General features: G+C 46.6%; 2 protein-coding genes across 2 annotated transcripts; both read right to left on the bottom strand.

Moving 5' to 3' along the window:
• Window positions 1–29,544: 29,544 nt before the first annotated feature.
• LOC141155562 (olfactory receptor 5B12-like) lies at window positions 29,545–30,525 on the bottom strand. The gene has a single exon (XM_073642431.1). It carries the CDS (start codon window positions 30,523–30,525, stop codon window positions 29,545–29,547), a length of 981 nt encoding a protein of 326 aa, XP_073498532.1.
• A 39,003-nt stretch (window positions 30,526–69,528) lies between these two features.
• On the bottom strand, window positions 69,529–70,476 carry LOC141155561 (olfactory receptor 5B12-like). Its single transcript, XM_073642430.1, has one exon. It carries the CDS (start codon window positions 70,474–70,476, stop codon window positions 69,529–69,531), a length of 948 nt encoding a protein of 315 aa, XP_073498531.1.
• Between the last annotated feature and the right edge of the window lie 1,613 nt (window positions 70,477–72,089).

Genomic DNA, 72,089 nt, shown 5'->3' with positions numbered 1-72,089 from the left:
TCGTGCCCATCTCAGGGGCATATTGGTCGCCCTGCCCCACGGCAATGTGGTGTAATGCATGCAGGTGTCGGGTCCTGATCCACACTCCATCCTTACCTGAGAGTGAGATATCACACCTCTGGGTGAGGTGCAATACCTCTGTAGCAACCGAGCCCTCAGGGTGCTACAGTTCCATTTATCTTCAGCCTAGATGACGTATTGTGATACAGGGCCGTGATTTTGGCTATCAAAGGGTCCCCTAGACCCCTACCCCAAGCTTTTTAAGAGAATCATATATGGCGTGCCAGGAGACTCTATGGAATGCTTTCTCAGCATCCAACGAGAGTATCTAATTACAAATTTTTAACTGCATCTAGCCCAGGAAATACTTTGTGCCTAGTAGCAGTGTCTGCTAGTCAGCAGATTATCCCGGCTGTTAAGCAAGCTACACCACCTGTAGTTTGGACACTTAATTTTTTCAAAGGAAATGCTTCGGGACCACGGGATACTCAGTGAAGAGGATCAGGAGGCACCCCAAGGCATAGGGGCTGGGACTGGCGGTAGGATGCCTTGCGGTGGACAGCCGAGCTCGATCCTTATAAAAGCTTTTTAACTGCAGCAGCTTTAGTGGACTCTACTGGAGCTGGAATTACGCGGCTGCTGGCATGAGACTTGCCCTCCAATAGATCCTTGTAAAAGGATTTAAAGTGTATTCATTCAAATTATAGAGACAATTTAAATTAAAAAGCTTAGAGCTGCCTCCACCACAGGGGGGCTCGCTCGACCCACCAGCGGACAGGCACCAGTATTGGGAGAGGTGGGCTGGCCGTCAGGGTCCACCGCGGCTCTGGCACAAACCCGGCGACACGGAGATGGCACGGGCAGGAACGGACTGGCCGTGTCGGCTTCTCACTTTTTGGATTTTAGAAGGGCATGACATGCCTATATCTGTGTCTCCCCCTCCTTTTACTCCTCCACCTCTTTTCTTTTCGCATGACTATATGTACTTGTCACTTTTCCATGTGTTAGTTATGTCTTCGTCTTCTGAGCAGTTTGTCAGCTTTTGGACACCTTTGAAGGTGTTTTCTATGTGTTTCTATGTGTTTTTGTTTGCCTGCCATTGGTTTTAACGGTGTTCGAAGGTGTTCGACGAACAGTTCGGCGAACCGAACCGAACTCGAACACTACGGGCGTGGCTCAACACTACTCCTGAGGTCTTACTTGTGGAGTCTGAACTGAATACCGACGGCCTTGTTGATGCTGGTACTCAACAACTGCCCTCTTCTGCTCACACATCCTTCCCAACATCTGCAGTGTAGAGTTCCAATGCGTGGGGACATCACACACCAGTCTGTGAGCCGGAAGCTGCAAACGCTGCTGAAACACTGCAAGGGCGGCGGAAGCTGTAGCTGACTTTCTAAAATGGGCACACAGGCGGCGTACTTTAACAAGCAGATCCGGAAGCTCCGGGTAGGATTTGAGAAACCGCTGAACCATGAGGTTAAGCACATGGGCCAGGCATGGTATGTGTGTGAGCTCGCCTCGCCTCAGAGCCACCACCAGGTTCCAGCCATTGCCACACACGACCATGCCTGGCTGTAGGTTCAGCAGTGTGAGCCACAGATCTGCCTGCTCTTTCAGAGCTGTCCACAACTCTTCAGCATTGTGCGGTTTTTCACCTAAGCATATTAGCTTCAGCACAGTCTGTTGCCGCTTGGCCGAGGCAGTGCTCCAGTGCTTCCAGCTTGTAACGGATGTGGTCATTTCAGAGATGGAGGCTGAAGAGGAGGAGGAAGCTGAGGAGGATGAGGTGCAGTAGCTGTAGACCATTTGGCAACCCTGATTGACCTAGGGCCCGCAATCCTTGGCGTCGGGAGGACGTGTTCCGTCCCAAGGTCCGACTGGGTCCCGGCTTCCACTATGTTAACCCAGTGTGCCGTCAGCGAGATGTACCATCCCTGTCCACAAGCACTTGTCCACATGTCCGTGGTTAGGTGGACTTTACCGGTAACTGCGTTGTTGAGAGCACGGCTAATGTTTTGGGACACGTGCTTGTGTAATGCAGGGTTCGGTACACCAGGAGAAATAGTGGCGGCTGGGGACCGAGTACCGAGGGACGGCCGCCGCCATCAAGTTGCGGATTGCTTCCGTCTCCACGAGCCTAAAAGGCAACATTTCAAGCGCAAGCAGTCATGAAATGTGAGAATTTAGTAGTGTGGCCTGTGGGGGGTTGGCTGCATATTTGCGCTTGCATTCCAAGGACAGGGGTATGGACAACTGAACGCTCCGCTGGGACAAGGACATGGACGTGCTTCCTGATGCTGCTAATTGAGAGTGTGCAACGACAGGTGCAGGGCAGAAGGCATCTTCGCATGCACCATGGACAGGGGATTGGCTTGCATGCACAACAGCGGAAGAAGCAATGGTGCCACCCGCAGACACTGTTCCTGGAGCCCGGGGTTCGGCCCGCAAAGTCGGGTGCTTTGCTGCCATGTGCCTGATCATGCTGGTGGTGGTCAGGCTGGTCGTTTTGCCACCCCTGCTGATGCTGGCCTGGCAGGTGTTGCAAATGGCCTTTTTGGGGTTATCGGCAGAGTCTTTAAAAAGCAACCAGACTCGGGAAGACCTAACAGTTGTACTGGCAACTTCCTTCATGTTGGTGTTACGGGGAACGGTTGCCTGCCTTCTGTCTGTGGCCACCACACTGCTTCTTCCTGCCTGTTGGGGTGCTCTGCTTCCCTCCCCCTGTGAGCTGCTGTCCTCGCTCTGCATGTCCTCCTGCCAGGTTGGGTCAGTTACTATATCATCTACTACCTCGTCTTCCACTTCTGCTCTCTGGTTCTCCTCCTGACTTTCTGGCAATTGTGTCTCATCATCGTCCACCTCTTGTGACACTTTCTTACCATCGCCTTCGTGTGACCGTGGCTGTTCAAATATTTGGGCATCACTACACGCAATCTCCTCTTGCCCCACTTCAAGTGGACTGGGCGAGAGGCCCGAATCTATAAATGGAAAAGTGAACAGCTCTTCAGAGTGTCCAAGTGTGGGATCAGTTGTCTCTGTGTACTCGGCATGGTGGGAGGAAGGATGATCAGGGTGAGGAATATGCGATCCAGACTCACGGCTACTGAGACTTGACAGGGTGGTGGTGGTGGCTAAGTGACTGGAAGCATTATCCACTATCCAACCAACAACCTTTTGACACTGCTCTGGGTTCAACAGTGGTGTGCTGCGGTCCCCTAGAAATTGGGACAGGAAGGTCAGGCGAGAAGATGTGGGTTTTTGTTGTGGCACAATTTCGGGTTGCCCACGGCCTTGTCCTCGGCCTCTGCATGCACCATTACCATCACGTCCAGTTCCCCTTCCCTTGCCACGTGCCTTGCCCATTTTAAATGGAGGACAGTATCTTCCACGCTCACTACAAATGACTGAGTTTGGAGTGAATTTATATGTGATCCGTGTGACGGAGAAAACAGAGTTTTAAATACCTGACCTGTAGGTAAGTAGTTTGACCAGCAAACTGCTGTGAATTGCTTCACTGACACACTGAAAATTTTTTTTAATGGAGGCCAGAAATGGCAGTATTTTCTGACAACATATATGTGATCCGTGTGACGGAGAAAACACAGTTTTAAAAACCTGGCCTGTAGGTAACTGTTTTGAACAGCAAACCAGTGTCAAAAACTTTGCTGACACACTGAAAATTTTGTTTAATGGAGGCCAGAAATGGCAGTATTTTCTGACAACGTATATGTGAGCCGTGTGACGGAGAAAACACAGTTTTAAATACGTGGCCTGTAGGTAACTGTTTTGAACAGCAAACCAGTGTCAAAAACTTTGCTGACACACTGAAAAAAAAATTTATGGAGGCCAGAAATGGCAGTATCTTCTGAAAACGTATATGTGATCCGTGTGACGGAGAAAACACAGTTTTAAATACCTGGCCTGTAGTTAACTGTTTTGAACAGCAAACCAGTGTCAAAAACTTTGCTGACTCGCTCAAAAAATTTTTTAATGGAGGCCAGAAAAGGCAGTATTTTCTGAAAACGTATATGTGATCCGTGTGACGGAGAAAACACAGTTTTAAATACCTGGCCTGTAGGTAACTGTTTTGAACAGCATACCAGTGTCAAAAACTTTGCTGACACACTGAAACAAATTTTTAATGGAGGCCAGAAAAGGCAGTATTTTCTGACAACGTATATGTGAGCCGTGAGACGGAGAAAACACAGTTTTCAATACCTGGCCTGTAGGCAACTATTTTGAACAGCAATCTGGTGTCAATTGCTTCACTGACACACTGAAATTTTTTTTTAATGGAGGCCAGAAATGGCAGTATTTTCTGACAACGTATATGTGAGCCGGGTGATGGAGAAAACACAGTTTTAAATACCTGGCCTGTAGGTAACTGTTTTGAACAGTAAACCAGTGTCAAAAACTTTGCTGACACACTGAAAAAAAAATTAATGGAGGCCAGAAATGGCAGTATTTTCTGAAAACGTATATGTGATCCGTGTGACGGAGAAAACACAGTTTTAAATAGGTGGATTTTTAGTGCTGTAATATGGAAAGGACCTGGCTGTATTCTGCAGTAACAACAAGCAAATGGCGCAGAAAAAACGTGTTCTCTGGATTGTTTTTTAAGCAAATAATGAGGATTAAGATGCAAAAAAAAATATTCCTGGCCCCCGAGACCTGGGCCTATTTCCAGAAATATCTAACAGCAGCAGCCGATAGAAATGGAATGGAGCCTCTTGTGCTATATGCACTGTAGTCTGCTATATACACCGCCTGCCTATACACCCTGCCTGCCTGATATCTCTGCAGATGGATTAGTCCTCAGAAGGACTGTTTGTTAAGATGGATATGTGTAAGGTACGGTTTTTCTCCCTAGACTACCTAATACACGATCAAATCTCTCCCTGACACAGCAGCAGCTCTCCCTACACTGTCTGATCCGGAGTGACTGTGACGAGCATGGCGGCGCCAGGTCTGATATAGACCTGATGACGCTGTGCGGCCAGCCAATCACTGTAATGCCCACAACCAACATGGTTACGGCATTACAGTGAGTGGCAGGCAATCCCTGCATGTTCATTGGCTCTCTAAAGAGAACGAAACATGCAGGGAGGGGACCCGAGTTCCCGCCCGAGCAACCCGGAAATACTCGCCGAGCTCCGAGCTTGTCGAGCACCATGATGCTCGGGCGAGTACCGAGTAGTGGTGAGCACGTTCGCTCATCACTATTTATGATGCTTAATAAACTAAGCCGAAATGTAAAGAGACGTTGTTACTTGTCTACCTCCGCACACAGCCGAGCAAATCGCTTTACCACGGTAAACTTCAACTGTGAGAAACAGAGTCTAAAAAAAAATCCAGAAAATCACATTGTTTGCTTTTTAAATAATTAAATTTGATCACCTACCAACCAGCAAGAATTCTGGCTCTTACAGACCTGTTAGTTTTTCTTTAAGAAGCCCTACCACTCTGCACACATTACCTGTATTAATTGCACCTGTGAACGCATTACTTATATAAAAGACACGAGTCCATACTCTCAATCAATCAAACTCCAACCTCCCTGACATGGCCAAGACCTAAGAGCTGTCTAAGGACACCAGGAACAAAATTGTAGACCTGCACAAGGCTGGTATGGGCTACAGGACAAGTAGCTTGGTGAAAAGGCAAAAACTGATGGCACAATTATTATAAAATGGAAACATAAGATGACTGTCAATCTTCCTCGGTCTGGGGCTCCATGCAGGGTGTCGCCTTGTGGGGTAAAAATGACTTTGAGAAAGGTCAGGAATTTGCCAAGAACTACACAAGAGGACCTGGTCAATGACCTGAAGAGAACTTGAACCACAGTCTCAAACATTACTGCTAGTAACCCACTACGCTGTCATGGATTAAAATCCTGCAGGGCAAATGACGCGCCCCCTGGGCCATGTTTGGGGAATACCCGGAGCCGGATCCGTTGGGGGTGGTAGTCCTCGTGGCGGTGACCCGGTCCGTGCCCAGGGTGTCAAACTAAGTGGCGATGTTTTTAGTGGCAGATGTGATATTGTTCGACTACGCCACCCGTTGAATGCGGTTACGAAACCGCCGCTGCAGGGCAGACCGCTGAGGCCGGTGGTACAGTTGTGCAGCGTGGGTAGTATAACCCCAAACGGGAGGGGTATGGCCTCAGGGCAGCGGACGTGGATGATGGGGATGGTAGAATTGCACGCAGGCACCAGGAACCACTCAGAGACGGTGCGGTGTAGTTCAGGGTCTTTACTGGTGACAAAGATAGACCCTCCCGGGAGTACTGGCTAGCGGTCGGGATCTGGTCAGTCCGTGAGCAGACAGGATCTCCCCTGGCCAGGCGGAGTTGTAGGCCTCCCCAACTAACTGTACTCTTCTTGGCTACCTTGCTAGAAGCGGGTAAAAGTAGCCCACGTCCCTGAGTGTACCGTGTGGTGCTCACCCGTATGGCCGGTGACTCGGGGCCTTCTGGTAGCCTCCGCTCCACGACGGCGGTGCTGGTCCCTTGTGTGTGACCGTGCCTTCGGGTTTCTTGGCCAGAGGACCTGAAATCCCCTGCCGGTCAGTTTCTGCTGCTGGGTATGGAACAGTCCCCACAGCCTCGGACTCCGTGTCCGGTGAGATCTCTTCAGCCAAGGCGAGCTATCTAGCTTCCAGCCTCTGGCACTCACTTCTGCTCCTACAGAGCTCCTGTTGTCACTTTCCCTGCAACTGCTCCACACCAGACCAGACTGTGTCTCTGTCTCTGTCTGTGTTCTTTTTCTAACCCCACCTCAGCCCCAGTTTATATAGGGGAAGTTCTTCCCCTCCCAGGACTGGGCAGGAGGTGTGGCATGCTTAGGATTCCTGACCAGGAGACCTCCCACCTGCTCACAGATGTAATATTGCTATTACTGTGGTAACCAGACCCCTGGGGTTCCACATTCCCCCCTAGTAAAATTTAGTACTCCGGGACTAAACATATTTTTTTTTAAAACATAACAGGGTATAAACAGGAACAATACAATAAGGAAAAACATGTTAAAGTGGTCACGGCGTGTCCGCAACCGGGTGCAATTTTTGAAACAAAAAGGGTGTCCATTTCACCAAAGAACAGGGAGCCGTAACCAGGTAGGGGTCTGTTCTGCCCCGAGTCTTTAACAGTCTTTAGTCCGTTCCTGGGTTACGCTCCAAACATATATACAACAGAGTTCCGGTTAATCCACAAAAGATACCTATAAAATAACTAGAAAAACATAATTATTTACAAGCAACAGTAAACAGGTAAATACCAATAAGACAGTCTGAACACTTTAGATCCTCCAACGTACGGGCAACTGGCCTCTAGTGGCCCTAGTAGACCTACGGAGCTTACTGACCGGTCCTGAGCTACAGGGTGTAGGAGCTGTCAAAGGTAAGCTGGGCAGCTGTCTACGGACTCTTTGGCTCACAAGGGGCACGGCAGGCTCACTATAAGCAGAGGGTCGATTCTCCTGGTCTGCTTGTGTGGGGTCTTCTGCCTCCTGGACCGGTTGCTCTTCCAGCTCTACCTGTTTTTCCGTAGGCACTTGGGATGCTGGCTGGAGGAAGGTGAGGACGGGTACCACAACAGCGCCATTTACTTGTGTCCAAGACCGAGGGAAGTCTCCGAGTACAGTACTGACCATCTCTTCCCTTTCCTCTGCGGGTCGAGGGTTTTCTTGATCTTCTTCAGGGTTTCGTAGTTGCTCGGGACACTTCTTCAGGTGATCTCGGGAGACAATGGCTGTGGTTTCTCCTCCATCCTTACTGATTGTGCAGACTTTCGGGTTTTCATGGCTTGATGGCAGTACGGTGTACGGGTCCTTCTCCCACTGGTCGTCCAAATTGTGGAGCCGTCTTTTCCTCTTCAAAACCTGCTCTCCAGGTACCAGGGGAACAGCGGGAGCATACTGGTTGTAAGTCTTCTCCTGTCTTTCTCTTGCTTGACGGAGACTTCGCTCAACGCTCTCCTGTACTTTCCGGTACTGCTGCTGCCTCTCTGTGTCCCAGTCTGCTTCTGGTGAAGTGTCCTCGGGTGTCAGGACTCCCATATCCAGATCAACAGGCAGCTTACCAGGTCTTGCTCTCATTAGGTAAGCCGGGGTACAGTTGGTAGAACCTACAGGGATGTGGTTGTATAGGTCCACCAGATCAGGCAGTTTCTCAGGCCACAGACTGCGTTCTTCCAGGGGCAATGTTTTCAGAAGGTCTATCACCCCCTGGTTCATCTTCTCGCAGAGTCCATTGGTTTGCGGATGATAGGGTGTTGTTCTTATCTTCCGGCAGCCATACAGGGTGCAGAACTCCTGGAAGACTTCCGCTTCAAAGGCAGGTCCTTGGTCCGTCAGCACCTGCTCTGGGTATCCGTGTGGACGGCAGAAGTGCTGCTGGAAGGCTCTAGCTGCTGTTTGAGCCGTTAAGTCCTTGACGGGGACTACAACCAAGAACCGGGAATAGTGATCCACGATGGTCAACGCATAGACGTAGCCACTTCTGCTGGGGGGCAGTTTTACATGGTCCAAGGCTACCAGTTCCAACGGCTGCCTGGTGACGATGGACTGCAGGGGAGTCTTCTGGCTGGCACGGTCCTTCCTTCTTAGGTTGCATGGGCCACAGTCTCTGCACCACCTCTCGATGGTCCCTCTCATGCCTACCCAGTGGAACCGCCCGCGCAGCAGGAACTCCAGCTTCTTCCATCCGAAGTGCCCAGCTCCATCGTGGTATGCCTCCAGTACCATAGCCGCGTCTCTTCTTGGCACCACTACTTGCCAGATCAGTTCATGCGTCCGGGAGTTAACCATTCTGCGGCACAACTTCCCCTTGTAAAGGAACAGTCGACTCTTCTCAGCCCACAGTTGCTTGGTCTCCTCCGGAGCGTCTGGGTCAAGGCGGGCATATGGCTGAGTCAGCATCTCCTTCACCCGTCGGACGGCGGGGTCACTGTCCTGCGTTTCCGCCCAGTTGTAATGAGGTAAGGGGTTGAACGTAGTGGATTGCTTACCCCTTACACGGTGGGAATACTGGGTAGTCCCATGACGGTGAAACGCGGGGAGTTCAACTTCTTCCAATTCCTCTGGATCTTCCCCTACGTCCGGTAGGTTTGGCATTCTGGACAAGGCATCCGCGTTGGTATTGGAGCGTCCTGCCCGGTATTTGATCGTGAACTCATAGTTGGACAGGCGGGCCATCCATCTCTGCTCCAGGGCACCGAGTCTTGCAGTGTCCAGGTGTGTCAACCGGTTGTTATCCGTGTACACGGTGAACCGGGAAGAGGCGAGGTAGTGCTTAAAGCGTTCGGTGACTGCCCACACCACTGCCAGGAACTCTAGCTTGAATGAGCTGTAATTCTCAGGGTTTCTTTCGGTGGGTCGCAGTTTTCGGCTGGCGTAAGCAATTACCCGTTCTCTCCCCTGCTGGATCTGGGACAGTACGGCTCCTAGCCCGATGTTACTTGCGTCGGTGTAGAGGATAAAGGGCTGGCTGTAATCCGGGTACGCCAGGATTTCATCCCCCGTGAGGGCCATCTTCAGCTGGCGGAAGGACTCTTCTTCCAGCTTCTCCCATCTGAAGGGCGGCTTCTGGTTCTTGGCCTTCCTGGACTGGCCTATCAGGAGGTCCTGCATAGGAGCTGCCTTTTTGGTGAAACCGGGAATGAATCTTCGGTAGTATCCTACCAACCCGAGGAACTGCCGCACTTCCTTTACGCTGGAGGGTCTTGGCCATTCCTTAATCGCGGTGATCTTATCAGGGTCGGGAGCCACTCCGTCAGCACTCACCACGTGTCCCAGGTACTGCACTTTTGGTTTTAGCAGGTGACACTTCGACGGTTTCACCTTCAGACCGTAGTTTGCCAGGGCTTCAAACACTTCCGCCAGATGTTTCAGGTGGTCCTCGTAGGTTTTGGAATAAACTATAACATCGTCCAGGTACAGCAGGACCGTCTCAAAGTTCCGGTGTCCCAGACAGCATTCCATCAATCGTTGGAAGGTTCCTGGTGCGTTGCAGAGTCCGAACGGCATGCAGGTAAACTCGCTAAGTCCCATCGGGGTGGTGAATGCGGTCTTCTCCCGGTCCGCCTCTGCTACAGGAACCTGCCAGTACCCGCTAGTGAGATCCAAAGTGGAGAAGAAGTTAGCAGATTTTAAAGCAGCCAAAGACTCCTCTATCCTTGGTAAGGGGTACGCATCTTTGTGTGTGATACGGTTGATTTTCCGGTAATCTACACACATTCTCATGGTGTTGTCTTTCTTTTTAACCAAGACTAGTGGAGCTGCCCAGGGGCTACAGCTATCCCTGATTACCCCAGCCTCCTTCATGTCTCTAAGCATCCCCTTGGCGTGTTGGTAGTGTGCAGGGGGTACGGGACGATACCTCTCCTTTATGGGAGGATGGTCTCCCGTGGGGATGTGATGTTCCACTCCCTTCACTCGCCCGAAGTCTAGCGGGTGTTTACTGAACACTCTCTCGTATTCCTGGAGCACCCGGTAGACTCCCTGCTTTTGGTGAGCGGGTGTGGAGTCAGTACCCAAATGCAGTTGCTGACACCAGTCCTCCATTTGTTGTTTAGAGCCGTTACCTTCCTCTGGATGAGATGGAGGCAAGGGTTCCACGGACTGTACAGAATTTTGGTTGATGGTATACAATTTGGCTAGCGTAGCATACCGGGGCAGGTACACTTCCCTCTTCCCGATATTTATTATGCGAACGGGCACCCTCCCATGGCATACATCAACCACCCCCCGTGCCGTCAAAATGGTGGGCCTACTATCTGAGTAGACTGGTTCTACCATTGCCTGGTAATCTCTACCTCTCAGACCAATAGCTCCCCGGCACCAAATCATCATTTCACTTTTCGGGGGCATGGCAATAGGGAAAGGGTCACACATCCTCATGCTACCAATCTCACCACCGGAGAGTTCCACCTGTTGCCGTCGCATCAGTGCCCGGATCTCTTTTTGGAGCACTCGCTGCTGGCCGGAGCTGGCGTTCTTGGCAACCTGCTGTAAAATAAGAATCACCTCTGCAAGACAATTTTCAATCACATTAGTTCCTAGAGTTATCTTTGGGTGACTCTCGCGCTTGTCAATGTCCACAATGATCAGTCCCTGTGCTGCCAGTTCGACTTTACCGATTTTAATGGTCATCTCTTTAAATCCGATCTGTGGCACGGGCTGACCATTGCTGGCGATGATACTCTAATCGTCGTCTGGGTAGCGGGTTATATCCGAGTCATTCCAGTACTGCTTGAAGAGCACGTACGGGATGGTGGTGACCTGTGACCCGGTGTCAAGTAGGGCACTCATAGGAATGCCATCCAGTACTACAGGCAAGACTGAACGTCCTCCCACGTATTTGTCACGCCAGTTCGATGGGCCTGGTGATCTTATTCCTAGGGGTTGGCCCTCTACCCCAGGTTGTGCCAGTTTAAAGGACAGTACCTTGCCATATGTCCGGGTTGATTGCAGCAGCGGCAGAGGGGTTGTCCGTCCTCATTGTATCGGTCGCTGGGTCTTCCTCTGGCCGGTGGGATCCTCCTTGGTCGGCGCCACGGGATATCCTCCGGTCCGGATGCCAGCTGGATCTTCTCTGGAGTAGAAACCTGTAAAGACTGCACAGTTCGGGTTAGCGCGGCAACGCTTTTAGTTAGCTCTTGGACCTGATGGTGCAGGTCTGTAGCCGGGTCATTGTTTAAAGCCTGCGCATCAGCTCCCACAGGCCCTGCCGACAAGGGCGCCGCCTCCTGGTGGTAAGTGGTAGCAGGGCATTTGTGGGTCACAGCGCCACCTGGTGCCGGTTCTCGGAGCACCCGGATGGCTCTGTCCTTGAACTGTGCAAAGTCCAGATGAGGGTCCTGTAAGGCCATTGCCCGCAACTGGGTTCGGTGGGCATTGCAATGTAGACCCTCTATAAATTGTTCAATCAACAGCTTGTCTTCGTTTCCCACGCCGTCAGGGTCGGCCTGCTTAATGGCTCTCAGGGCTAGTGTTGAGCGATACCTTCCGATATCGGGAAATATCGGATCGGATTGGATCGGACCGATACCGAAAAAGTATCGGATATCGCCGATTCCGATACCGGAAACCAATGAAAGTCAATGGGACATAAATATCGGAATTAAAATAAACCCTTTCTTTCCTTGTAGGTTATTTCTACATGAAGGAAAACAACTAAGAATAATGTAGAATGTATTGGGGGAGGTGGGGGAGACAATAAAGGCATAGAGGTTTAGCCCAGTCAAATGGAATAGCAGGAATTAATATTTTTTTATTATGTTCTGAGTTACGGAAATATTAACTATGTTAAGTATTTTTATATTTTGTCAGATATTTATGTTTCACTACTTCCATGCTCTTCACCTTCTTTTTTACTTCTCCCACACTTTCTCCTTCATCATCCTCAGCATCTTTTTCATCCACTTCTTCTTCACCTTCTTCTTCTTCACCTTCTTCGTATTATTCTTTTTTTTACATTCTTCATATTCTACTTCTTCATCTTCTTCATATTCTTCTTCTTCATCATATTCTTATTTGTGACAGGCATTCCTGTAGTTGTTATCTATAAAAGGTTGGACATTACACCTTTCGTTCTGCCCGTCACAAAAGATTTACAACAGGATTTGTCCGCGTTCAGTTTGGCCTGCAGCAGCAGGTCTTTTCCAGGGGCACCACGAGGAGGAACGGACTCACCCCCATACACTGCTTAGTCATCTTCTGCTTATAATTTAGATATTATCTTTTGCTCTGATTTTTAGTCTTATGCTTAATGTTCTTCCGCTTTTTGTTCTGCAGCTTCTTGTATTTCTGCTTCTTGGTTTTCTGTCTCTTGTTTTTCTGTATCTTGGTGCTTGTCTTCTCTTCTTTGTCTTCTTGGTCAACTTCTTCAGGGTCATCTTCTTGGTCTTCTTCGGGGTGGTCTTCAGGGTCGTCGTCTTCGGGGGTCCTCGTCTTCGGGGTCCTCGTCTTCTTCGGGTTGGTCTTCTGGGTCCTCGTCTTCGGGGTCCTCGTCTTCTTCGGGGTGGTCTTCAGGGTCCTCGTCTTCTTCGGGGTGGTCTTCAGGGTCATCGTCTTCTTCGGGGTGGTCTTCAGGGTCCTCGTCTTCAGGGTCATTGTCTTCGGGGTCCTCGTCTTCTTAGGGTTGGTCTTCAGGGTCCTCGTCTTCAGGGTCCTCGTCAGGGAGATCCAGAGTGATTACCAAGAACCATTTCAAAAAGCTTGAACTTGGAAATGTAGCAGAAGGTACAAGAAAGCTGAGGAACTACCGAGGACCAGCTGACGGTACTGGAACCCGGATGGATAGCAGAAGGTACAAGAGCCAATGGAACTACCGAGGACCAGCTGATGTTACTGGAACTCGGTTACTAAGCAGGAGGTACCTGTGCCAGAAAGCACTACCAAGGACCAGCAGACGTTGGTGGAACTTGGATACCGAGAAGGAGGCACCTAATCCAAAGGCACTGCCGAGAACCAGCTGACGGTACTGGAACCCTGATGGGTAGCAGAAGGTACAAGAGCCAATGGAACTACCGAGGACCAGCTGATGTTACTGGAACCCGGATGGGTAGCAGAAGGTACAAGAGCCAATGGAACTACCGAGGACCAGCTGATGTTACTGGAACTCGGTTACTAAGCAGGAGGTACCTGTGCCAGAAAGCACTACCAAGGACCAGCAGACGTTGGTGGAACTTGGATACCGAGAAGGAGGCACCTAATCCAAAGGCACTGCCGAGAACCAGCTGACGGTACTGGAACCCGGATGGGTAGCAGAAGGTACCCATGTAAAAAAAAAGTTCAAGGCCGCGAGCCGGCCGCAGTTACCAAAACCCACAGTCCTACAGAGGGTGCTTGTCCTATTGGCACTATGGAACCAGCCTTCATTGCCAGATCCCGCAGCCCACATAGGAGTCACCTAAACTGCAGGCACCATAGAGTCGGCTAACCCGACCGCAACACGACAGGACAACGCATTGGAGGCAAAGTGACGTTGACACTACCCGGAAACAGCTGGCGTGCTGGAACCAGGCTGGGCAGGAGGGAGTACCCGTGCCAAAGACACTGCCGAGAACCAGCTGATGGTACTGGAACCCGGATGGGTAGCAGAAGATACAAGAGCCAATGGAACTACCGAGGACCAGCTGACGGTACTGGAACCCGGATGGGTAGCAGAAGGTACAAGAGCCAATGGAACTACCGAGGACCAGCTGATGTTACTGGAACTCGGTTACTAAGCAGGAGGTACCTGTGCCAGAAAGCACTACCAAGGACCAGCAGACGTTGGTGGAACTTGGATACCGAGAAGGAGGCACCTAATCCAAAGGCACTGCCGAGAACCAGCTGACGGTACTGGAACCCGGATGGGTAGCAGAAGGTACCCATGTAAAAAAAAAGTTCAAGGCCGCGAGCCGGCCGCAGTTACCAAAACCCACAGTCCTACAGAGGGTGCTTGTCCTATTGGCACTATGGAACCAGCCTTCATTGCCAGATCCCGCAGCCCACATAGGAGTCACCTAAACTGCAGGCACCATAGAGTCGGCTAACCCGACCGCAACACGACAGGACAACGCATTGGAGGCAAAGTGACGTTGACACTACCCGGAAACAGCTGGCGTGCTGGAACCAGGCTGGGCAGGAGGGAGTACCCGTGCCAAAGACACTGCCGAGAACCAGCTGACGGTACTGGAACCCGGATGGGTAGCAGAAGATACAAGAGCAAATGGAACTACCGAGGACCAGCTGACGGTACTGGAACCCGGATGGGTAGCAGAAGGTACAAGAGCCAATGGAACTACCGAGGACCAGCTGATGTTACTGGAACTCGGTTACTAAGCAGGAGGTACCTGTGCCAGAAAGCACTACCAAGGACCAGCAGACGTTGGTGGAACTTGGATACCGAGAAGGAGGCACCTAATCCAAAGGCACTGCCGAGAACCAGCTGACGGTACTGGAACCCGGATGGGTAGCAGAAGGTACCCATGTAAAAAAAAAGTTCAAGGCCGCGAGCCGGCCGCAGTTACCAAAACCCACAGTCCTACAGAGGGTGCTTGTCCTATTGGCACTATGGAACCAGCCTTCATTGCCAGATCCCGCAGCCCACATAGGAGTCACCTAAACTGCAGGCACCATAGAGTCGGCTAACCCGACCGCAACACGACAGGACAACGCATTGGAGGCAAAGTGACATTGACACTACCCGGAAACAGCTGGCGTGCTGGAACCAGGCTGGGCAGGAGGGAGTACCCGTGCCAAAGACACTGCCGAGAACCAGCTGACGGTACTGGAACCCGGATGGGTAGCAGAAGATACAAGAGCAAATGGAACTACCGAGGACCAGCTGACGGTACTGGAACCCGGATGGGTAGCAGAAGGTACAAGAGCCAATGGAACTACCGAGGACCAGCTGATGTTACTGGAACTCGGTTACTAAGCAGGAGGTACCTGTGCCAGAAAGCACTACCAAGGACCAGCAGACGTTGGTGGAACTTGGATACCGAGAAGGAGGCACCTAATCCAAAGGCACTGCCGAGAACCAGCTGACGGTACTGGAACCCGGATGGGTAGCAGAAGATACAAGAGCAAATGGAACTACCGAGGACCAGCTGACGGTACTGGAACCCGGATGGGTAGCAGAAGGTACAAGAGCCAATGGAACTACCGAGGACCAGCTGATGTTACTGGAACTCGGTTACTAAGCAGGAGGTACCTGTGCCAGAAAGCACTACCAAGGACCAGCAGACGTTGGTGGAACTTGGATACCGAGAAGGAGGCACCTAATCCAAAGGCACTGCCGAGAACCAGCTGACGGTACTGGAACCCGGATGGGTAGCAGAAGATACAAGAGCAAATGGAACTACCGAGGACCAGCTGACGGTACTGGAACCCGGATGGGTAGCAGAAGATACAAGAGCAAATGGAACTACCGAGGACCAGCTGACGGTACTGGAACCCGGATGGGTAGCAGAAGGTACAAGAGCCAATGGAACTACCGAGGACCAGCTGATGTTACTGGAACTCGGTTACTAAGCAGGAGGTACCTGTGCCAGAAAGCACTACCAAGGACCAGCAGACGTTGGTGGAACTTGGATACCGAGAAGGAGGCACCTAATCCAAAGGCACTGCCGAGAACCAGCTGACGGTACTGGAACCCGGATGGGTAGCAGAAGATACAAGAGCAAATGGAACTACCGAGGACCAGCTGACGGTACTGGAACCCGGATGGGTAGCAGAAGGTACAAGAGCCAATGGAACTACCGAGGACCAGCTGATGTTACTGGAACTCGGTTACTAAGCAGGAGGTACCTGTGCCAGAAAGCACTACCAAGGACCAGCAGACGTTGGTGGAACTTGGATACCGAGAAGGAGGCACCTAATCCAAAGGCACTGCCGAGAACCAGCTGACGGTACTGGAACCCGGATGGGTAGCAGAAGATACAAGAGCAAATGGAACTACCGAGGACCAGCTGACGGTACTGGAACCCGGATGGGTAGCAGAAGATACAAGAGCAAATGGAACTACCGAGGACCAGCTGACGGTACTGGAACCCGGATGGGTAGCAGAAGGTACAAGAGCCAATGGAACTACCGAGGACCAGCTGATGTTACTGGAACTCGGTTACTAAGCAGGAGGTACCTGTGCCAGAAAGCACTACCAAGGACCAGCAGACGTTGGTGGAACTTGGATACCGAGAAGGAGGCACCTAATCCAAAGGCACTGCCGAGAACCAGCTGACGGTACTGGAACCCGGATGGGTAGCAGAAGGTACCCATGTAAAAAAAAAGTTCAAGGCCGCGAGCCGGCCGCAGTTACCAAAACCCACAGTCCTACAGAGGGTGCTTGTCCTATTGGCACTATGGAACCAGCCTTCATTGCCAGATCCCGCAGCCCACATAGGAGTCACCTAAACTGCAGGCACCATAGAGTCGGCTAACCCGACCGCAACACGACAGGACAACGCATTGGAGGCAAAGTGACGTTGACACTACCCGGAAACAGCTGGCGTGCTGGAACCAGGCTGGGCAGGAGGGAGTACCCGTGCCAAAGACACTGCCGAGAACCAGCTGACGGTACTGGAACCCGGATGGGTAGCAGAAGGTACAAGAGCAAATGGAACTGCCGAGAACCAGCTGGCGGTGCTGGAGCCCAGGGTAAATACTAAAAACAGAAGAGCCAGAGGTGTATTTGGAGGAGGTTTTAAATCCGTACTACAGTGGATGTGGACAAAGCAGGAGAATTTGCCGGACACACAGCTGGGGATCAGCTGACGTTACTGAATCCCAATAACACTGGAGCAAGCGTTGACTGTGCAGACGGCACTTCTGAGCAGCAACTAGCGGTATTGGAGCCCAGGGTAAATACTAAAAACGGAGGAGCCAGAGGTGTAATTGGAGCAAGTTTTAAATAAGTAGCACAGTGAATATGGACAGAGCAGGAGAAATTGCCGTGAACACAGCAGGGGAACAGCTGACGTTACCGAACCCCAATAACACCGCAGCAAGTGTTGACTGTGCAGACGGCACTTCCGAGCGCCAACTGGCGGTGCTGGAGCCCAGGGATAAGAATGAAAACAGAGGAGCCAGAGGTGTAATTCGAGCAACTTTAAAATGTGTAGTACAGTGGATGTGGACAAAGCAGGAGAAATTGCCGTCCGCACAGCAGGAGAACAGCTGACGTTACTGAACCCCAATAACACGGCAGCAAGTGTTGACTGTGCAGACAGCACTTCCGAGCGCCAACTGGCGGTGTTGGAGCCCAGGGTAAATACTAAAAACGGAGGAGCCAGAGGTGTAATTGGAGCAAGTTTTAAATAAGTAGCACAGTGAATATGGACAGAGCAGGAGAAATTGCCGTGAACACAGCAGGGGAACAGCTGACGTTACCGAACCCCAATAACACCGCAGCAAGTGTTGACTGTGCAGACGGCACTTCCGAGCGCCAACTGGCGGTGCTGGAGCCCAGGGATAAGAATGAAAACAGAGGAGCCAGAGGTGTAATTGGAGCAACTTTAAAATCTGTAGTAGTGAGAATGTGGACAGAGCAGGAGAAATTGCCGTCCGCACAGCAGGGGAACAGCTGACGTTACTGAACCCCAATAACATGGTAGCAAGTGTTGACTGTGCAGACAGCACTTCCGAGCGCCAACTGGCGGTGCTGGAGCCCAGGGATAAGAATGAAAACAGAGGAGCCAGAGGTGTAATTGGAGCAACTTTAAAATCTGTAGTAGTGAGAATGTGGACAGAGCAGGAGAAATTGCCGTCCGCACAGCAGGGGAACAGCTGACGTTACTGAACCCCAATAACACGGCAGCAAGTGTTGACTGTGCAGACAGCACTTCCGAGCGCCAACTGGCGGTGTTGGAGCCCAGGGTAAATACTAAAAACGGAGGAGCCAGAGGTGTAATTGGAGCAAGTTTTAAATAAGTAGCACAGTGAATATGGACAGAGCAGGAGAAATTGCCGTGAACACAGCAGGGGAACAGCTGACGTTACTGAACCCCAATAACATGGTAGCAAGTGTTGACTGTGCAGACGGCACTTCCGAGCGCCAACTGGCGGTGCTGGAGCCCAGGGATAATAATGAAAACAGAGGAGCCAGAGGTGTAATTCGAGCAACTTTAAAATGTGTAGTACAGTGGATGTGGACAAAGCAGGAGAAATTGCCGTCCGCACAGCAGGAGAACAGCTGACGTTACTGAACCCCAATAACACGGCAGCAAGTGTTGACTGTGCAGACGGCACTTCCGAGCGCCAACTGGCGGTGCTGGAGCCCAGGGATAAGAATGAAAACAGAGGAGCCAGAGGTGTAATTCGAGCAACTTTAAAATGTGTAGTACAGTGGATGTGGACAAAGCAGGAGAAATTGCCGTCCGCACAGCAGGAGAACAGCTGACGTTACTGAACCCCAATAACACGGCAGCAAGTGTTGACTGTGCAGACGGCACTTCCGAGCGCCAACTGGCGGTGCTGGAGCCCAGGGATAAGAATGAAAACAGAGGAGCCAGAGGTGTAATTCGAGCAACTTTAAAATGTGTAGTACAGTGGATGTGGACAAAGCAGGAGAAATTGCCGTCCGCACAGCAGGAGAACAGCTGACGTTACTGAACCCCAATAACACGGCAGCAAGTGTTGACTGTGCAGACAGCACTTCCGAGCGCCAACTGGCGGTGTTGGAGCCCAGGGTAAATACTAAAAACGGAGGAGCCAGAGGTGTAATTGGAGCAAGTTTTAAATAAGTAGCACAGTGAATATGGACAGAGCAGGAGAAATTGCCGTGAACACAGCAGGGGAACAGCTGACGTTACCGAACCCCAATAACACCGCAGCAAGTGTTGACTGTGCAGACGGCACTTCCGAGCGCCAACTGGCGGTGCTGGAGCCCAGGGATAAGAATGAAAACAGAGGAGCCAGAGGTGTAATTGGAGCAACTTTAAAATCTGTAGTAGTGAGAATGTGGACAGAGCAGGAGAAATTGCCGTCCGCACAGCAGGGGAACAGCTGACGTTACTGAACCCCAATAACATGGTAGCAAGTGTTGACTGTGCAGACAGCACTTCCGAGCGCCAACTGGCGGTGCTGGAGCCCAGGGATAAGAATGAAAACAGAGGAGCCAGAGGAGTAATTGGAGCAACTTTAAAATGTGTAGTACAGTGGATGTGGACAAATCAGGAGAAATTGCCGTCCGCACAGCAGGAGAACAGCTAACGTTACTGAACCCCAATAACACGGCAGCAAGTGTTGACTGTGCAGACGGCACTTCCGAGCGCCAACTGGCGGTGCTGGAGCCCAGGGATAAGAATGAAAACAGAGGAGCCAGAGGTGTAATTGGAGCAACTTTAAAATCTGTAGTAGTGAGAATGTGGACAGAGCAGGAGAAATTGCCGTCCGCACAGCAGGGGAACAGCTGACGTTACTGAACCCCAATAACATGGTAGCAAGTGTTGACTGTGCAGACAGCACTTCCGAGCGCCAACTGGCGGTGCTGGAGCCCAGGGATAAGAATGAAAACAGAGGAGCCAGAGGTGTAATTGGAGCAACTTTAAAATCTGTAGTAGTGAGAATGTGGACAGAGCAGGAGAAATTGCCGTCCGCACAGCAGGGGAACAGCTGACGTTACTGAACCCCAATAACACGGCAGCAAGTGTTGACTGTGCAGACAGCACTTCCGAGCGCCAACTGGCGGTGTTGGAGCCCAGGGTAAATACTAAAAACGGAGGAGCCAGAGGTGTAATTGGAGCAAGTTTTAAATAAGTAGCACAGTGAATATGGACAGAGCAGGAGAAATTGCCGTGAACACAGCAGGGGAACAGCGGACGTTACTGAACCCCAATAACATGGTAGCAAGTGTTGACTGTGCAGACGGCACTTCCGAGCGCCAACTGGCGGTGCTGGAGCCCAGGGATAAGAATGAAAACAGAGGAGCCAGAGGTGTAATTCGAGCAACTTTAAAATGTGTAGTACAGTGGATGTGGACAAAGCAGGAGAAATTGCCGTCCGCACAGCAGGAGAACAGCTGACGTTACTGAACCCCAATAACACGGCAGCAAGTGTTGACTGTGCAGACGGCACTTCCGAGCGCCAACTGGCGGTGCTGGAGCCCAGGGATAAGAATGAAAACAGAGGAGCCAGAGGTGTAATTCGAGCAACTTTAAAATGTGTAGTACAGTGGATGTGGACAAAGCAGGAGAAATTGCCGTCCGCACAGCAGGAGAACAGCTGACGTTACTGAACCCCAATAACACGGCAGCAAGTGTTGACTGTGCAGACAGCACTTCCGAGCGCCAACTGGCGGTGTTGGAGCCCAGGGTAAATACTAAAAACGGAGGAGCCAGAGGTGTAATTGGAGCAAGTTTTAAATAAGTAGCACAGTGAATATGGACAGAGCAGGAGAAATTGCCGTGAACACAGCAGGGGAACAGCTGACGTTACCGAACCCCAATAACACCGCAGCAAGTGTTGACTGTGCAGACGGCACTTCCGAGCGCCAACTGGCGGTGCTGGAGCCCAGGGATAAGAATGAAAACAGAGGAGCCAGAGGTGTAATTGGAGCAACTTTAAAATCTGTAGTAGTGAGAATGTGGACAGAGCAGGAGAAATTGCCGTCCGCACAGCAGGGGAACAGCTGACGTTACTGAACCCCAATAACATGGTAGCAAGTGTTGACTGTGCAGACAGCACTTCCGAGCGCCAACTGGCGGTGCTGGAGCCCAGGGATAAGAATGAAAACAGAGGAGCCAGAGGAGTAATTGGAGCAACTTTAAAATGTGTAGTACAGTGGATGTGGACAAATCAGGAGAAATTGCCGTCCGCACAGCAGGAGAACAGCTGACGTTACTGAACCCCAATAACACGGCAGCAAGTGTTGACTGTGCAGACGGCACTTCCGAGCGCCAACTGGCGGTGTTGGAGCTCAGGGATTACAGTTCAGGTGGTAGAAACATGAACAGAACAGGAGACCTGGATACTGTTGCCAACCAATTATTTATTCTGGAAGAGGACTGGCAAATTCATGAGAGATCCAGGCCTTGTTCATTTTGAGAAAAGTAAGCCGGTCAACGTTATCGGAGGATAGTCGCATGCGACGGTCTGTTAGTACACCACCTGCGGCACTAAAGACGCGTTCCGATAATACACTAGCAGCAGGGCAAGCTAGCACCTCCAGTGCATACTGACTAAGCTCTGGCCATGTATCCAGCTTACAGACCCAAAACTTGAAGGGAGAAGAGCCGTCTGGGAGTACACTAAGAGGGCAAGACATGTAGTCTGTCACCATCTGACGGAAACGTTGCCTCCTGCTGACTGGAGCTGTCTGTGATGGTGTAGACATTTGTGGCGGCGGGGACACAAAACTTTGCCACATTTCGGCCATACTGGTCTTGCCTTGTGCTGAGGCGCTGCTTCTGCTCCCTCTTTGTGCAGAGCTTCCTCCACTGCCTCGACGCACTGAGCTGCTTTGTAAAGCACTAGCAGCACTGCTCTCGGTTGGAATGGAGAACATGATGGAATGCACCAGTGCGTCTTGGTACTCCCGCATTTTACGCTCCCGGTTCCATGGTGTTATGAGGCTTTGTAAGTTGTCCCGGTAGCGAGGATCTAGGAGGGTGGACACCCAATAATCAGCCGTGTTGAGAATGTGGGCGATGCGGCGGTCGTTTCTGAGGCACTGCAGCATGAAATCAACCATGTGCTGCAGACTGCCAACTGGCCAAGAAACGCTGTCCCCTGCTTGAGGCGTGATCTCTGCCTGCTCTGCATCACCCCACCCTCGCTCTAGATACTGACTACTAGAGCATTGTGTACCTCCCTCCTCTGGACAGATGTCTTCCTCATCCATTGACTCCTCCTCATCCTCCTCACAAAGTGTCCCCTGCCTAGGCCTTTGTGAGGAACCACGTTGCGCAGACTGTAGAGAAGCAGATGGCATTTGTGACTCCTCATCCTCCACCTCTTCCAAAACCTCGTCCCTTAGTGCTTGCAGTGTTTTTTCAAGCAGGCAGATAAGGGGGATAGTCATGCTGACTAGTGCATCATCTGCACTCGCCATCCGCGTGGAATAATCGAAGGCACGCAAAACGTGGCAAATGTCCTTCATAGAGGCCCACTCAGTGGTGGTGAAGTGTGAACGGCGCGCACTGCGACTTGTTTGCGCCTGCTGCAGCTGGTACTCCATTACTGCTGCCTGCTGCTCACACAACCTCTCCAACATATGTAACGTTGAATTCCACCTGGTGGGTAGGTCACATATGATGCGATGTTCCGGAAGACATAATCGGCGCTGCAGAGCTGCAATGCGTGATCTTGCATTGCTGGAACGCCGCAAGTGAGCGCACTCTATGCGGACCTTGTGAAGCAGTGCATCAAGATCCGGATAGTCCCTCAAAAAACTCTGCACGACCAAGTTGAGCACATGTGCCAGACATGGGATGTGAGTGAGGTTGCCTAGGCCCAGAGCTGCCACCAGATTTCGGCCATTGTCACACACTACCATGCCTGGCTGGAGATTCGCTGGCACAAACCACACGTCACTCTGCTGCTTGATGGCATTCCAGAGCTCCTGCGCTGTGTGGCTTCGATTCCCCAAAGAAATTAATTTTAATACGGCCTGTTGACGTTTGGCCACGGCTGTGCTCATATCGGTCATCATAACAGGTAACCGTTCACGGGTCGATGTGGAGGTAGACCGTGACGGCTCCTGCAGCGCTGATTCAGAGGAACTGGAGTATGAGGAGGAGTCAATGTGTACAGACTGGATTCCTGCAATCCTTGGAGTTGGCAGAACACGTACAGCGCCACTCTCAAGATCTGTACCCGGCTCCACAACATTTACCCAATGGGCAGTGAGGGAAAGGTATCGTCCCTGTCCATGCTTACTGGTCCACGCATCAGTGGTCAGGTGGACCTTGCTACTGACGGCGTTTTGTAGCGCATGTTTAATTTTTCCCTCCACATGATGTTGCAGGGCAGGGACGGCTTGCCTGCTGAAATAAAAGCGGCTGGGCACGTTGTATTGTGGGACTGCCAATGCCATAAAGTTACGGAATGTGTCAGTCTCCACCAGCCTGAATGATAGCATTTCAAGGGCCAGTAGTTTAGCAATGCCAGCATTCAGAGCCTGTGCTCGGGGGTGGTTTGCCGAGTATGGGCGCCTTTTCTCCCATGCCTGTGCTAACGATGGCTGTAGACTGGCCTGGGAGTGTGAGGATGACTGGGAAAGTGGTGCTGTGGGTGGAATTACACTGTGTCTCTGTACAACAGTGCCAGAGATTCTTCCATGGCGATCCTGTGAGGAAGCCGAACCAGCTGTGTGTGAGCTGGAGGAAGAGGCTACAACACGAGCTGAAGAGGTGGTAGGTGGCGCTGTAGGTTGGCCTAGGTCTTCAGTGTGTTTGTGTAACTCCACCACGTGCTTGGTCCGCACATGTTTCCACATATTTGTGGTATTGAGGTTGCTGACACTTTTCCCTCTTTTCACCTTCTGATTACACAGCTTGCATTTGACAAAGCAAATGTCATCTGCAACTGTGTCAAAAAAGGACCAGGCACTGCAAGTCTTGGGAGCGCCCGCTTTGGATTTTGGAAGAGCCATGCTCCTAATGGGTGCCGAAGTGGAGGCTACAGGCAACCAAGTCTGCCCCCTCCCTCTCCCTCCTTTTTGGGCCGTTCGGGGAATCTCTTCCTCAGAGCTGCTCCCACCACCTTCCTGTCCCTCACGCCATGATGGGTCAAGGACCTCATCATCTACACCACCCTCTTCAAACAACTGCTTCTCCTGGGTAGTCTCGACAGCACAGTACGCACCAGAAAGTGGCACCTGAGTCTCATCATCAGATGCGTACTGAGGTGTGCTGCTGACCATAGGCACTGGCCCACCCGCCTCTTCAGATTCAGAGAGACAAAACGGTTGCGCATCACTGCATACTACCTCTTCTTCAAATTCTCGAATTCTGCTTGGCTGGCCCCCTCTTTCCAAGCCAAGAGATTCAGAGAACAGAAGTAGAGATGGCTCCTGTCCAGGGCTCTCTGACTGCCTGGGCAATTTGGCAGGTGGTGAAGAGACAGATGGGTGCTCTTCAGTGCTCAGGACCTGAGAGGATCTGGAACTAATTGAAGTCGATGCGTTAGCTGCCATCCATCCGACAACGGCTTCAATTTGGTCCTCGCGCAGCAGTGGGGTACGGCTAGCTCCTACAAAGCTGCGCATAAAGGACTGTTCCCTGGTAAAACTGGGGGATGCTGAGTCACTGGTGCCCGCAGCAGGCACAGAATCCCCACGTCCTCTCCCTGCAGGCACAGAATCCTCACGTCCTCTCCCTGCAGAAACTCCACGCCCACGCCCACGACCACGACCACATGCCTTACTCCCTGCCTTCTTCATCTTGGTAGACTGATAAAGATAGGCAGAAAAGTACTAAGGGCTTAGTGTGCTTATTCCTGAACAGCTGCTAACAGGTATAAGAAACACTAATTTTATAAAGTGTGGACTAGACTTTAATATGAGCTAATGTGGCCTACACAACTGTAAAGTGGAGTGTTTGGTGAACTTTATTTAGGTTTTTTTTGTCACAAAAAGACACTGGATGTGCCTAAAGATGTAATAACGATAGTATCACAAACTTTTTGTAGCTATTACAATGTAGGAAGGTAACCTACAATGCAATAGATGAGGCTGCAAAAAATAGGCTAATACTAATCTGGCTGGGGCTGCAGGGCCCAATGCTGCAGAAAGGCTCCTCTATCTACTCCTATATAGTGTGTTTGGAATCAATTTAGCTGAATATGGATGGAACCACCACACTAATAGGAGATATCAGGAAAAATTATGAATTGGCAATAAAGGACAATGTATGAGGCAGTGACACACACTGAGTGCACTACAACCAGACGGGGTTGAAGCACACACTACAGGGTGAGCTGCACTCACACACCAGACCTTGCAGACAGCGGTGAACAGTACAGATGCAGAGCACTGTGCACTAGTGCTGCAAGACGGAAAAAAAATTCTCTATCTACTCCTATATAGTGTGTTTGGAACCAATTTAGCTGAATACAGATGGAACCACCACACTAATAGGAGATATCAGGAAAAATTATGAATTGGCAATAAAGGACAATGTATGAGGCAGTGACACACACTGAGTGCACTACAACCAGACGGGGTTGAAGCACACACTACAGGGTGAGCTGCACTCACACACCAGACCTTGCAGACAGCGGTGAACAGTACAGATGCAGAGCACTGTGCACTAGTGCTGCAAGACGGAAAAAAATTTCTCTATCTACTCCTATATAGTGTGTTTGGAACCAATTTAGCTGAATACAGATGGAACCACCACACTAATAGGAGATATCAGGAAAAATTATGAATTGGCAATAAAGGACAATGTATGAGGCAGTGACACACACTGAGTGCACTACAACCAGACGGGGTTGAAGCACACACTACAGGGTGAGCTGCACTCACACACCAGACCTTGCAGACAGCGGTGAACAGTACAGATGCAGAGCACTGTGCACTAGTGCTGCAAGACGGAAAAAAATTTCTCTATCTACTCCTATATAGTGTGTTTGGAACCAATTTAGCTGAATACAGATGGAACCACCACACTAATAGGAGATATCAGGAAAAATTATGAATTGGCAAAAAAGGACAATGTATGAGGCAGTGACACACACTGAGTGCACTACAACCAGACTTGGCTGAAGCACACACTACAGGGTGAGCTGCACTCACACACACAGACCTTGCAGATAGCGGTGAACAGCACAGGGAACTGTGCACTAGCACTGCAAGGCACAGTGATTTAGAAAGTAGCTTGGGTAAAGCAGTATAGAGCAAATAGGTAGCTAAAACTGTCCCTCAGAACAACAGCGTCCTATCCCTAACTGAATTCACAGCAGAGTGAGCTCAAAATGGCGGCGGTGGCTTTTATAGTGCATCATGACATCATTTCAGCAGCCAATCACAGCCATGCCATTAGTTAAGATGCCTACATGCCTAACAGGATGTGCCCACACTTCTTAGGATCCTCATTGGCTGAATAAAATGAAAATGTCTCATTGCATTATGGGAACTTCCGATTCCGGTATACGATATTGCAATAGTATCGGAATTAAGTATCGGAATTCCGATACCGCGAATATCGGCCGATACCCGATATTTCAGTATCGGAATGCTCAACACTACTCAGGGCCTCTTGTAGGTTTAGTGCATAGTCCCTTATATTCTCATGTGCTCGCTGCTTGCACCCGTAGAATCTAAGCTTGATCTCGGCTGAGGTACGGGTATCAAAGGTGTCCTTCAGCCGGGCTAGTATCTCTGCGACAGTCCTCCTCCTCCCAAGTGGCCAGGACTTTACCTCCCTTTGGGCTGCCCCTGTTAATTGAGCCACCAGGATGCTCACTTTTTGCTCTTCTGTGAGGGGGTACACCTGGAAGAGGCTATCCAGCCTTTCTCTGAAGTCATTTAGGGTATGGGACTCCCCTGAGTACTGGGGTAGCCAGGCTGCCCCCGGGATGTAGGGCATGGTGAAAGGCATGACCGCAGCAGCGGTGGTGCTGGCGGTGGCTGTAGCAGTGAAGCTCTCCTCCGTATCCGACATCCTCCTCCCCCCTAGTGGACCGTGGCCTACCTTGCGATGATCCTCTTCCGTAGGCCGCGGCTCCGCAGTGGATCGTCAGGGTTGAGGACCTTTCGTCGCGCTCCTGTGACGTCGGCGTCTGCTGGGCTCCTTCCAGGACCTTACGCAACGTCCGGACGTGAGGCGGGGCTTCAGTTCTCGCCCGCTTTCGGAGTCCACGCCCCTCTTCTTCTCGCGCGGCGTCCTCGAGATGGCGTCCAATGGCGGGAAAACTCCACGGATGGCGGGAAGAAGGCAAAAGATGGCGTCGGATGGCGGGAAAACTCCACGGATGGCGGGAAGAAGGCAAAAGATGGCGTCGGATGGTGGGAATCTTCACCACAGGTAAGTTTAACAGTCTTTTTCAGGCACTCAGTACCCGGTGGTTGCGGGCACGAAATCCTGCCGACTACGCCAACGTTGACGCGCCCCCTGGGCCATGTTTGGGGAATACCCGGAGCCGGATCCGTTGGGGGTGGTAGTCCTCGTGGCGGTGACCCGGTCCGTGCCCAGGGTGTCAAACTAAGTGGCGATGTTTTTAGTGGCAGATGTGATATTGTTCGACTACGCCACCCGTTGAATGCGGTTACGAAACCGCCGCTGCAGGGCAGACCGCTGAGGCCGGTGGTACAGTTGTGCAGCGTGGGTAGTATAACCCCCAACGGGAGGGGTATGGCCTCAGGGCAGCGGACGTGGATGATGGGGATGGTAGAATTGCACGCAGGCACCAGGAACCACTCAGAGACGGTGCGGTGTAGTTCAGGGTCTTTACTGGTGACAAAGATAGACCCTCCCGGGAGTACTGGCTAGCGGTCTGGATCTGGTCAGTCCGTGAGCAGACAGGATCTCCTCTGGCCAGGCGGAGTTGTAGGCCTCCCCAACTAACTGTACTCTTCTTGGCTACCTTGCTAGAAGCGGGTAAAAGTAGCCCACGTCCCTGAGTGTACCGTGTGGTGCTCACCCGTATGGCCGGTGACTCGTGGCCTTCTGGTAGCCTCCGCTCCACGACGGCGGTGCTGGTCCCTTGCGTGTGACCGTGCCTTCGGGTTTCTTGGCCAGAGGACCTGAAATCCCCTGCCGGTCGGTTTCTGCTGCTGGGTATGGAACAGTCCCCACAGCCTCGGACTCCGTGTCCGGTGAGATCTCTTCAGCCAAGGCGAGCTATCTAGCTTCCAGCCTCTGGCACTCACTCCTGCTCCTACAGAGCTCCTGTTGTCACTTTCCCTGCAACTGCTCCACACCAGACCAGACTGTGTCTCTGTCTCTGTCTGTGTTCTTTTTCTAACCCCACCTCAGCCCCAGTTTATTTAGGGGAAGTTCTTCCCCTCCCAGGACTGGGCAGGAGGTGTGGCATGCTTAGGATTCCTGACCAGGAGACCTCTCACCTGCTCACAGACGTAATATTGCTATTACTGTAGTAACCAGACCCCTGGGGTTCCACACAAACATGGTCCCCCATCTCACACCAGCATATGTCCAGGCCCATGTGAAGATCATCAATGACCATCTGGATGCTCCAGAGGAGGCATGGGAAAAGGTTATGTGGTCAGATGTGACCAAAATAGAACTTTTTGGTATCAACTCCACTTGCCATGTTTGAAGGAAGTAAAAGGATGAGTACAAATCCAAGAACACTGTCCCAACCATGAAGCATGGTGAGGGAAACATTATACTTTGGGGGGGGATTTTCTGAAAATGTGATAGGATAACTGCACCTTATTGAAGGGAGGATGGATGGGGTCATGTATTGCGAGATTTTGGCCAACAATCTCTTTCCTTCAGTAAGAGCATTGAAGATGAGTGGCGGCTGGGTCTTCCAGCATGACAATGACCCAAAACACACAGCCAGGGCAACTAAGGAGTGGCTCTGTAAGAAGAATTTTAAGGTCCTGTTGTGGCCTAGACAGTTTTCATACCTAACCCAATAGAAAATCTTTGGAGGGAGCTGAAACTTAATGTTGCCCAGCGACAGCCCCAAAACCTGAAAGATCTGGAGAAGATCTATATGGAGGAGTGGGCCAAAATCTCTGCTGCAGCGTGTGCAAACTTGATCAAGAACTACAGGCTCTGTAATTAGAAGCAATGGTTTCTGTACCAAATATTAATTTCCTTTTTTCTATTGTATCAAATACTTATTTCATGCAATAAAATGCTAATTAATTATGTAAAGACCATGCAATGTGATTTTCTGGATTTTTTTTAAGATTCTGTCTCTCACAATTGAGGTGTACCTACGATAAAAATTACAGACCTCTCCATTCTTTGTAGGTGGGAAAACTTGCAAATTCATCAGTGTATCAAATATTTTCCCCACTTTATCTATCTATCTATCTATCTAATTTCAAAGTACAACATGCACGGTTGCAACAATGCTGGTAGTGTCTGATTCATGCTGCCTGTGGTAACCTAGTTATCGAGGGGGAAAATAGATCAACTTAGATTTTTTTCTTCCATCTTATGAAACTGGCTGTCATAACGCAACAGAATGCATTTGCTTTACACTTCCCGATCCTCTTTCTAAATGCTGTTTTGACGTCTTTATTCTTTAGGCTGTAAATAAGTGGGTTGAGCATGGGGACGATCGCCGTGTTAAACAAAGAATACAGCTTTTTGGATCCTATGCTATTGCTTGGTAATGAATATTGAAATATCAACGTTGTGTAGAGCAACACGATGACTGTGAGGTGGGAAGAACAAGTGTAGAAGGCTTTTCTTCTACCAATACTGGAATTTATCCTCATTATGGTGACAATTATAAAAATATAGGACGTTAAAATGAGAAGAAATGGAATAACGATATATACAAGCAGTCCTTGTATATCAGACAGTCTTTCCAATATTGTGAGGTCACTGCAGGCAATTTCCATGAAGGGGACAAGGTCACAGCAGAAGTGGTCAATTACATTGGTGGAAAAACAAGAGATCTTGGATACAAACCAGACGAAAGGGACAAATTGAAGAAAGCCAAAGATCCAACAAAATGAGGCCATCAGAAGGCATATCTTAAAGTTCATAATAATGTTATAATTTAAGGGTCTACAAATAGCCACATATCGGTCATAGCTCATGACTGTCAGTATGAAAAGTCCATGTCCTGATAAGGATGCAAATACATAGAACTGTACCATACAGGCCAGGTAGACCACTGTGTTATCTCCAGTGAGGAATGTTAGAAGGATTTTATGTAGGGTGACAGTGGAAGAAGTCATGTCTACCAAGGACAAGTTAGCAAGGAAGAAATACATGGGAGTGTGAAGATGGGAGTCCAGGCAGACCAGGAGAAGAAGACTCATATTCCCAACAAGAATAATTAGATAAATGAGTAGAACGAGAACAAATATCGGAGCCTGGAGCTGAGGAATATCAGATATTCCCTTTATGATGAAATAGGTGACAATTGTTTGATTTTGCTTCATTTTTGCATTTGTTTATGATACCTGCAATAAAACACAATGATAATTTACTGTTATATATGATAAAATAGTTTTAAATAATTTATAGTACCAAATTTACCATACATTTTTAGACCTTCTTTGGAGACATAGTAGTACAGAGATATATAAAGAATATAACTCTGTATTACTCAGCCCTTTATATGAAGCCATGAAACAGCCTAGTACATAATACCAGAGTCACAATAGTAGTCAAATGAAAGTGACATGCTGATCTGAGTTGTTTAAGTAAACATATTATTACAGATGAGCGAACATATTCGGCAAACAGTCATTTTTTTTTTTTAAATTTGGCATGAACGTTCCACATTCGGATTCATGTTCAAGTTCCTGAGCCTTTTGCGCAAAATTTGGCAAAAGTCTGCCCCAGACACGAACATCCATGGTTTCCCACGCTATCATGTGTGTGACAGCGCGGGTATCAGGGGCTGTAACCAGCGGTAACATCGCTACCGAAAGTCAAAGCACTGAGGGATCATGCTGCAAGATGTCATCATGTTCCTTCAGCTGTGACAATGACCCCTGGTAAAAAGCTTCAGTCACAGTACACAAGCAGCGCAAGTGCTGCTGATGGGAGAAGTAATCTCTCATAAGTCGACGCTTGCGCAGTGAAAGTATAAAGTTAAAATAAATAAATAATTATTTAAATAAAAATAATGAACACTTTATACTCATCTACACATTGTCCCCGATGTTCTCGTCCTCAGTAAAAACTAAAAAAACACCATATACTCACTGTACACCTAATCCCCAAAGCCATTGTCTCCTGAAATAAAGAAAAAATAATAAACCACCATAATCCTCACCTGTCCGCCATAGTCCATATAATAGCGAGTGTCCCATGTCGATGTCACTGATAGCACAGCCACATCCAGAGATGTGACCATGCTATCCAGTAGCTGGCAAAACAGTGACAGGAGTACGATCACTCGCGCAGTGTTTCGGGGTGAGCTGCCGGCACTGAGGTCACTTGAGTTCATCATCTGAAGATCAGCTGAGAGCTTCGGTGCTCTCACTTACGGCACCGATGCTGCGTGAGAATTTTCACTCTACACTAATGCCATAAGTGAGGTCACCAGAGCTGATCAATTGATCTTCAGCTGTTTGAACTCCAGTGACCTCACTCCTGAACCACAGCGCTATACACTAACATGAGTGATTACACTGCTGTCAGTGTATACAGTGCTGTCCTCTACAGCAGTCACATCAGTGATTGCTTATGTGACTGCTGTAGAAGTGACCTGGATCGCTGTGGGACACTGTGGATTACGTCATGACGGAAGACATGTGAGGGATATGATTGTTTTTTATTTTTGGTTTCTTACAGAAGACGAGGGTTTCGGGGATTGAGCATTAGGTGAGCATACGGTGCTTTTTATTTTTAAATAAATTATTAAAACCATGTGGAATTTTATTCAAATAAAAGATTATTCTGGCCGTGTCTTTATTTAAAAAATGTCAAAAACCTTACTATGGAGTTAGTAATGGGAGCGTCTTATAGATGCCTCTCCATTACTTACCTGGGCTTCATGTCAGCTGCCAATACAAGACTAACATGAGCCCCAACCTTAATACCTCACTTGCCACCGCTACATGACAGTGGGAAGAGCAGAGGCTAAGTGCCAGAATAGGTGCATCTTATGGATGCACCATTTCTGGGGCCACTGAGGGTAGATATTATTAGACTCGAAGGGGGCCATGATCCATGGCCTCTTCCCTGGCTATTAATATCATCTCACAACTCTCTGTTTAGCCTTTACTTGTTAGACTTTATAGGGGGACCCTACGCAATTTTTTTCTGGGGACTCCCTGTAATCTAGCCAGAAAAGGCTAAGCAAACAGCCGTGAGCTGTTATTAATAGCCAGGGAACATCTTTGGTTAATGGCCCCTTCCCCGGCTAGTAATATCAGCCCCCAGCACTCGGCTTTGCCTCTGCTGGTGGGAGCCAACACCATTGTTTTTATTTAATTCTTCATTTTATTTCATTTCCAAGAAATCCCATGTCCACTTTGCTTGTTTTTGACGCTGCATAAACTCACCCGCAGCATATCAATTTATGTAGCAGAGAGTCAAGTCTCTGCTGCAGATTTTGACAAATTGAAATGTCATAACATGCGGTGAATCCGCATGTACTGACAAAACATGTGCGTCACTATAGCGCCGCGTTTTGGACGCAGCGAAAATGCTTACCCCTGTCCGACGGTAATCCAAGGGTTAGGGTATGTACAGATGATCCGGACAAGCGGTGCTTTGGACACAGCATACTGAACCATGTGGATTCACCGCATTCAATATATTGTACTGATCAGATTTCTCTTGCGGAGACTAGCGACTCCACAAGAGAAATTGACATGCTGCCGTGTTGAAATATTCACCACACGTCCGTGTGCGCGGGTGATCCTGCGTTTTGCTCTGATTTTACACCGATTTTGATGCGTTTCATTGCCTGTGTTTTTGCCTAGATTTTGCCGTGATTTTACCGAGATTTTGATGCGTATTATTGCCTGCATTTTTGCCGCAATTTTACCGCAAAATTGATGCATTTTATTGCCTACGTTTTTGCCTCGATTTTGCTGCAGATTTGATGCGTTATATTGCCTGAGATTTTGCCTCAATTTTACCACAATTTAACTGTGACTTTGATGTGTTTTATTGCCTGCGTTTTTACTGCGATATTGATATGTTTTCTGCACCAAATCTGCAAGTCAAAAAATACTCAATGTGTGCATAACACTTCACGTGTCTCATTCACATTGCTGCAGAGTTTTCGGTGCATTTTTGCATGCACTTTTTGTATGCGTTTTTGTACAGCAATGAATGCTTTTTGGAGCTAAATAAAGATATTTGAAAAAAGAAATGTGGGACATCGCTTTAAGGGTATGTGTACACGATCAGGAACCAGTGCGGGTTTGACGCTGCGTGCATATGCAGCGCTAAACCCGCAGCGGCCAGATGTTACAGCATAGTGGATGGGATTTGCAGAATCTGTATTCATCTGTGCGTTCATCCGTGTCTGCAGATCACCTGTGGACACAGACATGCGGCGCATCTTCCAAGATCGCAGCATGTCAATTACTCTTGCGGAGTCGCTGGTAAAGATGAGCGAATGTTTCAATATTCGGTTCGGATTACGATAGTCGAATTTCCAATATTCGCCGATTTATTCGTCTAATATTGGCCGAACATAACCGAACGCCATTGGATTCAATGGGGGAGCAGAAACAAACACATTCACAACACCTTCAAACGGGCCCAAAAGCTGCCAAAACACATTAAATTAGGGGCAGATACCAGGAAAGTGCCATCAATTGATCCAGAATACAAGTAGTATAATTATTATTATTATTCCAATGAGTGCAGGAGTGAGAGGAATCAGACTCTGCGGTCTTCTGGCTCTTCTCTTTCATGGTAAACCCATGACACCTTGCAAGCTTCAACACTATGTTCACAAGGAAGACAGAAGTGGTGGTCAGTCTCCTACATAACAAGCTAACTCCTTCATGATGATAGAGGCCACAATCTCCTTAGCTTGCTGCTGGTACTTTTCTGTGTGAATGAGCTTGTCTCCAACCAGCTAGGAATATTTCCAGTGACTTATGGCAAGCCATGGTATTAGCAGTGCACCTAGTACCATAAGTGAAGCCATCCAAATTTTCCTTCTCAGGAATTTTATTTGGTAGACTGAGTGGCTGCCTAACCATTAGTTTCTCACAAAGGAGCTGAAGACACTGAGTCGCTTTAGGTGCAAGTTTCTCCAGCATCTTAGATATCAGAAGAAGAACAGAGAGGGCAGCATGGTGGCTTAGTGGTTAGCACTGCAGCTTTGCAGCGCTGGGGTCCTGGATTCAAATCCCACCAAGAACAACATCTGCAAAGAGTTTTTATGTTCTCCCCATATTTTTGTGGGTTTCCCCCGAGTTCTCCAGTTTCCTCTTCAGTAAAAATGCAGCCATAGAGTGTCTGTGAATCTTCACACAGACTTTTCTTAGCCAGTGCTGCTTCTTGGCAGGGTTGGACGGACCCTCCAGAGAACCGGAGAATCCTCTGGTAGGCCCTGGTTTCTTCTTCAGGAGAGTTCATAGCGCAAACCTTGCAGCTGCTATGGGGCTTTTGAGTGGGGGAGAAAGGTGGGTGCTCACAATCAAATCCTCTGGTGGGCCGAATGTTCTTCAATCTGACTCTGCTTCTTGGTGAGTGTTGTATTTCACCTCAGCCATATTCTTTAGGTTGGTGAAAGGACTGGCATAGAGGAAACCGTATATACTCCGGCTGTCATTTCTCCCAGGAAGTCCTCTAATTCAGCTTGTTCCATAAGCAATGGCAACCCATCCAATATCATTTCACACTTCTCAGTGGTGCTTAGTCACACAGAAAGATCTTTCTGTACGCCTTAAATTTCATGACTATAGAGTTGGGAAATAGCCTGATCTACAATGCGTTTTGAGAAATAACGTGCATAAGCAAAGCCACGGTTTAGGCTACTGAAGGTCATCATTAAGCGAAACTCATACAGCTTTCCCACAGACTGAAAGAGAGGTATCAAGACATCCAAGACAGCCAAGACTTCCCTGTCTTCACCAAGAGGATGAATGTCCATGTTCTCCTCCTCCTCCTCATTATCACCCAATCCGTGTTAAGAAGAGATGAGGCTGGGCTGTGTAGCATCACCCTGTATAGTTCCTTGCTGTGCCTGCAATACCTCCTCTTTAATTGAGAGCAGCGAGCATTTCAGTAGACAGAGAAGCGGGATGGTGATGCTAATTATGGCATCATTGCCGCTCGCTATCTTGGTGGAGTCCTCAAAGTTTTGGAGGACGGCACAGATGTCAGACATCCATGCCCACTCATCAGCTCTTATGTGCAAAGGCTGACCTGAATTCCAACGGGTGTATTGAAGCTGGTACTCAACAACTGCCCACTGCTACTCACAAATCCTTCCCAATATCTGCAACGTTGATTTACAATGTGTGGTGATGTTGCACAGCAGTCGGTGAGCTGGAAGCTGCAAATGCTGGTGAAGCACTGCCAGGTTGGCAGAAGCTGTAGCTGACTTTCTGAAATGGGAACACACGTCTGGATCTGGATTGGTTTTGAGAAACCACTGAACCATTAAGTTGAGCACATTTAGTTCTCGCTCATCACTAATGTATACCCCTGTATGGAGAGAGATTTTCTCCAGCATGGATAAAATTAAAAGTAGTAATCCTTTATTAGATCTAATATTAAAAATAGAGTGAACAAATTGATCCGAGATAGGCAAATTATGCCATCATATATTAACTCCAGTGATGGTTTACATCAGTTAAATCGACGCCTTTCAACTCTACAACTCGGTTCTTTACCCGCTCCAGTCAGCCTGAGTGAGAGCCCGTCATCTGTAACGGGAGCGAACATGTCTGCTGTTTTTGACAAATCTCAGAGAATGAGCACACCACAACTTTATCAATTCATCGTAACATCTCCGCCTGCATTTCATTTCCGTCCAGCAGTTTGTCCGGTTCACCGTACTCCGCCTTCTCTCAGCACTGCAGCCAGCCTTCGGTCCCGTAGTTATGGTCACGTAAAAGATTGTTTCCTCCTACACATGACAAAGCTAAGAGATTGAACTCCATCATCTCCAATCTGTTGGCCACGGAAATGGTGGTGTCAGGATTTAATTTTTTGAAATGTGAACACTCCTGGTTGGGTCTGCATCTGCTGGGTTGGCTGTAGTGAAAGAGTTGTCGGTCCCCGTTATACTAGTTCTAATCTAGTGAAATGAATTCTTGCAGCAGATATTGTTTTCATAGGGGTCCACATGATATAATCGTAATTTGTCTCCCATACTGTTTGCCTATGCAGTGAAGCAATGGCTGTCAAAAATTTGGAGGAATTCCAATGCCCCTTGGAAGAGACGTAGAGGTCGGAGTGCCTCCTGCAAAAAATGCTCCCAAAGTCATACAGTGCTATAAGCCAGCTACTACGTCAGTGGCGGTCAAAGTCAGCTGGACGCAGAGCTTATGCAGAGTAACCCAAAAATATTTTTTGCTCTGAGTAAAGTGATACAGTTGGCTAGATCTGAGTTTGAAATATTTTGGAGCATATTTTCTATGTCATACTAGCCTCATCGACATTCAATAAAAAATATCTTCTGTTCCTAAACTAATTCAGCAGGGGACATCTCAGTTTGAAATTGTTTGGAGAATATCTCATAGGTTTTATCAGCCTCATGCACACTAACAAATTACTTTTGTCTTTTAGTAACGTTATACGGCAAGCCATATCTTACCTTGTCATTTAGTGTCGCTGAAATTCAGGTGTGTGCTGAGCTATTGCACAGGAAAAAAACATTTTTCTTTAGTTAATTTGTGTGCTCCAACCACTGTATCTGACCAAAATGAGTGGGAAAAAGAGAGGGCATGGTGGAAGGGGTAATAGGCTTGGTGTTCAAGGTGTACGTGGGATACGTGGTAATGTTAGTGAAAGCACTAGTTAACCAACACAAATAGGTCCTATCCAAAGACAACTGACAACTTATATTAGTGGACAGCCTACTACACTCCTTTCCTTTGGCAGCCGCACAGCGATACGCCTTGTTGATAAGGCTCAGAAAGAGCAGGTGCTCGAGTGGATGACAAAAAAATGTTCCCAATATTAGGAAGTGGATCTCCCATACTGTTTGCCTATGCAGTGAAGCAACGGCTGTCAAAAATTTGGAGAAACTCCAATGCCCCTTGCAAGAGACGTAGAGGTCAGAGAGCCTCCTGAAAACAATGTTCCCATTATAGGAAGTGTGTCTCCCATACTGTTTGCCTATGCAGTGAATGCAACGGCTGCCAAAAATTTGGAGGAACTCCAATGCCCCCTGCAAGACACGTAGAGGTTGGAGGACCTCCTGAAAAAAACATTCCCATTATTAGGAAATTGGTCTCCCATACTGTTTGCCTATGCAGTGATTGCAACGGTTGCCAAAAATTTGGAGGAACTCCAATGTCCCTTGTAAGAGACGTAGATATGTTGATATGGTACATATGGTGGTGATATGGTGGTGGAGGATGAGGATGAGGATGCAGAAAAGGAGGAGTACAAGAGCAAATAGACAAAATCAGGTATAAAAAAACACATTTGAGTTTTGTTTAAAATGGTATACATGCAGCACATAAATGCATGTTTCACAATGGCCATGAATCAGAAAAACCTACAAGAAGCAAAATGAAAATACACCCTGCTGTAAATAAATAAAAAGCAAGTGCATTTAAATAAGATAGGGTTCTTAGTAACACTGTTTTTGATCAAAATAGTATGAAAGCTATCCCACCAGCAACAAGTGAACCTACTCTGTCTAATATTAAAAACCTTACCATGTGTCAAAGTGTGAATAAGGGCAGACTGAGGCCCCGGTCCCAAACTAGGAACACCAGCCAAAGGGAAACTTTTAAAATGGGTTGTCCAGCTCTAGGCGGGGAGGCCACACCCAGGTTCGACAGAATGCAAAATATACAAAGAAAAAAACACAAAATTTGAGCTTGGTTTAAAATGGTATACATGCAGCACATAGATGCATGTTTCACAATGGCCATGAATTAGAAAAACCTACAAGAAGCAAAATGAAATGCTTCTTGTAGGTTTTTCAAAATCAGGAAGCGTATACCCATGTCGAGGTTTGAAGACAGAGGTGCATGGGAATAGAGTTAGACCTCCCAAAAAAAGACACTGTATTTGAGTTTATGTTACGCTGCTATCATTCGGTGGTGTTGAGAAGTCTGGCCCAATCCAGCCCTTCTTCAATTTTATAAGAGTCAGCCTGTCAGCATTTTCAGTCGACAGGCGGATGCGCCTATTGGTTATAATTCCATCAGCGGCACTAAAAACACGCTCTGACAAAACGCTAGAGGCAGGGCAGGCCAGGATCTCCAAGGCGTAGAGAGCCAGTTTATGCCACATGTCCAGCTTGGATACCCAATAATTATAAGGCACAGAGGAATCATGGAAGATGTTGGTACGGTCAGCAAGGTACTCCCTCAACATCTTCCGAAACTTTTCCCTCCTTGTGAGAGTACCTCGGGCATCAGGATTTGTGCGATGGGAGGGTCTGACAAAACTGTCCCATAACTTTGACAGTGTTCACCTGCCTCTGCATTTGTGTCTCTCTCGTCTGTACTCCTTGGTTGTCCAACGAACTGTGAACTCAGCCACCAGCGTTTTCAGATGGGAATTTTTAAAATAATTCCGCAACAAGGTCCTTCATGTACTGCCCTATTTTATTAGGCCTGTCCTGCGCAGGAATAAGAGACAGAAAGTTCTCCTTGTAGCGTGGGTCTAGAAGTGTCACCAACCAGTAATGACTGTCACCCTAAATTTGGACAACTCGTGGGTCACAGGAAAGGCAGCGTAGCATAAACTCAGCCATGTGTGCCAGACTGCAAAGAGGCAAGACTCCCGTGTCCTCACCAAGAGGACGACTAACCAAGCTTTCCTCCTCATCCTCCTCCTCTTCTTCCTCCTCCCTGTCCTCAAGCTATCCACGCTGAACGGATGGTATTACAGTTGTGCTGGTAGTACCGTCTATAGCGCATGAAACTAGCTCCTGTTATTCCTCCTCCTCCTCTTCCTCATTGTCAACCAATTCATGTTGGGATGAGATGAGGCTGGGCTGTGTGTAATCACCATGTATGGTTCCTTGCTCCATCTCATCGTGCTCCGCCTGCAATGCATCCTTTTTAATTGTAAGCAGAGAGCGTTTCAGAACACAGAAGCGGGATGGTGATGCTAATTATGGTGTCATCACCGCTCACCATCTTGGTGGAGTCCTCAAAGTTTTGGAGGATGAACTGAATACCGACGGCCTTGTTGATGCTGGTAGTCAACAACTGCCCTCTTCTGCCCACAAATCCTTCCCAACGTCTGTAAAGTAGAGTTCCAACGTGTGGGGACATCGCAGATCAGTCGATGAGCTGGAAATTGCAAACGGTGCTGAAGCACGGCAAGGATGGCGGAAGTTGTGGGCACTCACTTAGCATACTTTGACAAGCAGATCTGACAGATCTGGGTAGGTTTTGAGAAACTGCTGAAACACGAGGTTAAGCACATGGACCAGGCATGGAACATGTGTGAGTTCGCATTGCCTCAGAGCCACAACCAGGTACCGGCCATTGTCACACACGACCATGCCTGGCTGTAGGGTCAGCGGTGTCAGCCACAGATCTGTCTGATCTTTCAGAGCTGTCCTAAACTCTTCAGCATTGTGCGGTTTGTCACCTAAGCATATTAGCTTCAGCACAGCCTGTTGCCGTTTGGCCAAGGCAGTGCTGCAGTGCTTCCAGCTTGTGACTGATGTGGTCATTTTGGAGATGGAGGCTGAAGAGGAGGAGGAGGTGCAGGAGCTGTAGAATATGGGGGTAATCCTGATTGACCCAGGGCCCGCAATACTCGGCAATGGGAGGACGTGTCCCATCCCAAGGTCCGACTGGGTCCTGGTTTCCACTATATTAACCCAGTATGCCGTCAGTGAGATGTACCATCCCTAACCACAAGCACTTGTCCACGTGTCAGTGGTTCGGTGGACTTTCACAGTAACTGCTTTGTTGAGGGCACGGCTAATGCTGTGGGACACATGCTCGTGTAATGCGGGGATGGCACACTTGGAGAAATAGTGGTGGCTGGGGACCGAGTACCGAGGGACGGCCGCTGTCATCAGGTTGCGGAAATTTTCCATCTGCATGAGCCTAAAAGGCAACATTTTGAGCGCAAGCATTCGCGAAATGTGTGAATTTAGTAGTGTGGCCTGTGGGACTGCTTATTTGCACTTGCTTTCCAAGGACTGGGGTAAGGGCAACTGAACGCTGAGCTGGGACAAGGACGTGGACGTGCTTGCTGATGGTGCTACTTGAGAGTGTGCAACAACAGGTGAAGGGCGGGAGGCATCTTGGCATGTGCCATGGACAGGGGATTGGCGTGCATGCACAACAGCGGAGTATGCAGTGGTGTCAACCGCAGACACTGTTGTTGGACCCTGGGGTTCAGCTCACTTAGTCGGGTGCTTTGATGCCATGTGCTTGATCATGCTGGTGGTGGTCAGACTACTAGTTTTGCTACTCCTGCTGATTCTGGCCTGACAGGTGGGGCAAATGGCCTTTTTGGGGATATCTGCAAAGTCTTCAAAAAAATAACCAGACTCGGGAAGACCTAACAGTTGTACTTGCAACTTCCGTTGTGTTGGCGTTACGAGGATCGCTTTACCGCCTTGTGTCTGCGGCCACCACACTGCTTCTTCCTGCCTGTTGTGGTGCTATGCCTCTCTCCCCCTGTGTGCTGCTCTCCTCACTCTGTATGTCCCCCTGCCAGATTGAGTCAGTTGCTATATCATCCACCACCTTGTCTTCCACTTCCGCACCCTGGTGCTTCTCCTGACTTTCTGGCAATTGTGTCTCATCATCATCATCCATCTCTTGCGACAGTAATTGCACTTTACCACCGTCGCCTTCATGTGACCATGGCTGCTCCAATATTTGGGCATCACTACACTCGTTCTCCTCTTCACTCGCCTGAAGCTGGCCGGGCGAGAGGCCCGAATCTACAAATGGAAAAGTGAATAACTCTTTGGAGTGTCCAAGTGTGGGATCAGTTGTCTCCGGGCACTCAGCATGGTGGGAGGAAGGAGGATCAGAGTGAGGAATATGCGGTCCAGACTTACGGCTACTGAGACTGGACCATGTGGAAGAAAAGGTGGTGGTGGTGGTGGCAAAGTGACTGGAAGCATTATCTGCTATCCAACCAACAACCTTTTGAAACTGCTCGGGGTTCAATAGTGGTGTATTGCAGTCCCCTAGTAATTGGGACAGGAAGGTCGAGTGACAAGATGTGGCTGTTTGTTGTGGCACAATTTCAGCTTGCCCATGGCCACGTACCTCGGCCTCTGCATGCACCATCACGTCCACTTTCCCGTCCCTTGCCACGCACCTTGCCCATTTTAAATGGAGGACAATAGTTTCCACGTTCACGAGAAATGGCTGACTTTGGAACGCAGTTATATGTGATACATCTGACAGAGAACCACGATTTTAAATAGCAGGCCTGTAATTTACTAATATTATTCTACACAGAGACCTAGTGTGAATAGCTTGACCGACACACTGCAACAGAATGGAAATGGAAGAAATGGCTGATTTTGGAACATTCTTATAGGTGAAATGTCTGACAGAGAACTACGATTTTAAATATCAGGCCTGTTATTTACTAATACTATTCTTCACAGAAACCTAGTGTGAATATCTTGACTGACACACTGACAAAATGAAAATGGAATAAATGGCTGATTTTGGAACCTACTTATAGGTGATATGTCTGAGAGAGAATCACGGTTTTAAATAGCAGGCCTGTAATTTACTAATATTATTCTACACAGAGAACCAGTGTGAATAGCTTGACCGACACACTGCAACAGAATGGAAATAGAAGAAATGGCTGATTTTGGAACAGTCTTATAGGTGATATGTCTGACCGAGAACCACGGTTTTAAATAGCAGGCCTGTAATTTATTAATATTATTCTTCACAGACACCTAGTGTGAATAGCTTGACCAACACACTGCAACAAAGTGAAAATGGAAGAAATGGCTGATTTTGGAACACTCTTATAAGTGATATGTCTGACTGAAAACCACAGTTTTAAATAGCAGGCCTGTAATTTACAAATATTATTTTACACAGTGACCTAGTGTGAATAGCTTGACTGACACACTGCAACAGAATGGAAATGGAAGAAATGGCTGATTTTGGAACACTCTTATATGTGATACGCCTGACAGAGAACCACAATTTTAAATAGCAGACCTGTAATTTACTAATATTATTCTACACAGAGACCTAATGTGAATAGCTTGACCGACGCACTGCAACAGATTGGAAATGGAAGAAATGGCTGATTTTGGAACACTCTTATAGGTGATATGTCTGACAGAGAACTATGGCTTTAAATAGCAGGCCTGTAATTTACTAATATTATTTTACACATTGACCTAGTGTGAATAGCTTGACCGAAACACTGCAACAGAATGGAAATGGAAGAAATGGCTGATTTTGGAACACTCTTATAGGTGATATGTCTGACAGAGAACTATGGCTTTAAATAGCAGGCCTGTAATTTACTAATATTATTCTACACAGAGAACCAGTGTGAATAGCTTGACCGACACACTGCAACAGAATGGAAATGGAAGAAATGGCTGATTTTGGAACACTCTTATAGGTGATATGTCTGACAGAGAACTATGGCTTTAAATAGCAGGCCTGTAATTTACTAATATTATTTTACACATTGACCTAGTGTGAATAGCTTGACCGACACACTGCAACAGAATGGAAATGGAAGAAATGGCTGATTTTGGAACACTCTTATAGGTGATATGTCTGACAGAGAACCATGGTTTTAAAGAGCATAGTATTAATACTATTATTCACAGACACCTAGTGTGAATAGCTTGACTGGCATACTGCAACAGAATGGAAAAGGAGGCCAATATTTTCCATGTTCAGTAAAAATTTCTGGATTTTTATTGCTGAAATATGGAACATATCTGGCTTTATTCTGCAGTGCTAACAAGCAAATGGAGCAGAAAAATTGTGTACTCTGGATTGCTTTTTAAGCAAATAACCAGGATTAAGATAAAAAAAAATTGCCCTGGCCCCTGATATCTGGGGCTATGTCTACAAATATCTGTAATTATTATAGCACCAGCAGACAGGACATTCAATGGACCCTTTTGTGCTGTATCATACACTGCAGTCTGCCACATACACTGCTTGACTGCCTAGCACTGATTATATGCAGCTGGATTAGTCCTCAGAAGGACTGTTAGTTCACATGGCTATACATTATATATATATACAGTATATATATATATATATATATATATATATATATATACAGTATATATATGTTGTGGAATACCTGTACTAACAGGACATTCAATGGACCCTCTTGTGCTGCTTCATGCACTGCAGTCTGCCACATACCCTGCCTGCTTGCCTAACTTCTGCTATCACCACTGAATATATGCTTCTGGATTAGTCCTCAGAAGGACTGTTAGTTCAGATGGAGATATACAGTATATATATATATATATATATATATATATATATATATATATATATATATATGCTGTGGAATACCTATAATAACTGCAAACAAGCAAATCTCTCCATGACTCAGCAGCACCTCTCCCTACTCTGCCTGTTTCTGGGGTAGACTGTGAAGATTATACTGGTGCCTGGTTTTATATAGACCTGATGATGCTGTGCGGCCAGCCAATCACTGTAATGCCCACAACCAACATGGCTACAGCATTACAGTACATGGCAGGCAAACCCTGCATGTTCATTGGCTCTCTAAAGAGCGCCAAACATACAGGGAGGGGATCTGAGTTCCCACCTGAGCAACCCGGAAATACTTTCCGAGCACCGAGCTTGTCGAGCACAGTGATGCTCGGGCGAGTACTGAGCAGTGGCAAGAACGTTCGCTCATCACTAATGGAGACCCAATCAGGATTCTCCACATTTCCAAAAATTTGTGGCAGACACCAGCGAAGTGGCATCAATTTCACTACAGTAGAAATAGTATAATTAGGACCAACACCTCTTCCATTACAGCCAACCCAGTAGATGGAGACCCAATCAGGAGTGTTCACATTTCCTTAAATTAGGGCCTAAAACCAACAAAGTAGAATCAATTTCACTAGAGTAGAAGATGTATAATGGGGACTGACACCCCTGCCTCTACAGCCAACCATAGACCAACAGAGGAAATACCGAACAAAGAAGATCAAGAGTAAACAAGTTACTAAAAAAACCTTTAATGAATCATGGTTTGGCCAAGTCAATGGCACTGCATAAAGAGACGCTCACACAATAAATATATATATATATGTTGAAGGGAATACAATGTCCCTATATGATATGAAACATAGTATATTTCTCAATACAATAGCCACATAGTAAATACATTAAATATCATTTTGAATTGTAAAAAAGGTTATCAGTGAAACAACATTTATATCAAGGGATCCATATACATACATAATTACATAATATATCCCAGCCAATATGACTGGCCTCAAATCGAAAAAGTGTCTACGTGCGTTAATTACTGCATAGATGAATAATTGTATAGATGCATAGTGTAGCTAAGAATAAACCTTAATAGGGATGGATATTATATCCATACATATATCACTTGCTATATACATATATCGAAGAGCAGTTATTGTGGCACATCAGTGTCCAAAAAAAATGTATACACTCTAGTTATTCATATAACATATATAAAGGGATACAGTTGCAATTCATGTTCCATTTAATACAGATAGTTAGGACAAAGTGCCAGATTTCCACAAACAATTCTTAAATGATTGTATTATGGGGTCTCTATAACCAGTTTGTGAGTCACAGCTAAAATATCACTGGCGTGTCGGTTCGTCCCTATATAAGTGTTGAACATGCTTATATCCATATACATTACCAAACGTGTGTGGCGCCTACCCCGACGCGCGTTTCGGCGTGACACCTTCGTCAGGGGAGACCCAATCAATACTGTTCACATTTAAAAATAATTAGGGCCTAACACAACCAAAGTGGCATAAATTTCACCAGAGTAGAAGTAGAATAACGAAGACCAAAAGCTCTTCTAATACAGCCAACCCAGAAGATGGAGTCCCAACCAAGGGTGTTCACATTTCCAAAAATTTGTGTTAACACCTGCAGCAGCAAGAGCAGGCACAGAAGCTATATCACAGCCCGAGTCAATGTCAATGCAGCTCACTAAAAACTACAGCATTGCCTAGTAAGTATAGTCTGCAATTGGGGTGTAAAAGTCCTTGGAGATCCATGACTTGTTCATCTTGATGAAAGTTAGGCATTCTACATTTTCAGGGGACAGCCGGCTGCGCTTATCCATCAGGACACCACCAGCAGCGCTGAAGACATGTTCTGAGAGAACACTGGCTTTCAGGCATGATAAAGTCTCCCAGTCGTGTCAGGCGAGCTCAGGCCACTCTTCCATTATTGAATACCAAAATGTAAAAGGGTCCAAATCCTCCCTGATGGTATTGATATTGTGCTCTAGATACTCCGACACCTTCCTCTCCAGTCGTTCACCACATGTCAGACTTGTTGTACTGGTGCACGAGCTGGTGTAAAAAATGTGTGAAAGGACTCACAGAAATTGCTGCTGCCACTTAAGCTTCTGCTTCTAATGTTTTGGCGCTGATGAATTGACGTGCCAGAGGTTGAAAGTCTACAGCTGCGATGCACACTTTGTGCCTCACTGCTGCCATGGGGAAAACTTCTGTAAAGGTTGTCTAAAAGCTTATTTCAATACTCCAGCATTCATAGGTCCCTTTCCAGGGTGGGAAGCATCTGGCAAAATTTACTCTTGTGCCATGGATCTAACAGAGTGGCAATTAAGTAGTCAGCATTATTTCAAATCATTACTATACGCGGATCATGTTGCAGATAGAGCAGCAAGAAAGCACTCATATGTCGGGCTCTTCCATGAGGTCCAAGGCCATACTGTATTGATGACTGGGTAACACTGATGCTTGTTTCCTCTGTCTTCTCCTGCCAACCACGAACAACAGAGAGGGGATTTGTTCCTTGGCTCTTGCACCTTCACTAACAGTTTGTCTGGTATCACCAACCCTCCTTATTTACTGTAATCCACCCTCACTTGGCATCCACCTGTGTGACGACAGTCTGCAACTTTGAGACATTGTTATGCCTTCCACATCCTCCTCTTCTTCTGGGACCACCACTTCCTGTCGCAGGCTATTCAAAGTCTGCTCCAGCATGTAGATGACCGGAATAGGGATGCTGATGATGACATCGTCAGCGCTAACCATCTTAGTAGGCATTTCAAAACTGCAGAAGGGTGCAGAGGTCCTTAATCTTTGCCAAATCCATGAACGTGATATGCCTCATGCCCATACTGCGTTGTCCCAGGTTATACGACATGACATACTGCATTAGTGCTCATTGCTGCTGCCACAGTCGCTGCAATATGTGCAGAGTGGAATTCCACCGTGTCGGCACATCGCATATCAATCTGTTAACTGGCATGGGGAAAGACCTCTGTATCGATGCAAGTCGATGATCTGTGGGGTGCAAACATCAGAAGTGAGCACACAGCTTCCATGCTTTCTGAAGCAGCTCATCCAGACCAGGATAGTGGTGGAGAAATTGCTGCACCACCAGGTTGAGGACGTGAGTCATGCAAGGCATGTGTGTGAGCTCACCTCGTCGTAAGGCCGCCACCAGGTTCGCACCGTTATGGCACACGGCCTTCCCTGGCTCCAGGTTGAGGAGACAGCCATTGCTCAAATTCATCCTGGAGAGCTGTCCACAGCTCTTCAGCTGTATGAATGTAATCTCCAAGGCATATTAATTTTAACACTGCCTGATTTCAGTGAGCCCTGGCTGCGCAGTACTGACATGGTGTGGACTCGCTCTGCACTGTTGGAACACGTGTCCCATTAAGGCAGAGGTTGAGTTTGAAGATGGAGGCCCTAGAGGAGGTTGAGGAGGCAGAAGCACTGGAGGAAGTGTGAAATACAGAGGTTTGTTCTTCAAACCTTGGGGATTCCAAGATTTGTGGAGCGGCCCCCTCCCCACCTGCCCCCACAGCCACCAGAGTCACCCAGTGCCCAGTCAGCGAGATGTAATTCCCTTTGCCATGCTTACTCGTCCAGGTGTCTGTGGTGAAATGCACCCTGGCAGACATAGATTTAGTCAAGGAAAGGCTGATGTTGTCTGCAACATGATGGTGTAGCACAGGCACAGCTTTCTTAGAGAAGTAATGGCCACTGGGCAACTGGTGCTGGGGATCTGCAATGACCAATAGCTTTCGGAAACCGTCTGTATCTATCAGGCGGAAAGGCAACATTTCCGAGGCCAACAGATTTGAAATGGTGGAGTTCAACCTCTTATCTTTGTCATGTGTAAGATGAAACAATCTTTTACGTGACCACAACTGTGGGACTGAGGGCTGGCTGCTGTGCTGAGAGAGGGCAGAGTATGGTGAACTGGACAAACTACTGGACCATGAGTGAGGTGCAGGTGGAGATGTTGCGGTGGATTGAGAAACATGTGGTGTGCTCGGTGAAACAAACACAGCAGGCATGTTCATTTCCATTACAGCGGACAGGCTCTCACTCAGCCTGACTAGAGCGGGTAAAGAACCGGAGGTTCTGAGGTCAAAGACCTGCGTGACAATACTTGGCACGGTAACAGAGGAGGAGGAAGAAGCAGCAGATGGGTTGATGGTTGTTGAGATCCACTGGTCCGCATTTTATCACAGTGAGATTGCCAGTGTAATGCATGTTGTTTGTGCATGTGAAGGTTCTTGCATGTAGTAGTCAAATTATTTCACTTTTTCCCTCTACTAAGTTTTTTCTTGCAAAGTTTTCAGATAACGTGAGTTGGCTCATCTTTTGCGGTGTCAAAAAAGGCCCAGGCTAGGCAACCCTTGCCACCCCTGCAAGCTGCAGACCCATGATTGATGCTGTCCACAGCGCTCCTCGTGCTTGCATCACTCCGTGTCTGCTCCATGGGGCAAAACATAATCTCCTCGTCTTCCTCCTCCTCCACATCCTTATTCAGCTGCGTGTCTCTGGGTTCACTCCAAGTGGGATCTACAAACTCGTCATCATTCAATGTGTTATCCCATTCCTCGCCCTGAGAGTGACCCCATTCCTCTTCCTGCCCTTACAGCACAGTACAGTCCGCATGAGCCTCAGGTGTCTGAGTTTCATCAGGATCACCTCCGCCCCCTGGTGGTTAATGTCTGGTGACGAGGATTAGGAACCTGCTTGGACCCTACTTCGTCCTGCCCTGAATCCAACCAGAAAAAAATTTTGGCCTTCAATGCAGATCCTTTCCTCCTCTTGACTCTGTGAATGTTTTGAGTATACTTCTGATGCCCATGGTATGGAATGTGTGAACAGTTCTGCAGACTCACCCATCTGGTTCGCTACAGTCAGATGGGTAGTTGGACAGTTGTGACGCGGGGAGAAGCAAGGGTAACTGGGGTGCCACCTCTGTGTAAAGTACTGTGTTTGATGTTGAGGTGGAGGAAGAAGAGGAGGGGCCACTTGAAGTAGCGCTTGCCATCCACTGCAGCACCTGCTCTTTCTGGCCCTTATCAACAAGGCGTATTGCTGTATGGCTGCCAAAGAAAGGGTGTGGAGTAGCCCATCTAGTAAGAGAAATTGTCAGTTGTCTTTGGATAGGTGTTGGTTCACTAGAGCTTTCACTAACATTACCACCTACCAAACGTATACCTTGAACACCAAGCCTTTTCCCTCTTCCACCATGACCTCGATTTTTCCCACTCATGTTGCTCAGATAGTGTTTTAGGAGCACGCTATTAGCAAACAAAATAGATTTTATATTCTGCACCAGTTCTGCAAACACCTGAATTTCAGCGGCACTAAATGACAAGGTGAGATATGGCTTGCTGTATCACATTACCAACTGAAAAATATAGATTTATTTGCTCTGCAAAAGCTCTGCACACAGCTGAATTTCAGTTGCACTAAATGACACGGTGAGATATGGCTTGCTGTATCACGTTAGTAACAGAAGAAAGTATTTTTTTAGTGTGGATGACGTTTGTATAACATAGTAGGTATGCTCCAAACTATTTCAAACTCAGATGTCCCCTACTGTATAATGTTAGTAACAGAAGAAAGTATTTTTTTTTGTGTGAATGAGGCCTATATAACATACAAGATATGCTCCTGACGCACCCCCTGAGGCCGTGGAGTACTTGACACCGGGCCGGTCGTTTTTTTTAGGATAGTCACAGTGGCGAGACCTGGTCCGTGGCCCCGGATGGTCAATGACAGAGGGGAATAAAGTTTTGGGGACAAAGTTTTGTGATGCCACCTGTGGTATGCGGCTATAGGTGGCCGCCGCTGCTGTTCAGATCAACTGTGGCTGTTGGTGACACAGCAGAGATGGTTCAGCTCTCCACGGGTAGAGCTAGGCCCCAGGGCAGTTAAAGAGGTAGCTTTGTTGTTGGTGTAGTGCAAGGTAGGTGATGCAGCAATTAAGTCAATGACACAGCGGGGTGAAGTCTTCAAGTTTTTACTCACAGTTCTTATGATGTTCCAGGTTACACCTGCCAGCAGGTTATAACAGCCCACCGAGTCCTGTGTCCTCTGGGGAAATGATCCAGCCAACTCTCAGATAAGTTGGGTGCACTTGATCAGGACCCTCTTCTTGTGTACCTTTCCCGGGTCGTCTCTCTCTGCGCTGGCTCTCACCCTCTTGCCCTGTGCCTCACACACAATGTCCCAAGCCAGTGGCCACGGGCCTTGTCGGGCGACGTCCTCTCTGTCCCCTTGGTCCTATATGGCCACCTTTTCAGAGAATGTGTGTGGTTTTGGCTACGGCACTTAGAGATACCGCAGCCTCCGGTTTGCTATCTGAGTCTTGCAGTCCTCCTCTAGTCTGGGGCCGGTCCCCTACTGTAACCCGATCCCTCCTCACGACTACGGTCGGCGTGAATTCGGGCGCACGGGTGGACTCCGCACTTTCCGTGCCCCTAAGATCCCTTCTCTGTCTCTGGAGCCCTTCTCTGACTCCCTCGCTCTTCTCATTCTCTCTCCAACTGGGCCCCTCTGGCTCGGCCCTCACTCTGTCTGGACCCTACTCCTCAATGGTCCTCACTCAATGGGCCCTCACTCTGTCTGGACCCTACTCCTCAATGGTCCTCACTCACTGGGCCTCACTCACTGGGCGCTTCTAGATGTTTCTACCTGTCTTTTTATACTGTCTGTCATGTGACCCACGTCACTAACTGTCACTCTACGTGGTCCCCTCTACCTTCAGTCCTTCCTCGTGTGCTCCCCTAAACTACTTCCTCCACCCACCTCCTCTACCTAGTTCCCTCCTCCAGACAGGGACAGGGATTGTGCTCTCCCTCAGGAGCAATCTCGCCCTTCCCTACTGGAGTGATGTGGTGTTGGATGTGGGTGTGGGTGTCCCGGGTAGTGCTCCCTCCTTACCCGAGAGTGGAGTACCACACCTCTGGCTGAGATGCAGCGACTGGACCCGCAGGGGCGCCACACTCCAAACTATTTAAAACTGAGATGTACCCTACTGTGTAACGCTAGTAAAAGAAGAAAGTATTTTTTTTACGGTGGATTAGGCCTGTATAACATAGTAAATATGCTTCAAACTATTTCAAACTGAGATGTCCCCTGCTGTATAACGTTAGTAACAAAAGAAAGTATTTTTTTTACTGTGAATGAGGCCTGTATAACATAGAATATATGCTCCAAGATATTTCAAACTCAGATCTAGCCTGCTGTATCACGTTAGCCACAGAAACATTTTTTTTTTTTTCCCTCTGCATGAGCTCTACATACAGCTGATTTTCACCGTCACAAAATGACAAGGTGGCATGTGATGCACTGTATCACGTTTGTTACAGAAAAAAAATATTTTTTTACTCTTCTTAGCAAAAGAAAAAAAATTGATTGTTTACTCAGTCTACACACAACTTAATTTCACCGCTACTAGGTGGCTTAAGGTGGACTGTATCACGTTTGTCATAGAAATTTTTTTTTTTTTTACTCTGGTTAGCAACAGAAAAAATATCTTTTTTTACTCTGAAAAACACAAAAGGACTAGGTGGCTTATGGCAAACTGTATCACAGAAACGATTTGAGTATTTATATTTATATGTATATATTGATGAAGGCCAAATATGCACTTGCACTTTCACTAAACCTACCAATACAATCAGCTACATTTCTAGTGAAAGTTGCCATCTTCCCAGCTGGCTTCTGAATGTACCTTGCAGTCAATTTAAGAGATTACACTGGAATTGCTCCAAACCCCAGGACTTTGAAAAGGAAGCCTCTATTCTGACAAATAAATTTGTCAATAAAGGCTACCACCAACAGTTCCTCAAAAAATGAAAAAAATAGTGTCAAAGAGATACCACGCATGGTACTCCTGAGCAATAATAATAATAGTAAAATAAAATGTAGCTATTGTAGATGTCCCTATCATTGCGCAATTTAATTCAAACTCACATATCCATAGGAAAATAGTGAAACGTCACAGGGACCTTTTAAAGGACGACAAAATCATTGGAGGTAAAATACTGAAGTATCCCAAATTCATATATAAGAAAGCATGTAACCTGGGTAATATAATTGCACCATCAATACGAAACCCCCTAGGAAGAATACATTTTTAGGCAACCTCACAGGATTCTTTCTGTAGGAAATGAACGGTATACAAAAACTTACACACTAAAAAAAAAAGTGATTAAAAAAGAGCAGTTGAATTACGAAATTTTGGACTTGATAACCTGTTACACAGAAGGGGTGATTTATTGCCTTCAATGTCCATGTGAGAAATTATATATAGGACGTACCAAACGCCCCATGTATAAAGGAATAAACTAACACCGGCGTAATAGAGAAAAAGAGTTATAAAGTTTTTCCTCCTCACTATGCTTTTTCCATGTCTTCTCCCATGTCTTGGTTGAAATTGACGGACATTTGACTATTATCAAACATACTACTTACAGTATGTAACGCTTTTGTATGCTATTAAGTTCTGTCTTTACATTGATAACAACAAAGCTTACAATGCAGCTAGAATGAAATGTGCACATTTTCTGTATAGATGGAATGTGGTTTAAGCAAATTCTCAAACAAATATTTCCCCATCTAGTTCCACTTTTTTTTTATTGGGGTTGTTTTCCCAATTTAATGCAAAGTTGCTAGTGGAAACATTTCTCAGGAATATGTTATTATAGGACTAGAAAAATATTCCATAGTATAATGTTAACTATCGAAGTCCAAAATTATTCAATATTTACCTGGACTCTTGGAGATTCCTTTGATGTGATAAATATTAAATTAGACTCAAATCTGGAAATGAGCATAAACTCAATCAATCAAATCATCAGGAAGTACTTGCTGAATGTCTCTGATTAGTGGTTAGGACCAGGAACAGTAATTAAAGGGCCATCACCTTACATGTCACACAAAGTCGTAGATCCCTTTCTAATTATCATGGACTATTGTAAGTTTTACTGAATAAGTCCCAGTCATTGGGCCACATTGGATATAGGAAATTGATTGATTGAATTAGTCAATTACCATGCCATTACATGCAATAATCAGGACATGTGATACCACAGTAAGACCTGGGATCACTGCTACTTTATACCTGTTACTTGTGCCACTAATTAATCCCTTTGTTGTTCTAGTCTCCATAGAGACTCATTATTTTTTGCATTAACAATATCCACGTGTAGGGCCTTTGTTACCCTGTGGTTCTTGGTTTAATCTAATAAATCAACAGTAATAATGTGGAGCTAATTACATGAAGAATATCAGCACAATACATAAATTCACTCGGTCATTTTATTATATATCAAACTCATTATATAAATTTGGAATGTTAAATGAAATAAATTTGGTCATTTTATGTTTTTTTGCTGATACATGTTGAACTCTTAAAAGGAGATGGACATTAGTGATGAGCGAGCCTGCTCGCCACTGCTTGGTACTCACCCAAGCATCACTGTGCTCGACAAGCTCGCACTTCGTGAGTATTACCGGGTTGCCCCGGCGGGAGCTTGGGTCACCGCCCTGCATGTTTAGAACTCTTTAGAGAGCCAATGAACATGCAGGGATTGATTGCCACGCACTGTAATGCTGTAGCCATGTTGGTTAAGGCATTACAGTGATTGGCTGGCCGCACAGCATCATCAGGTATATATAAGACCTGATGCCCTTATGCTCATCATAGTCTAACCCAGAAATGGGCAGAGTAGGGAGAGATGCTGCTGAGTGAGGGAGAGATTTGCTTGTTTATTAGTTAGTATAGGTATTCCACAACATATCTATATATACATCTAAACTAATAGTCCTTCTGAGGACTTATCCAGCTGCATATATTCAGTGGTGATAGCAGGAGTTAGGCAGGCAGGATTTGTGGACAGTGTATACAGCACAAGAGGGTTCATTGCACGTTCTGTCTGTTGTTGTTACAAATATCCGTAGACATAGCCCCAGATATCAGGGGTCAGGGCGAATTTTTTTTATCTTAATCCTGATTATTTACTTAAAAGGCAATACAGAGTACACCATTTGCTTATTAGCACTGCAGAATACAGCCAGATCTTTTCCATCATCAGATGTGATGCCATATTGCAGCTGTAAAAATCCACAAAATTTGTAGTTAACGTGAAAAATATTGTCCTCCATTTAGAGTTTTGCATCAGTGTGTCAGTGAAGTTATTCACATGTGGTCACTGTGAAGAATAGTAAACTACAGGGCCACTATTTAAAACCCTGGGTGTCCGTCAGACGTATCACATATAACTGCGATTCAAATCCAGCCATTTGTAGTGAACATGGAAAATATTGTCCTCCATTTAGAGTTTTGCATCAGTGTGTCAGTGAAGCTATTCACACGAGGTCGCTGCCAAGAATAGTGAACTACAGGGATGCTATTTAAAACCGTGGGTGTCCGTGTCAGACGTATCACATATAACTGCGGTTCAAATCCAGCCATTTGTAGTGAATGTAGAAAATATTGTCCTCCATTTAGAGTTTGTAGCAGTGTGTCAGTGAAGCTATTCACACAAGGTCACTGCCAAGAATTGTAAACTACAGAACCGTTATTTAAAACCGTGGGTGTCTGTCAGACGTATGACATAACTGTGGTACAAAGCCAGCCATTTGTAGTGAACGTGGAAAATAATGTCCTCCATTTAGAGTTTTGCATCAGTGTGTCAGTGAAGCTATTTACACGTGGTCACTGTGAAGAATAGTAAATTACAGGGCCGCTATTTAAAACCGTGGATGTCCTTCAGACGTATCACATATAACTGGGGTTCAAATCTAGCCATTGTAGTGAACCTGGAAAATATTGTCCTCCATTTACAGTTTGCAGCAGTGTGTCAGTGAAGCTATTCAGACAAGGTTGCTGCTAAGAGGGGTAAACTACGGGGCCATTATTTAAAACCGTGGGTGTCCGTCAGACGTATCACATATAACTGCGGTTCAAATCCAGCCATTTGTAGTGAACTTGGAAAATATTATCCTCCATTGAAAATGGGCAAGGCGCGTGGCAGGGGACGGCAAACTGGAAGTGATGGTGATGGAGCATGCTGAGGCTGAGGCCTTGAGCAAGCTGAAATTGTGCCGCAACAAACACCCACAAATTGTTGCTCGACCTTCCTGTCCCAATTGCTAGGGGACCACAGCACACCACTCTTAAACATAAAAAGGTTGTTGCTTGGATAGCAGATAATGCTTCCAGTCACTTTTCCACCACAACCACCACCACCCTGTCTTCCACACGGTCAAGTCTCACTAGCCGTAAGTCTGGACTGCATTTTCCTCACCCTGATCCTCCTTCCTCCCACCATGCTGAGTACCCCAGAGACAACTGATCCCACACTTGGACATTCCAAAGAGCTGTTCACTTTTCGATTTATAGATTCGGGCCTCTTGCCCGACCAGCTTCAAGCGAAGCAAGAGGAGAACGCATGTAGTGATACTCAAATATTGGAGCAGCCACGGTTACACGAAGGCAATGGTGCAATTACTATCGCAAGAGGTTGATGATGATGAGACACAATTTCCAGAAAGTCAGGAGGAGGACCAGGGTGTGGAAGTGGAAGACGAGGTGTTGGATGATGAAGTCACTGACCCAACCTGGCAAGGTGAAATGCAGAGCAATGACAGAAGCACACAGGCCAGCATCAGCAGAGGTAGCAAAACTAGCAGCCTGTCCACCAGCATAATCAGGCACATGACAGCAAAGCACCCCACTAGGTGGGCCAAACAGAAAATAGAAACAGAGTCTACGGGTTACACCACTGCTTTTTCCGCTGGTGTGCGTGCACGCCAATCCCCTGTCCATGGCTCATTCAAAGATGCCTACCGCCCTGCACATGTTGTTTCACACTCTCTACTAGCACAATCAGCAACCACATCCACGTCCTTGTACCAGCGCAGCATTCAGTTATCTCTGACCACAACCCAGTCCTTGAAATGCAAGCACAAATACGCGGCCAATGCCCCACAGGTCACACTACTAAATTCACACATTTTGCGAATGATTGCTCTCAAAATGTTGCCTTTTATGTGTTGTGTTCTGCAACTTAGAACTAAGGAATAGGAGGGAAAAGCTGTCCCTGCACTGAGACTCAGATTTACCCTAGGCTGGGGTGGGTGACCTATTCCTTATGAATAGCCTCACCGAAACTCCTGCACTAAACTCAAACGAAGACCTGTAGGAAAGGGAAAGGGGTCCCTAAAAGATATAAGGACTGGGAGCAAAAGCAGGAGACCTCCTAACAGAAAAGTTAGTTGCAGAAACGAAAATTAAAGGAAACAAAACAGGTGGAACAAGAAGTCCCAGGATATCAACAGTCAAAAGCAAGAAGAACTAAACAAGGCTACTTAGCCAGAGCATGAGCGAAACATCACTGATGTCCAGCAGGGAATGGGGGCCAGGTGCTGGGTAATAAAGAGTGCAGAAATCACGTGACCATGAAACCCAGCACCAGAGGAAAAGACAAGAAGCCAGCAAACCACAACAAGATTGCCGATAGTAAAACAACTTAGATTCTAACAGTACGACCCCTTTTACGAGGATCCACCGGATCCTCTAGGCCAAGCCTTACCAGGAAATCTCCTGTGAAAAACCTTAATTAGCCTTGAGGCCGAGACGTCCTCGGCCTTCACCCAGGAATTATCCTTGGGGCCGAAACCTCTCCAGGACACAAGATACTGTAATCTTCCTCTATGCCACCTGGAATCCAAAATGCGAGAAATCTCAAATTCACCGTCCTCATCAACAGAAGGAACAGTAGGCTTTTCCTGCTTATCAGGCGTGTGCGCCTTCTTAAGTAATGACACATGAAACACAGAATTAATCCTCCAGGACGAGGGAATGCCCAACCTCACAGCTGCCGAGTTGACAATCTGAACCACTTTGAAAGGACCCACAAATTTAGGCCCCAGTTTTTTAGAAGGAATTTTCAAACGAAGATTCCTAGAGGACAACCAAACCATATTGCCAACAGCAAACAAGGACTCCTTTCTTTTTTTGTCAAAATATCTTTTTGATCTCCTGTTAACCTCTTTAAGGTTCAAGCGTACACTGGTCCAAACCCTCTCTAAATCACCAAAAAAATTGTCCTCTTCCGGTACAGCAGCCCCAACTTTGGAAAATGGACCAAAAGATGGATACGTGCCAGTACAACAAAAAAAGGAGAACAACCAGCCTAGGAAGAAGTATGATTATTAAGGTCAAACTCCGCAAGTGGTAGAAATTCTGACCACATTTCCTGATTGTCTGCCACAAAACATCTCAAAAACTGCTCGACATCCTGGTTCTTCTTTTCAGTCTGTCCATTGGACTCTGGATGATACCCCGACGAGAATGACAAATGAATCTTCAATCTGTCACAAAAAGCATGCCAAAAGTGAGCTACAAACTGTGGTCCTCTATCGGAAACAATGTCCATGGGAACACCATGGAGCCTGACAATCTCCTTCACAAAAGCCTTAGCAAGAGTCTTGGCGCAAGGTAACTTGTTGAACGGAACCAGATGACACATTTTACTAAACCGGTCCACAACAACCCAGATGACAGAAAAACCCTCCGATAAAGGCAGATTGGTGATAAAATCAATGGCAAGGTGCGTCCATGGTGACCTAGGAACTTCCAAGGGGCATAGCAACCCCACAGCCGGAGCGTGAGAGGCCTTCGACCTACCGCACACAGAACACTGACGCACCCACTTGATGACTTCCCTTTGCCACCGTGGCCACCAGAAACTCCGACCAATAGACTTCCTAGTTTCTGAAATCCATGAGTGACCGGCCAACCGAGACTCATGACATTCAACAAACAACGCTCTCCTCAAGGCTCTACGCACAAACAATTTACCACACGGAGTGTTAGTTGGTGCTCTGAGCTCTTAGGATGCTATTCTCCAACTCAGAATCCAATGTGGCCACCACCACCCCTCTCTGCAAAATACACTCCTCCCTCTCAGCATTCACCGCTGGAGAAAAAATACGAGACAGAGCGTCAGCCTTAACATGCTTTATCCCGGGGACAAAGGTTATGGAAAAACTGAAGCAGGCAAAAAAAACAGTGCCCACCTAGCCTGACGGGCATTCAAACGTTTAGCTGTGTCCAGATAAATCAAATTCTTATGATCAATGAAAACCTGTAAAGGATGTCGAGCCCCCTCCAAAAATGTCGCCAATGCTCGAACGCGAGTTTAATAGCCAACAACTCACAATTCCCAACATCATAGTTGAGCTCTGTCTCAGAAATTTTTTTTGAAAAGAAAGCACAGGGATGCACCCCATCGTCACCCTCCCGGGACAAAACTGCCCCTACGCCTATAGATTAGGCATCCACCTCAACCAAAAATGGCTTGGTCTCATCCATCTGGATAAAAACAGGAGCAGAGCTGAACCTCTCCTTGAGATACTCAAAAGCTTCAATAGCCTCAGTGGACCATTGGACTGCATTAGCACCCTTCTTGGTGAGATCAGTAATGGGTTTAGCGATGACAGAAAAATTCTTTATGAATTTCCTGTAATAATTGGCAAACCCCAAAAACCTCTGTATGGACTTCAAACCCCCAGGCCTCGGCCTCTCCAGCACAGCCTGAATTTTCACCGGATCCATCTCAAAACCATCACAAGAGACAAAGTAACCCAAAAAACTAATTTTCTGGACAGCAAACTGACACTTCTCCAATTTAGCAAAGTGTGTGTTATCTCTCAGTATCTGAAGAACTTTGCGGACTCTCTGCAATGAGACTCAAGATCCGATGAATAAATCAAAATGTCATCCAGATAAACAATAACACTCCTACCGATCAAGGGTCTCAGAATGTCATTGATGAAATTTTGAAAAAATGCAGGGGCGTTAGTAAGCCCAAAAGGCATCACCAAACACTCAAAATGTCCTTCCAGGGTGTTAAAAGCTGTCTTCCATTCATCTCTGTCCTTCACCTGCAGTAAATTATAAGCCCCACGAAGGTTAATCTTAGAAAACCATTTAGTTCCGGTCAATTGGTTAAACAAATCTGGAATAACTGGTAACAGGTAAGGATTGCGCACACTGATCTTATTAATCTCCCGAAAATCCAGACATGGCCTAAGACCCCCATCCTTCTTTTTGACAAAAAATAACCCAATCGCCACAGGAGACTTAGAGGGTCTTATGTGACCTGCAGCTAAACTAGTCTGAAGGTACTCCTTCAAAGCCTCCCTCTCGGGAATTGTCAGATTAAACAACTGGCTCTTAGGGAGCTTAGCATCAGGGACAAAGTCAATAGCGCAATCGTAATCTCTATGAGGTGGTAAAGTTTTCGATTGCACCTCCGAAAAAACCCTCCAAAAATCCTGAATGGGTTCAGGCAACTCCCCCTTCACAACAGCCACAATGTGAACATTACAACACTTACCATAACACCCCTGACCCCAGGATCTTATGGAACCAGACGACCAGTCCAGCAAAGGATTATGCACTTTTACCTAGGGCAACCCCAGGACAACAGGGGAAGGCAACTTATCAAGTACAAATAAGTCAATCTGCTTCTGATGTTCCATATTTATAGTAAGCAGAAACCCAGTAACCTTTCGAAGAATGCTCCTATGCTCCAGGGGAGTATTATCAATCGCCACCACAGGTAAAGGAGACGACAAAGGTTCAGAATGAAACTTATACTTTTCAAGAAATAGTTGATCAATCAAATTAAGTGCAGAACCACAATCCACCATAACCTGAAACTCAATCAAACGACCCTGACAGGTGGTATTACCAGGAAAAAACACCCCAGCAGAACGTAAAAACGCAATGCAACAGGAGTGTTATTTCTACTGACCTTTTTTTTTTCTTTCCTTAAGCGAATCTCACATTGCTTTAAAAAATGATCAGCCTTACCGCAATACAAACAAAGTCCCTCAGAGAACCTCCTGTCCCTCTCCCTGAAACAGGATGACATTGCCCCGACCTGCATAGGTTCCCCAGTGTCTGTAGGAATATCGTGAGAAACAGAATCCAACAATACAGGAAACTTCTCCTCATTCTGTCTAGCCCTCAACCTTCTATCCACACGGATAGCTAACTGCATGGCAACTTGCAGAGTATCAGGTGCAGGGAATGCAATGAGCAAATCTTTAACCCTTTCAATCAAGCCTGCCAGAAACTGAAACTTGAGTGCAGGGTCATTCCACCTGACCTCTGCAGACCATCGTCTGAACAGGGTGCAATAACTCTCAGCATGAAGAGAACGCTGTTTGAGACGTCTGAGCTCTGCCTCAGCTGATGTAACCCGATAAGGATCGTCATATAGCAAACCCATGGCATCAAAAAATGCCTCCACAGACCTCAGACAATGATCATCAGGAGACAAGGAAAACGGCCAGATTTGAGGTTCCTTACGCAATAGAGACATAATAATTCCTACACTCTGTAGTTCACTACCAGAAGAACTAGGTCTGAGCCGAAAATACAACAAACAAGCATTTTTAAATGAAAAAGAATCCTGTCATTTCCCCGAGAAACACTCAGGTAATCCTACTTTAGGTTCTTCATAGCGTTCAGCAGGGTATTTACACACGTACTCCTGAAGATCGGCATCCTCTAGAGTCAACCCTTGCAAGCGTTGAGCAAGCTCCTGGATGGTAACCTTACTGAAGAAAATCCAGGAAGAGGAGAGGAGAAGAAGAAAAAAAAACAAAAAAAAAACTTTTTTTTTTAAACGCGGCTGAATATACTGTTGTGTTCTGCAACTTAGAACTAAGGAATAGGAGGGAAAATCTGTCCCTGCAATGAGACTCAGCTTTACCCTAGGCTGGGGTGGGTGCCCTATTCCTTAGGAATAGCCCCACCAAAACTCCTGCACTGAACTCAAACGAAGACCTGTAGGTAAGGGAAAGGGGTCCCTAAAAGATCTAAGGACTTAGCCAGAGCACAAGCGAAACAACACTGATGTCCAACAGGGAATGGGGGCCAGGTGCTGGGTAATGAAGAGTGCAGATATCACGTGACCAAGAAACCCAGCACCAGAGGAAAAGACAAGAAGCCAGCAAACCTCAACAAGATGGCTGACAGTAAAACAACATAGATTCTAACATTAGGCTCATGGAGACGGAAGCTTTCCGCAACCTGATGGTGGCGGCTGTCCCTCGGTACTCGGACCCTAGCTGCCACTATTTCTCCTGGTGTGCTATCCCCGCATTACACAAGCACGTGTCACAGAACATTAGCCGTGCCTTCAACAATGCAGTTACTGGAAATGTCGACCTAACCACGGACACGTAGACAAGTGCTTGTGGGCAGGGAAGGTACATCTCGCTGATGGCACACTGGGTTAATAAGTGGAAGCCGGGACCCAGTCGGACCTTGGGACAGAACACTTTCTCCCAACACCGTGGGTTGCGGGCTCTGGGTCGATCAGGGTTTCCTGCACATTCTACAGCTCCTGCACCTCCGCCTTTTTAGCTTCCATGTCTGAAATTACCACATCAGTCACAAGCAGGAAGCACTGCAGCACTGCCTTGGCCAAGCGGAAACAGGCTAGGTTGAAGCTAACATGCTTATGTGACAAACCGCACAGAGCTGAAGAGTTGTGGACAGCTCTGAAAGATAAGGCAGATCTGTGGCCGACACCGCTGAACCTACAGCCAGGCATGGTCATGTGTGATAATGGCTTGAACCTGGTGGCCGTTCTGAAGCGAGGTGAGCACACACACGAACCATGCCTGGCCCATGTGCTTAACCTTGTGGTTCTGCAGTTTCTCAAAACCTACCTGGATCTGACAGATCTGCTTGTCAAAGTACGCCGCATGTGTGCCCATTTTAGAAAGTCAGCTACAGCTTCCGCCGCCATTGCCGTGCTTAAGCAGCGTTTGCAGCTTCCAGATCACCGACTGGTGTGCGATGTTCCCACGCATTGGAACTCAATGTTGCAGATGTTGGGAAGGATTTGTAAGCAGCAGAGGGCAGTTATTTACTACCAGCATAAAAATGGCCATCGATATTCAGATCAGCCTCCACACATAAGACTTCCAGAGTGGGCATGGATGTCAGACATCTGTGCCATCCTCCAATACTTTGAGGACTCCACCAAGATGGTGAGCAGTGATGATGCCATAATTAGCGTCACCATCTTGCTTCTCTGTCTTCTGAAATGTAATTATTGGGTATCCAAGCTGTACACGTGGCATGAACTGGCTCTCTATGCCTTGGAGGTCCTGGCCTGCCCTGCTGCTAGCATTTTGTCAGAGCGAGTTTTTAGTGCCGCCAGGGGAAATTATAACTGATTGGCGTATCCGCCTGTCAACTGAAGATTCTGACAGGCTGACTCTTATAAAAATAAACAAGGGCTGGATTGGGCCAAACTTCTCAACACCACTGAATGATAGCGGCGCAACATAAACTCAAATCCAGTGTCTTTTTTTCGGGAGGTCTATTCCCATGCACCTCTTCACACCCAGACATAGGTATATGCTTCCTGATTTTGGCTATTTGCTGTTGTCCTCATCATTCTCCTCATCCTCATCCTCCACCACCACCATATCACCAGGGCGGCCGTGGTCCATTATGCAACACCCACATAATGTTTTTTAAGGGTGTTATGATGCCCATAGGAAATTTTTGTTATACAGTATGGTCATGTATACCCCCCAGGGGTAAATGTTTGCCAGCCCATGCACTGGCATGGGCAATACAAGTATAGGAGACCCGCTACTTTTTAATGGAAACATTTTTTAAATGAGGCCCTCCTCTCCGTCTCTTCCAAGGGGCATTGGAGTGCCTCCAAATTTTTGGCAGCCTTTCCAGTCACTGCTTAGACAATAACTGTGAAGAAGAACCGCTCCTTTCTAATGTGAACATGTTGTTGTTACGGAAGCCCTCCTCTATGTGTCTTTAAATTGGTTTTGGGGCATTTCTCACATTTAGGCAGCCATTGCAATTACTGCATACGCAATAACTGTATATGTAAAAATACATTATTTGCTCAGTCTCTCTTGCAACATTCTGTTACCTTGTGTGCAGACTCGTACACAGATCTGATATAATGTTCTTAAATGATTGGGGCTTAGAGGAAATTGGTACAGATGTTCTTATCTGCTGGCCACCCTCCTCTGCTAGCTGACTATCTACTGCAGCGTTACCAAAGCCAACATTACTCACATTTAAGTGATTGGATTGTACACACTCATTAAGAATGACAGAGAGGTCAGAATTTGATTTGTCCGTAGGTGTTTCATTCCTTAATCGACTGAAGTGAAAGGGAGAATATCTTCGAAATCTAACTTTTAATATAGTCCTTGAATAGGTAACTGGTTCATCCCATAATTCATCCTCATAGTAGGGTGAAGTATTGTATGTGCTTGAGTGTCTGCTGTCAGGTCTCTTAAAGTCTGTCCTGCGGTATGGGCAATGCACAGTAATATGCAGAGGATTCCTACACTTCATTGAAGAATGTGAACAGGTAGGAATCCTCCTTGAGTCGATCATAGTCTGAAAACGAGGTACATATATGTACTTTTCTTTCGACTACTTTCGTAAAATTTCCTTTAAATTACAAGTAAACCTTACATTTTCCATGTCAAGAGTGTTCTGAGTAAGATCATCTGACACTGTTCTGTTACCAGAGAAGACTTGGTCTAAGTCAGACCTAGAAATCTCTTTGCGGATTGTTCTTGTAGCACATTCAGGGTCTTTAATATTTCTAGTTACTGCAACATTACCATGATTTGTCTTGCTGTTGTGTAACACAGGTGCCGGAATGCAACGCACAGAGACATAAGGCAGGAACAGTCAGGGATTGATAAAACCACTTTATATGTATAACAATTATTATGCAAGGGGGTTAGTGACAGGAATAATAAACAGCAACTTGGAAAAACAATAAGAAATAGTTTCAGTGAATAACGGTAAAGTTTTTTGCAAAAGTGTGATGCACCCAGTCCTGGGAGTCACCACGTGAGTTCTCTTTGTATGGCCCTAGCGGGGGTCACCGATTCTTCACGCTAGGCTGCAAGTTTATAAAGTCTATCAGGTCCCATTTAACCTCTCACGCACTAATCTGCCCCATCGTACCTGAAATCCTAATCCCAACTGTCCCTGTTAAAATAGATGAGAGTTGGAAGTGACGGCCCTGTTCGCTTGCGCGATTCTTGCACTGTTGCTGGTGCATCTCTCCTGTTGCAGTCCTCTCTCAACTCTTTTCGGCTTGACCATCAATGGTAGTGACGCGCCCCTGGGCCTGTGTCGCGCTGTGTTGCGCACGCGGGAGCCTACCCGGAGCCAGATCAGTGGAGGGTTGTAGTCTTGTGGCGGTGACTCGGTCCGTGCCCAGGGAGTCAAACTAGACGGCAGTCTATTAGTAGTAAATAGTTGATCACTACGCCACCCGTTGAGTGCAGCCAAGAAGCTGCTGCTGCAGGGCAGACCGCTGAGGCCGGTGGTAGGATTGTGCAGCGTGATAGTATAACCCCCAACGGGAGGGGTATGGCCTCAGGGCAGCCGACGTGGATGATGGGGGTAGCAGGAACCACTCAGAGACGGTACGGTGTAGTTCAGGGTCTTTACTGGTAACAACGACAGACCCTCCCGGAGTACTTGCTAGCAAACGGGGCCTGGTCAGTCTTTGAGCAGATGGGATCTCCCCTGGCCAGGCGTAGTTGTAGGCCTCCCAAACTGACTGTACTCTTCTGGCTACCTTGCTAGAAGCTGATGTAAGTAGCCCACGTCCCTGAGTGTACCGTGTGGTGCTCACCCGTATGGCCGGTGACTCGGGGCCTTCTAATGGCTTCCGCTCCACGATGGCGGTGCTGGTCCCACGCGTGTGACCGTGCCTTCGGGCTTCTGGGCCAGAGGACCTGAAATCCCCTGCCTGACGGATTCTGCTGCTGGGTAGAAGTTAGTCCCCACAGCCTCGGACTCCGGGTCCGGTAAAGAATCTTCTTAGTCAGGGCGAGCTCTGCAGCTGCCAGCCCCTGACTCCTTGTAACTCTGCTGTTTCCTATGCTGCTTCTTGTCTCCACTCTCCTTGTCTGACTCACCCTGCCTCAGCCCCGGGTTTATACAGGGGAAGTTCTTCCCCTCCCAAGACTGGGCAGGAGGTGTGGCATGCACAGGATCCCTGACCAAAGGACCTCCCACCTGCTCTCAGACATATCATTACATTACTGTGGAAAACCAGACCCCTGGGGTGCCACAGTAGTCTCTCACGTTTGGGGTAAGTGGATCCAGACCTCGGCTCTTGACAAGCGGCATCGGGTCCCGGGAACTTACTCAGTGTGGGGCACAGGTCCTGACTCTGATCAACATGCACAGGTCTCAGGGCGCTTCTGTGAGGAGTCCGGAGCCTCTCAGGTGGTGTCCGACTTTGGTGCAGCACAGGCCTCCAGCTCAAGCCTGCCGCGCTGCGCTCTGTGGTTCCTCTGGAGCACGTCAGCTCCACTCTGCAGTCTTGCACCAAATCTGCCTGTGTCTTGGTGCGCTGAACTTCTATATCCAGGAAATCCTTCCTGGAGGTCACCTGATCAGGTCCGGCATCTGAATCTGCTCCCCCTTCAAGTCGTCTAGTGCAACTTGGTTCCGCTTGATTTCGCCTGGCCAGCAGATGGCAATCTTTCCTTATCTCTGGCACATCCTGCAAGAATTCTTCTGATGGTTCATTGCCCTCTACTACGGTTTTATTCACGATCCTTTAGATGCTGTAAGGTATTTTCATCAGCTTCATATAGACCACTATTTTAACCAGAGTGCTTTCTAAAGGACGTTTTAGTCCTATTTGCGGGAGTCAGTTCCTGAAGATGCTTCACTTCCTCTGGTAATGATCTAGGAAGCTCAGGAATATCTTCCTGGAAACCTTTTTGATGAGAGAGAGGTTCTGTAAATTAACGTATGTATTCAATATCGAAGTTTCAGACCTTTTTACTTATACTTCCTGTATTTACTATAAAGCTAATATCAGGAAGTTTTGGAGATGCATTCTGCTCAATGCTGTCAGATACATCTTCAAAAGATGCATCAGAGATATTAAGCAGTTATCTTGAGGAGGCATAACTTCTTCAAGGATCTCTGGTTCAACAATGTTTTCATTTATTAAATCATCTGATGATGAACTATTTGTAAGGTTCTTCTGATATTACATCTCAAATCTCTACTATAGTTTCTTCTGCTACTACAACATAATTCTCCATTGTAAATTCTTCAGGCTCAATATTGCAATTGTCCATTGTAGATTCTTCAGCCTGAACATTGTAGTTCTCCATTGCAGGTTCTTCTGTTTCAACAATGTAATTCTCCCCTGCAGGTTCTTCAGCAATTAGCTGCAATACTGGTTTTCCATACAGGTGCCAGCTGGATTGCAATGGGACAGATACTCTGACATGGGAAAAGATTTTGCCTTGTTGCGATGGGTGACACCAGGTAATAAATCAAAGCATAAATGATTCCACAGACTCCTATGAATGCAAACATGTTTGTAACGTCCCCTTTTGGGTCATTCATTACATATAGCAGAATCGCTCCTTTCTAATGGGAACATGTTGTTACTTAGGCTCACCTGTATGTGTTTTTAAATTGGTATTTGGGTATTTCCCAAATTTAGGCAGCCATTGCAGTCACTGCATGGGCATTACCACAAACACTTTTTTTACCCAGGCCCTCTTCTATGTCTCTTCAAAGGGGTTTTGGGGTGCGTCCAAATTTTTGGTAGCCCTTGCAGTCACTGCATACACAATAACAGTATAGGATACCTACTCTCTAATAATGGGAACAACAAAGCAAAGCCTGCTGATGGCCCTCTAACAATAGTAAAGGGCAGACTGCTGGCCCTTTAAGAATAGTAAGGGCCGCCTGATGGCCCTATAAAAATAGGCTTTGTGACTTTCAGAGTCCCTCCTTCATGTTAAAATGACATTTACTGGTAAATGTATTTTTCACTGTTGAAAGCAATGCAAAAGTGCAAAAATGCATCACAAACTCTGTGTGTGAACATAGCCCAAGGTGTGGAGGATAATTTTTGTTTTTGGTTATTTATTTTGCCTTATATGCAAGTCATTACCCTGAAAAGGATGCTCCTTAACTTTTTTCCCAGAAAAATCCATTTTGGTTTTGTTTTTGTATGTTTTATTATGAGTCAGTAAAAGTGGCGTAATACTCTGACAACATTGTTGACAGCAGTGGCCTAGAAGTCAGAGATGCTTCCAGGGGTCTCCCCTACGCTGTTTGCATGTCATTTAAGCACTGTTCCCATCGATTTGGGCAATTTTTAGGCACTCTGCAGACCTCCGGGGGGGGGGGGGTGCCGGAAAAATGCTTGAGTTTCCCATAGACTTACATTGGGCTCGTTGCTTGGATCGAGCATTCCAATTTGCTCGACTCAAGTAACGAGTACCCGAGCATTTTAGTGCTCGCTCATCACTAATAGTAATTCCTTAGTCAGGGTCACCAGGAGATGAGCCCGCACCATATCCGGTAGATGCCAGTGATTTCACGTATCCGAAATCTTCCTGTAACAGTAGTAACTGGAGATTCCTCTCATATCTGCTGCTTAACCATTCTGGATCTGAATGTTTGCCCTTGTTAAAATAAAAACACCTATACTTACCTCCCGGGTCAGTGCCATTCCAGTGGTGTTGGCACTCACCCAGACGTCACCTCTCTGCTGTCCAGAATCCTGGAGAGTCTATCAGCCATATCCTCCTTCTTCTCATCACGCTTCCTACAGCTCAATATAGTCAAAACTGAACTCCTCTTTCCTCCATCTCACCTAACTCCCCTACCTAACCTGTTTATCACAATAAATGATATCACGCTCTCTCCCTCTCCGCTGCCTTGGAGTAACTCTCGACTCTGCGCTGTCCTTCAAACCGCACATCCAAGCTCTTGCCTCCTTCCGCCTCCAACTCAAAAATATTTCCAGAATCCATACTTCACCTCAACCCTGAATCTACTAAAATGTTAGTGCATGGCCCCATCATCTCCATCCTCGACTACTGAAATATCCTCCTCTGTGGCCATCCTGCTAACACTCTCGCATCTCTCCAGTCCAGCCTTAATTCTGCTGCACAATTAATCCACCTCTTGCCTCGCTATACCTCTTCTTCTCCACTCTGTAAATCCCTTCATTGGCTCCCAATTCCCCAACAATTCCAGTTCAAACTGACCTACAAAGCAGTCCATAATATGTCTCCTCCATATATCTCCGAACACATTTCCCGTTACCTTCCAACACGTAACCTCCAGTCCTCTCAAGACCTTCTTCTTTACTCCACACTTATACATTCCTCACCAAAGACTTCTATGAAGCATCCCCCGTACTCTGGAATTCTGTGCCCCAACACGTCCGATTATCCGCCAGTTTCAGAACATTCAGATGGAACTTGAAAATGCATCTCTTCAAGCAAACTTACAGCCTAAAATAATGCTGCTGCCTCCTGCCCACCACTGGAGCTGCCGCAACCGCCCCAACCTGCTGTTTCCTTACCAATTATACAGTAGACTGTAAGTCCGCAAGGGCAAGGCCCTCTCCCTTCTCCGTCATTGTTAGTTTATTCACTGTAATATATATGTATTTTGTATGTAACCCCTTCTCATGCACAGCACCATAAAATCAATGGTGCATTCCCGGGGCTCACGTGAGGTTGTTACTAGTGTTGAGCGAATTTGTTCGGCAATTCAAATTCGGGTTCGTGTTTGGGGTACCGGCTTGTTCACGCCAAAAAATCGGCTCCGCCCATGAACATCCCTGATTTGCCATGCTGTCACGCAGATAACATCAAAGCAAATCAGGGATCTTCATGGGCGGAGCCGATTTTTTTGGCCCAAACAAGCCGGAACCCCGAACACGAACCCGAATTTGAAATGCCGAACAAATTTGCTCAACACTAGTTGTTACATCACGCAAGCCCTGCTCCCAATCTCCCCTCCTTCAGACTTATAAGTAATCAAGAGAAAGTGAGAGCTGCGGCTGGCTGCTCACTTTCTGTTAATAACTTATATGTCCGAAGGCAGAGACAGTGATGCTGGCACTGATTAGGCACAGGGCTCACGTGACATAACAACCTCATGTGAAGCCCAGGAATGTGAGTGCCGACACCAATGAAATGGCATTGGTGAGTATAGGTGTTTTTATTTTAACTGGTGCAAACATTCAGATGGAGAATGGGATATCCTTGTAGTGGACAACCCCTTTAAATGCCGCTCTCAGTCGCTGACAGTGGCATTTCAACGGAACTATTGAAGGTGCATGCACACACTATAGAAACTATATAAATGTGCAGTACCACCCAATCAATCTTTATCTGACTAAACTGATACCCCTAAGAACAGAGAACATTACCTGAAGCTCAGACAAAATGTGCACAGTGAAGCTTGGTGTACTTGTTCCTGCTTCATTAGCACATGTGTGAAAAATTAAGCCTGGTTTTGTAATTATTTCAATCTAGTTTGATTAAGCAGGATTACTACTTTTGGGGGACGGGGAACTTTTTAGCAGGCTCTTTTTAAATAAATAGCTTTTTTTTAATTTTGGATATAGCTAGAAAACTGAAAAATAATATACTGTAGATTTGGTTTCTACTATTATTTTATAAAATAGTTTGTATTATTAAATCTATTATTATATTTATTTTATTTATATTATTTCATTATATTATTATTAAAGTACAAAGGGAAAAGGAGCACTTCCTTTATGTTTTTCATGGAACCAATTAAAGAATATCTGCTAGGCTCCATTGACCTTAGATTGTTTGCAGATCCTCCTGAAATCGGTGTTGTTAGCTGTAAGGATCTTTTCCAGTCCACTTAAACTTGTTGCAAATAAATGGAAACTTTTGAATGAAGATTTCCTATAAAAATAATAACCTACAAATTCCATATTTAGATCATAGATTAATCTACAATTTGAAAAATATCAGCTTTACACTTCCCCAGTCTGCGTCTAAATGCAGTCTTCACATCTTTATTCTTCAGACTATAAATCAGTGGATTAAGCACAGGAACCATTGCTGTATTAAACAAGGAAAACAGTTTTTTGGAGCCCAGACTATTACTCATTACTGTATATTGGAAGATGAGAGTCGTGTAGAGCAACATGATTAATGCAAGGTGTGAGGAGCATGTGTAGAAGACTTTTCTTCTTCCAATATTGGAACGTATCTTCATTATTGTCACAATTATAAAGAAATAAGAAATTGAAATGAAAACAAATGGAAACATTGTGTAACTGATTAGTCCTTGTATCTTAGAAAGTGTCTCCAGTATGGATTTGTCACTGCATGTAATATCCATGAAGGGAACAAGATCACAGAAGAAGTGGTCAATCTTATTGGTGGAATAACAAGAGAATGTGGATATTATCCAAACATAAGGAACGACTTGTACAAAACCAAATATCCAACAAAATGAGGCCAACAGAAGACATATCTTAAAGTTCATAATAATTTTATAATTTAAGGGCCAACAAATGGCCACATATCGGTCGTAGCTCATGGCCGTCAGTATGAAAAGTCCATGTCCTGATAAGGATCCAAACATGTATAATTGTACCATACAGGCCAGGTAGACCACTGTGTTGTCTCCAGTGATGAACGTTAGAAGGATTTTATGTAGGGTGACAGTGGAAGAAGTCATGTCCACTATGGACAGGTTGGCCAAGAAGAAATACATGGGAGTGTGAAGATTGGAGTCCATGTAGACAAGGAGAAGAAGACTCATATTTCCGACAAGAACAATGAGATAAATGACTAAAACTAGTACAAATATCGGAGCCTGGTACTGAGGAACATCAGATATTCCCTTTATGATGAAATAGGTGATTATTGTTTGATTTTGCTTCATTTTTACATCCTTTTACAATACCTGGAATACAAAAAAATGAGAATATACCATATTTACCATATTTTATTTAATACATGAAATAAAATACTGATACTCAATTACAACTATCAGATTTACATGTCAGGAAGTTTTAGGTGTCACCATATGAAATTGGTTACATACAGTAAATGTGGCATATTATAGCTTGGTACAACTTGAAGTTTGAGTGGAACCATAATATAGCAACATTCAAAAGCACGAAGTTACAGTTATATTATTTACCTGGAGCTGGCAAGTCCATTTACTCTACGTATTTAATCATTTAAATCAATCATTTAAAAAAAAAAAAAAAAAAAGAAAATAATTGGTACATCTGTAAGTCTGCAAAGAAATGATACAAAACTTATTTCCAACAAAGACCTTACAACTGGAGGGAATTAAAAGACCTATGGCAACATTTATATGACAGACTCTAAAATTGAAGGGAATGTGCATTCTTAATTGTAAAAATGCTAAAAAATAATATATACTTAGCTTACTGTGTACCTGCTACTCTGTGTCACCTCTCTCAGTAGGACAGGCAGGTGACTGCTGCAGCGTTTAAGGCCATTGATTGGCTGTAGCAGTCACAGTTGTTCCAAACAACCCAAAAGAACCTGGATGGAAAATTTTGCATCAAACCAGTATTTCTGAGCTCTAGTTATCAAATCCTCCAAAAATGTCATAGTTTGAAGATATTCTGTTCCAATTCCTTATCAGCAATACTTATAGCTACAGTTTTTGGATCCTGTTGGGGAGTACATGAGGACTGAAAATGGCATTCGAGCATAAGAAATGTAATTTTGAGACATTTCTTGAACATATATACCCATCTAGTTCCCTTTTAATTTGTATTGTGATTGTTTTCCATTTTTAATGCAAAGTTACTACTGGAAACATTCCCCTGTAAACAGTTAGGTTCATATTCATTCCATGCTCTATGATGAGCACCGTGTCCTGGAAAACAGGATTCAGTCAAAACCCTCAACAAAGCCCCGATGGAGTCTTTCACTATAATGAGGCAGGTGGGGTCACTTTGTGTTGCATTTGACCTTCATTCTGGCGATGGTCATCAAGTGTGGTCTACCATGCTTTTGTGTCTACTTAAGAGAGATGGACATCAGTGGAATGGAGGACAAATGGTGAACAAAGTGACCCATCTACCTCATTATTGCTAATGGCCAAGTTGTACCTCTGTTGGGGGCTCCTTCTGAAGTTCATTTTTTAAGGATTTAGACAGAAACCCCAACGCAGTGCTCTGAGTAATGCACAAAATGAATGTGAACCTAGACAAACTTGAAATTTTTTCCTTTTTTTAGTCTACAAAATATTCTCTTGTAGGAGTTCAATAAGTTATTAAAGTCCTAAATGATTCAATCAATTACAGTGGGGAAAATAAGTATTCGATACACTTCCAATTTTGCAAGTTTTCCCACCATCAAGGAATGGAGAGGTCTGTAATTTTTATCATAGGTACACTTCACATGTGAGAAACAGATTCTAAAAATAAAAAATAGAAAATCGCATTGTATGATTTTCAAATAATTAAATTGCATTTTATTGCATGAAATAAGTATTGGATCACCTACCAACCA

This window comes from Phyllobates terribilis, unplaced genomic scaffold (assembly GCF_046119375.1).
Source record: "Phyllobates terribilis strain yellow unplaced genomic scaffold, ASM4611937v1 Scaffold_7__3_contigs__length_470593459, whole genome shotgun sequence".
In the NCBI taxonomy this organism is placed as follows: Eukaryota; Metazoa; Chordata; class Amphibia; order Anura; family Dendrobatidae; genus Phyllobates; species Phyllobates terribilis.
This window is presented reverse-complemented; position numbering and strand designations above follow the sequence as displayed.

Coding starts and splice junctions, on each gene's coding strand:
- LOC141155561 (XM_073642430.1), bottom strand. CDS start 70,476: ATGAAGCAAAATCAAACAATAATCACCTATTTCATCATAAAGGGAATA.
- LOC141155562 (XM_073642431.1), bottom strand. CDS start 30,525: ATGAAGCAAAATCAAACAATTGTCACCTATTTCATCATAAAGGGAATA.